At 36.6% G+C, this 72,089-nt stretch overlaps 1 protein-coding gene across 2 annotated transcripts; it reads left to right on the plus strand.

Annotated features, from left to right (window-relative positions):
- Positions 1 to 440: 440 nt before the first annotated feature.
- LOC149797835 (uncharacterized) lies at positions 441 to 53,977 on the plus strand. Of its 2 annotated transcripts, none has more exons than XM_089962851.1 (5): positions 441 to 493; positions 49,030 to 49,054; positions 50,187 to 50,330; positions 52,182 to 52,430; positions 53,296 to 53,977. In XM_089962851.1, the coding sequence occupies exons 3-5, from the start codon at positions 50,216 to 50,218 to the stop codon at positions 53,322 to 53,324; spliced, it is 393 nt and encodes a 130-aa protein (XP_089818977.1). In that variant the 5' UTR covers positions 441 to 493; positions 49,030 to 49,054; positions 50,187 to 50,215; the 3' UTR covers positions 53,325 to 53,977. The 2 variants fall into 2 exon arrangements, with proteins under 2 accessions (XP_089818977.1, XP_089818976.1); XM_089962850.1 differs by lacking the exon at positions 441 to 493 and adding an exon at positions 45,939 to 46,060.
- The last annotated feature ends 18,112 nt before the right edge of the window (positions 53,978 to 72,089 follow it).

Below are 72,089 nucleotides of genomic sequence, written 5' to 3' on the forward strand. Positions count from 1 at the left end.
ATATATATATATATATATATAGAAAGAGAGACAGACAGACAGACAGACAGACAGACATATATAGATAACCCGGTGACCACGTTTGGATTTACTAGTCAAGTTATTACCGGAGTTCGACAAAGCTTTTACTATATCAGTGTATAATCCATTTATCTGTTTCATATCGGCCTGATTAGTGCAGCAGTGGTCATTACTGTTTGCAACACAATGTGGGATCTCAATCTTGTTTGGTAAGAATGCAGATGTCTGAGTATGATTCAGTTTTTTCGTCAGAAGTTAGGTCTGACCAATTGATGTTGTATTTCAAGTTTAAGAGTTCATTGGGGGCAAGAATCAAATTTGGAAGTAGATCAGTCTTAATAGTCATTAAAGTAGGACTATGGTCGTACCCTGCTAGGTTGTGTAATATTCTCATATCACTTATAGCGGAATGAGCAGACCGTGTAGAGACACAATGATCCAAACAAGACACTGCATTGTGTGAATCACTGACGTAAGTAAAATTTGTTGTGTGATCAATTGTTAGTTTTAAGTCCGATATGATATAACCATATTCGTCACAAAATAGGCAAAGTTCATCTCCAAAGGGAGTGGATTTTAGCGAATTAGCATTCCAGTCTCCTACTACATAAGCATTTAGAATATTAGCATTTTATACAATAGAATTAATTTTGCCCAAATAATCGACAAATTTCCCAAAATTTTCCACAAGATCACAATGTAAATAGATATTGACATAAAGCAAGGAGGAATTCCCCGTATGGATAGTAATACCTATTAATCTGGGATCATCTATGTGTTTTACTTCTATAATGATTGCGAGAGATCTACGGTAAAGTACCCCGACACCTCCGTAAGGTCTACCTGTATGAATATCGTTAGAAGATTCAACCGGCGATTCCCCTGATCCATATGACTCATTCGTCTACGGATGAGAGACAGTCTAACTCCCTGTCGAGAAGCCACAATTCTTGTAAGAAACAAATATCTGAAATATCACATTGTTCTGTATTATTTACAATAATTGGTATTTTTATTGTTAATGAACGACAGTTATGACAAAAAATGCGTAATGATTATATCCATATGAATAATGTTTTTTCTTCAAGTTCCTTACGTTGATACCACTTTGATTACTCATTAAAGCTGAGTGTTCTGATTAGGACTGGTACCATAATACCGTATGAGGTGTTGAACTCCGTGCGCATCATTCTGCCAAACAAATTGATAGATTTTATGCGCACGGGTATGGTGTCAGATTCATTCATCATTCAATTACATTATAAATAAACGTATGATGTACGGTATTGTTTTCATTGTATTCGCTAAAGTCAGTTCTAACCCGGCTTCCTGTTACAATTATGTCTTTAAGGCATTTACCTTTACGAGATTATTTTCTAACCATTTATATTGTTCCATTACATGCAAAATTGAAAGTTTCTTTCCTACGCAGCGATGTAGAAAATTGATATAACCTGCAATGACATTTCATCACCAACAGCAACCTTATAACAATTAAAGAAGGCTCGCATTTAAAAGTCATTGCACCTTCAAATTAAATGGCAATCATTATCGAGAAACGCCATACACTGTGAAATAACCAGTGTTAATCATCTATTATACAGAAAGGCATTGGGTTTCATATAGCTAGCACATATCGTATCTTATTTAAGCTCAATGGTTTGTTCACACTTGTTACAGATGAATGCACCATACTGATCGCACTACTAGATGCTAAATTTTTGTACGTCAGATAATATTATCCGAGGCAGGTAGACTAGATATGCGGGTATCATAGTGCAAGAATTCATCTCGTTTTGACAACAGTAATAACGTAAATAGGACGCTATCATTTTGTCTTGTGTGTCTAACATTTAGCTCAAACGGGTCTTATAAAGTAGTCTCGATCTAGTCATTTTTTCTGTTCTCCGTTTTTTGATGTATCGGATATACAGTTTGCTGAGTAAATAGAAAACTATTTTTTTTCTTTCTGAAAGTTTAGAATAACATACCTGTATCGTTGCATGGTGAAAATCAACCACGCTGAATGTTGTTCTAAAACCTTAATACAGAATACTCCGATGTCATTGATACCGTAGCCATATTATCAATCATTTGTATTGTAAGAAACAATTATTGATACGAGGAAAATATAGATTAGACAGAAATAAAACCAAAAATCTATCAGATCTAACATGATTAGTCTTGCGTCGTTTTCTTCTTACAAAAAGCATAACGAATGTGCCTGATGTCAAGATTATATTCCTGTAACAACAAACTCCATCTAACAAGTCTCTGATTTTTATTTTTCATCTTGCTGATGAAAGTAAAGGGGTTATGGTCACTAAATGCAATAATCGAAGGAGCTGAATTAAGGTAAACTTCAAAAAGTAGTAATGCCAATATCAAAGCCAAACATTCCTTCTCGATTGTTGAATACTTTTTTGGTGCTTATTTAATTTCTTAGAAAAATAGCACACTGGATGATCAACACCATTTTCATCTTCTTGAATCAAAACGGCTCCAATCCCAACATTACTTGCATCAACAGACAATTTAAAAGATTGGCTGAAATTTGGAGCTGTAAAAACTGGCGTGCTTTTAAGGATGGCCTTCAACTTGTCAAAAGTCTCCTGACATTTTTCAATCCAAAGGAACTTGTTTTTCTTACTCAAGAAATTTGTCAGGGGTTCGGCAGTTATAGAAAAAATGGAACAAAATTTTCGATACTATCCGGCCATACCCAAAAATAGCATCAGTTGCTTTTTATTTACAGGCACAGGGAAATCAGAGATATCCTTGACCTTACCATCTATAGGTTGCACTTGTCCATGTCCCACGATATTCCTAGAAAAGTTACACTAGTACGGGATAACTCACGTTTAGATAAATTAATTGTCAAACATGCATCTGTGAGTGTGTCAAAGACTTTCCGAATTATTGCTAAATCTTCTTTCCAGATGTCCTTGTTTATGATGACATCATCGATATAAGCATCACAATTGTCTAAACCAGAGGTAATCATATTCATGAGACAATGACATGTACTTGGCGACCCTTTCATCCCAAACGGCATTACTTTATATTGGTATATTCCATCTGGAGCACGAATGCTGAAATTTTCTTTGCTCTTTCCGTTAGTGGAGTCTGCCAAAATCCTTTCAGAAGGTCAAATTTGATGACATACTGGGCATTCCCGATATTATCAATACAGTCATCAATTCTTGATAATGGAAATGAATGTTTTTGTCGCACTATTCGCCGTTGTATAATCAGTACACATACGGAAAGTTAAATCTGGTTTTGGAAAAAGTATGCATGGTGAACTTCAGTTACGTTTACTGGGTTCTATAAAATCATCTTCCAGCAAATATTAAATTTCCATTCCAATTTAGTATTCCTGTTTGAGAGGATTCATCCTGTACGGGTGTTGTTTCACAGGTTTGGAATTTACAATTTCAACGTCATGGAAAATGTTATTTGTTCTTGTAGAAACATCTGGAAATAAGTGTTCATATTAAATAACTGTTTAAGTGCATTTCCTTCTTGTAAATGTGAAAGTTTCCGTTCTCTCATAATTTCTGAATTCCGAAGATTTGTCACTCCAATATCAGTAGAATCCGATGATATTCCTTCACATAACTCTTCACCGAGTGATTCCATTATTACCAAGCTCAAAACTTTTCTACATTAAAGTTCTGTCAAACCGTAATTTCACCTTGACTTGCATTGCTGAATGACAAATTCAAGTAATATAGGCTGGACAGTTCCAGACCTAAAATTTGACCCTTGACACGATTGTATAGATTTGGGAAGGCCAAACTGAGCAAAAAGGTTTATCAAAGTTTTAATATTCCTCAAAGGAATTACCTCTAGAAACCTTGTTGACGCATACATAATGGTCAACATATATTGCTTACCTGACTTGGTCTTAGATCAGGGACCAACACAATCTACCATAATTCTACTAAATAGTTTGTCAAAGGCAGGATTAGGTTGTAGATGAGCCTTTGGAATTTTCTGGTTTGGTTTTCCTACCATTTGACAGGTATGACAAGATCTACAGTATTTACTAACATCACTTTTGATTTTAGGCCAATAAAAGTGAGTCAAGATCTTGTGACAAGTTTTATTGATCCCTAAATAACCAGCCAATGGAGTTTCATAGGCCAGACTACGTATTACCTGCCTGTAAGGTTTTGGAACTACAATTTGATAGTTCACCGACCATTCGTCATCAGCAGGTAATTCGGAAGGTCTCCATTTTCTCATAAGAATTCCATTTTTAAAGAAATAGCAGACAGGAGCATCAGTAGCTTCAGTTTCACTAATGACCCTTTGAAACAAACAGGAGATCTCAGGATCTTTTTCCTGTTCGAAAAGTGATTGTCGTGTATGACCCTGATTAGAATAAAGAGAATGAGTCGTTAAAAGAAGATCACTGTAATCAGTACCTTGTGATTGATCCAAACAAGAAGTAAGAGTAACTTCATCAAAAGCCTGACCAATACATGTGTCAGCTAAATTAATACTTTCCTTATGTACATCATTCTCAAGAGCTTTCTTTGCCATAGCTCTGGTAAGTGCACCAGCTGGAAATAAATCAGGGAATTCTTTTTCAGTTGGATCTAAGTTCTGATCCAAGCAAAGCTTGTCAGTTACAAGTGGATTGACCACAACCTTGTATCCAGCTAGGTCATTGCCTAGTACTATAAGAATGCCCTCAAAGGTTAAAACATAGACTGTTCCGACTGTCACGGGTCCAGAGACTAAGTCTGATGAAACATTAACACAATGGAGAGGAACATTAACAAGCCGCCTCTACTCCCTGAATAAGAACACTCTCATTAGAAGAAGACTTCTCAGAAAAAGGCAAAGTATCTGACAATAAAAGACTGAGAAGCTCATGTGTCCCTTAAAATATTAATAGGTACAGGATTGGCCGAATCACCCACGAGTGATATAGAACCCTTCGATATGAATGGTTCATAATTCTTTCATAATAAAATCAGACTGGGTTTTATTAGACCCCAAAAATGTATTGCTTTCAATACATGACAGTTACCTTGACCGCTTAGAAATAACAGCATTTGGAATAGGTCTGTCTTGATTCTGATGCCTATTTTTCAATTTGTAGCAATCAGAAATAACGAGTCCATTCTTCTTGCAACAGGTACACGTATGAAGAGACAATGATCTTGAATCAAGTTTATCAGACGCTTGATTTTCAAAAGTTGTGCCATTTTGAGTTTTAGAAGGGCTTGTATTAAGCTGAAATACTTTTCTGCCAGAAGACTGTTGAGTAGAAGTCTTATTTACAAAAGGAATTTTATGAGATAAAAAATACTCATCAGCAGCTCTAGCAGCATTTTACAAGGTTTCAATCTGATGCTCGTCAAGATAAGACTTAATGTCACTATGGAGACAGTTTTTGAGATCTTCAAGTAATATAGGTTGTTTGAGACTTTGATAAATCTTGTTCAACTTTCTTGGCTAAGCACCATCTATGAATGTGCTTTTCACTTGCCAGTTCCAAATCTTTCATTCTACATTGATATTCCATCTCTTCCTTCTCTCATTATATTTGCATTTGCATCTCTCTCTCTCTCTCTCTCTTTCTCTCTCTCTCTCTCTCTTTCTTCCCTTTGCATTTGTTCTTTTTGTAACTACATTTGTCTTTCTTTCTCTCTTTCTTCCTTATGTAACTCCATTTGCATGTTTTTCTTTCTCTTTCCCGTCTCTCTCTCTCTCCTCTTCCTCATATTGTAACTTTATTTGTTCTTTTTGTAGTAACATTTGTTCTTTTTATCCCTCCAATTTCGTTTGTTCGTTCTCTTTCTCCAATTTCATTTTTTCTTTTTCTTTTTCCAACTGCAATTGCATTTGTTTTTCTTCTTTATCTTTCTGAAGTTCCAACTTCCTCAGCACTAATTCTATCTTGTATTTTAATTCTGAGTTTGAGTCCCGACAAAGATTCCAAGATGGGAGGCGATGACGTATGATGTAGCCTGTACTGTGTTGACGTCAACAGTTCCTTGTAGAGAAACATAATTATTCCTCCGGTCTTGGAAATACAAATAAAATTTTCAACCCATGTCCTTGTTCAAGGGTACTGGAAAAATACAATAATATTTCCAAAGAAACGTATTAATCTTCTAGAGTCCAAGTAATTAGAAAAATTAACATATAACTCATAAATTCAATACTTCAATTCTGGTCACAGAAGAAAATACTTGACATCAAGTGTTTTAAAGCCCGGACTCTTAGATCTCTCTCTCTCTCTCTCTCTCTCTCTCTCTCTCTCAACATCACTATTAATGCTAAGTATTTCGCAATTTTGGAAATGCCTAATTGCGAAATATATTGCGATTGTTGTTGTTGTTGTTGTTGTGGGGTTTAACGCTATTTCTCAGCACACGATAGGCTATGCATGGCGGCCAGTATTAATGGTGGAGGAAGAACCCGGGAAAACCCTGGAAAGAACCACCGACCCACGAGAAGCTACTGGCAAGCTTTCTCACATACCCACATTAGCCGAATGCTAGACTCGAACCCACGCAGACAGAGGTGAGATGGCAGTGATCCGTAACGGAGAGCGCTTTAGACCACTTGGCCACTCGGGCCCAAATAAATATATTGCGAAATAGACAATGACGTGATCTTGTTTTACACGTAAAAGTCACATAGCTCCTGTATGTCCTTGATAAGAACCAGTCATTTTACTCCTAGAAAACAGTTTTTTAATTGACCCTCAATCAAGGCCAGGAACTAAGTCAAAAATAGAAACAAGTGTTTATATTATTAAGTACCTAATAAAAACTCCAGTCAAACTGAATATTCTGGAAAATATCGTATTCCTAGTAAATAAAATTACATTATATTGACATGTAGAGAAACTAAAAAGACTCCAAAACCCACAAACAATCGAATCAAATCAAACACAACTTAAATCAAATATAAAATCAATCAAATATATGTAACAGTATCAGGTCGTAAGATTATAGTGAATGTTGTATCATGTCAGTCATAGTGAATGTTTTATCTAGTCATACAATTGTAGTGAATGTTGTATCAAATAATACAATTATAGTGAATGCTATATCTAAACATAATTAGAGAGAAAGTTAGAGGATATGATTATATTTTTTTTTCTGCTTAATTAAATCCGACATATTCAATAAATATGTTAAGGGCTGTTTCTAAGAAAATATCTCTAAAAGGAATTCCAGACAAAGTCGGTTGACATCGTCTAAAACGTATGGTCCATACAAGTCAAAGCTTCAGTTATATTGTATATGCTTTAAATAAGTGAAATAAAGACTATAAATGTACGGTACAAAGACCAAGGGAGGAAAACGAAAACGTTTACCATTTGCAGAAATAAACCCAAACATTTAGTATGTTAGTAAAAGGGAAACTGTAAATTGTTCTTTAACGCTAAGTCTAAGAGGAAGTTACTTTTCAAATTCTTTAGTCTGTACATGACTTTCAATCATATACTTATGTTAGTCTGCGTGTGAATTTCGATCATATACTTATGTTAGTCTGCGTGTGAATTTCGATCATATACTCATGTTAGACTGTGTACATTTCAATCCTATACCTAGGTAAGTTTGTGTGTGAAATTCAATCATATACGTATGTCAGACTGTAAATTTCAATCCTATATATAGGTTAGTCTGTATGTGAATTTCAATCATATACTTATGTTAGACTGTGTAAATTTCAATCCTATACTTATGTTAGTCTGTGTGTGAATTTCAATCCTATACTTATGTTAGTCTGTGTGTGAATTTCAATCATATACTTATGCTAGCCTGTGTTAATTTCAATCCTATACCTAGGTTAGTCTGTTTGTAAATTTCAATCACATACTTATGTTGTGTAAAGTTCAATCCTATACCAAGGTTAGTCTGTGTGTGAATTTCAATCCTATACTTATGTTAGTCTTTGTGTGAATTTCAATCATATACTTATGTTAGACTGTAAATTTCAATCCTATACATAGGTTAGTTTGTGTATGAATCTCAATCCTATACTTTTGTCAGTCTATTATACTTTTGTTAGTCTGTGTGTGAATTACAATCATATACTTACGTTGGTCTGTGTGTAAATTTCAATCCTATACATAGTTAGCCTTTGTGTGAATTTCAATCCTATACTTATGTTAGTCTGTGTGTGCATTTCAATCATATACTTATGTTAGTCTGTGTGTGCATTTCAATCCTATACTTATGTTGGTCTGTGTGTAAATTTCAGTCCTATACATAGTTAGCCTGTGTGTGAATTTCAATCATATACTTATGTTAGTCTGTGTGTGCATTTCAATCCTATACTTATGTTAGTCTTTGTGTGCATTTCAATCATATATTAATGTTTGACTGTGTGAATTTCAATCCTGTACTTATGTTAGTCTGTGTGTGATTTGTTTTCAGTCATATACTAATGTTACTCTGTGTGTGAATGTTTTCGATCATACACTAATGAGCAAATAACCTCCTGGCATATTCTGCTATATTCTGGAGTAGTAACAGATTTGCATTTAGTTTCTTTTCTTCTTTTTCCTTTGAATGATTCAATCTAACGTCTACATTCGCTTTTAAAGTTGGATCTAAACGCAAGCTCCAATGACCCAGATTTGACATTGCATAATGCGACGACAGGTATGGGTCTTTGTCGTTTGCGTTAGGAGTAATCAGTATAACTAACACAAACCCTGATCTGCCAGCTTATCATGCGATGGCAGACCAACGCCTATGTTATTTGCAGTTGGACTTGAAAGCTAAAATAATGTTTGTTTTATATTTTAACAGATTAAATTGTAATTCGTAAATTGTCGAAATTATTCTACGATGTTTTAAGGTTAACTGATATAGAATCATATTTAATGACAAGGTTAGAGGTAGAACACAGCGTCTACAGTTATTCTAGTTTGGCAAAATATTTAATGACATGATTAGATGTAGCACACAAACTCGACCATAATTTTAACATTGTCCTCTAGGAAAGGGTTGCTTTCTTCTAATTGTATCGCTTTGGTAGTCACATCTTTGGTAGAAGTTGCAAGGAATTACAGTACCCTTGAAAAACCCTCTCATCGTTCGTTTTAAAGAATGCTCCTTTCCCTACAATATTAACTTTGAACAAGATTTTCAGCTTTGACATCATCAGCAAAAAGTGTAAAACCCTCATTAAAATACCAAATGTAAGCAATGTATAATGCATCTTCATCTCAATAGTTAATACTTTAACAAACGGTATGGAAACAGCTTAAGTACGGAATGGAAGCATACTAAAAACTGCACGGAAGTATAGTAAAAACGGCATGGAATTATAATAAAATGGCATGGAAGTATAAGAAAAACGACATGGAAATATATTAAAAGCTGCTTGAAAGTATAGTAAAAAGGGCATGGAATTGAATGGAAGTATAAAAACACTGCATGGAAGTATACTAAAAACGGTATACTAAAAGGGCATGAAGGTATTCTAAAATGTATGTAAGCATACTAAACACGGGATGGAAGTATACTAAAAACGGTACGGAAGTATCATAAAACGGCACCCAACCAGACCAAGAATTTAAACCAAATGGTTGTAATTCCTAAAATGTCGACATGGTTCTTAATTAATTAATGGAACTAATACTGGGGTTATAAATGACCTAATTTCATTAGTACGTGTTGCGAGGCGCTTTTAAGTTCGCTAGCCTCATACGCAGTTCACATCAAAGGCAATAAAGGAAATAGGTTCAAAACCATAGTCGGAGTTAGAGTCTCTTCTTTCACCCACTCTCTTCAACATCTACCTGGAAACGATCATGTCCGATGCCTTGGAAGTCCGTGAGGTCGATGTCAGTGTTTTGAGGCAGAACAATCACCAACCTACGCTTCGCTGATGATATCGATGGCTTAGCAGGAGGTGTACGAGAACTGGAAACTTTAGTGAACCGTCTCAACTAAGCGTCACTAAGATATGGGAGAGAGAGTAGTGCTGAAAAGACCAAGCTAATGACAAACAACCCGAATGGCATCCAAAAGGAAATAAAAGTGAGAGGACAGAGGCTGGGCACAGTGACAAGCATCAAGTTATCGACACTGATGAAGGTTTAAAACCTAAGGCTCTTTCCAAGACTGCGCATACAACAGGTGCCCCTGCTAGGCTGATGCCTATTTGTAATGACAACAACATCACGCTTGGGTCTAAAATCAAGCTTATGCGCTCTTTCGACATGTCCATATTCCTGTTTGCATGTGTGACATGGACCCTGCCAGCGAAACTAAAGAGAAGAATCCATACCTTAGAGATGAGATGTCATCGTAGGATCTTAAAAATCTCATGCTTATGCCACATTTCTAATGAGGAGGTGCGCATTATGATCCAAAATTTAATTGGGATCTAAAGAAATGCAAACTAAGATAGTGTGATCAAGTCTTACGCTCATCTTGCCTAAGACAATCATAGTGAGAGGAAATTTAAAACGAGGCAGACAGAAGACGGGATGGGAAGATAACATCAAAGAGTGGACAGACATGGACTTTGCATAGTGCCAAAGAGCGGTGGTTAACAGGGCCAAATGGAGAGAGATTGTCGCAAAGTCAGCAGTGGCGCTCCTGCGACCAGCTAGGTTACGGGATAAATAATGCAATGATGAACATCATATGCAATGGCAATTAATGTGCCAAAAACAACATATTTTATAATTGTCTTTAACCAGGAATAGCGCCACCTTGTCACCATTATTGGAATGAGCACATTTAAACAAGTTTTTATAACTATTAAACAGATGTGTTACATCATTGATGTAGATAGCATTAGATCAAATTGGCTTCAGTTGGTTGTCATTCCACCATGCAGTAAGTAATGTATATATTCCGTGTCTCATAATCGAAACAAAAGTTTATTAAAAAATGTGCACATAGTAAATCATATTTTGTCGTCATGCTTGAAACGTACTGATAATATAATTAACATTTGTTTTGAACAGGAAATCATCGAGATGATTTATCTATGCCAGAAATACACCAAGGTGTCCTATCTATGCCACAAATGTATCCAGATGGCATATTTATGCCAGGAATGTATCAGGACAGTCTATATACCCAGGAATTCATCAAGATGGCATGTCTATGCCAGCATTCATCAAGTTGCCATAAATTCATCAAGATGGCCCATATAAGCCGGGAATTCGTCAAGGCGACCTATCTATGCCAGCAATTCATTAACATAGCCTGTTTTTGCCAGGAAATCGTCAAGATGGCCAATAAGTACCAGGAATTTATAAAGAACGCATGTCTGTGTCATGAATCCGTCAAAATTGCCTATGTATGTCAGAAATTCATTAAGATGTCTTGTCTATGCCAGACATTCAATTCTTCAAGATGTCCTGTCTATGCCAGACATTCATTTCATCAAGATGGCCTATCTATACAAGGAATCCATCAAAATGGTCTATCTATGTCAGTAATTCGTCAAGATGGACTACCTATGCCAGAAAATCATCAAGATGGAATATTTATGCCAGGAGTTCATTAAGATTGCCTACCTATATCAGGAATTCATCAACATGTTCTATATATGCAAGGAATTCATCAAGATGGCTTATCTATGCCAGGAAATCATCAAGATGGCTTATAAATGCAGGAATTAATCAATATGGCCTATTTATGCCAAAATTGCAACAAGACGGCCAGTCTATGCCATGAATTCATCAAGGTTGTCTGTCTATGCCAGGAAATAATCAAGATGGCCTACCTATGCCCGGAATTCATCAATATGCCTTATGTATATAAGGAGTTAATCAAGATGGCATATATATGCCTGCAATTCATCAAGACGGCCCATCTTTGCCAGGAAATTCATTAAGATGGCCTAGCTATGCAAAGATTCATCAGGATGGCCTGTCTATGTTGGCAAGTTTTCAAGATAGCCTATATATGCAAGGGAAGCATCAAGATGGCCTATCCGTGCCAGAAATTTATCAAGATGGCCTGTCTATGCCATGAATTCATCAAGATGGCCTATGTGTGCCAGGAATTCATCAATACGGCCTTGGTATGCCAGGAATTCATCAAGATAGACTATATATGCCTAGAAGGTATCATTATGATCTGCCTGGAATGCATTAAGTTGTTCTATCTGTACCAGGAAATAGTCAAGATGCGCTACCTATGTCAGGAATCCGTTACGTGGCATATATATGCCATGAATTTTTAAAGATGACCTGTCTGTGCGAGTAATTCATCAAAATGGATTATCTTTGCCAGGAATTCGCCAAGATTCCTATATATGCCAGAATTCATCAACATGGCCTACCTATGCCTGGAATTCATCAAAGTAACATATCTATGTCAGTGATTCAGCAAGAAGGTCCATCAATTCTCAATTCTTAGAATGTAGACATCTCTCTTTATAATAGTGATGCAATTTAACCATGTTACAGAATGTATTAACATTTGAACACAACCAAAACGGTTTTCTAAACGGTGGAGAAAAATAACTGATCAGTATTCTATATTTCAATATCCCTTTACATCTGTATCTAAATTTTCTCAAAACTAGGTATTAAAGGATGTTATTATTGATAGTTTTGTCATGTAAATAATCAAGCAGGTTTCCTAGTCTATACTGCATCTGCAGGGAAGTTATATTTTCTCTATCTAAAGAACAGCGTTAATGTCTGGCCAAAGAAAGTCACGAATTTTTATATCTCAAGGTCCACCAAACACGGGGCAAAAGTACTGGTTTAGGAAGATATATTACTCTACTCTGTGGCAGAAAAGGTGTTGCTCAAACAAACAAACAAACCTGTTTAATATAGAACAAAACACTTCATTTTTGATATCCCAAATAGAATGTATGATGCACTAATATGCAAAGCAGTGTTTCGGTTTCACTTTTATCTAAATTTTTACAATCTATAAATCACCGTTAGCGTTTACATTCTTTTCCGTTAGATTCCGTGCAATTTCTTTTAACTGTGGAAGCCGTCATTGCCATGTATTTTCGACCCTAATTATAAGTGACGGAAACAAAATATTTTAGAGAAAACGAATAATATTCGTATTTATTTTCATTTCAGAGGCTAGCATGCCTAACACTGTCCACCAGTACCACAAATTTTTGTTATCGAGTATTACATAACTATTTCTGTTGCATCCAAAACGCAGGCCAAACACAACTTGCACAGTGCAATATTTCATAGGTAATAAATATAAAATACTACTATACATTCTAAATTTACACATCGTCGAAAGCAGAAAAATAAATCTCGCGTTCAAGATGTTCATCAGTGACAGTGGTGTCTTCTAGAATACACCTTTGCCGTTTGAAATTGACCTTTCTCCTTATTACAACAGAATGATTTATCGTTAAAAAATCCCGTTTTGGCAGCCAATTAATTTGGTATCAATCAGCTAATATGGATGAGGTGCAAAATAAATATATTTCTTTTTCGTTCCCAAGCAAGCCCTCCTATGTTGAACATTTTATCAATCGTCACTGCGTCAAGTTCAAGGTCAGCCTTCATCAACTGTCTAGTTCCTATTAACATAGTCGTTCATTTCAATAAATGAAGAAACCATCTATCATTGAATTAACTCGTAAAAGTTGCAGTTAGATGTTTCTTACGCAATACAAACAGAGATGATGTTATACAATTTCCCTTGTATGTATATGATTTAGTAATGAATCCTTTTTACAGAGAAGACATTTCGGAAAAAGATTTGCATTATCCCTATCGAATGCGCAAGACGTTTAATTATACAGAAATATTTAGATAATTTTTTTGTTTCTTTCCTTCCCACCATGAGTAAGTAAAGTATACCAGTCATGTATCCCATCACTAAGACGATTGCTTGAAATAACGTTTAAAGTAATTAGCTGATGTTTTTAATTATCTGGCTCTTATAATGTCTAGACTTGGTTGGAATATCAATAGTTTTCTTTTCCTGAACGCATCAATACAACGTGTCTTCCCATTTGGAATGTTACTCTATTTACACTGACTCTCGTACGTAACAAAACAAAGTTTCATTAACTTAATAACTATGATACATTCCTATCATACCTGATTCCAATCTAAAATGTATCAAAATGCAATTTCTTATGCAGAAAAATGCATCAGATTTTCATCTTTCCATCTCTTTTCAAAATAATAATAATAATAATAATAATAATAATAATAATAATAATGAGTAAATTAATATATAAACCTTTTGAAACAAATACTTTAAAACTGACAAGCCTTGTTTTGATCAGAAAGTCAATGGTAGTGAAAACGAAATATCTGGTTTATATACAGCGTGTGCAATTACTAGAGCTATGACAAAGAAAGCTCTTGTGAATGATGTTGATCAGGAAATCATTCCTTTAGATGACATGTATTGGTCAGGCTTTTGATGAGGGTACATTTGATCCTGGTACGGATCAATCATAAGTTTTGATCACAGTGATCCTCATTTTATTAATCATTCGCTTTATTCGACCGCTCCTGTGACCTAGCGGTTAGAGCGTCCGCCACGGATGCGGGAGGTCGCGAGTTAAAATACCGGCCTAGGCATACCAATGACATAAATGGTACTAACAGCTGCCTCTCTTGGCGCTCAGCATTAAGAGTTTAGTGTTAGGAATGGTCAACCTGGTGTCAGGATAATGTGACTGGGTGGGATATGATGCTACTTGTCTGCGGCATGATACTCGAGTGCAAGACTTCAGTAGAAACTGCCACACTGCAGACATCGTAGCGATATGACTGAAAAGTTGTTAAAGCTACGTTACACATCCAACACACACACACACATACACACATTCTCTTTATTTTAAACAGGGTGACAAACGAGTTACTTTTCGTCGAACAGGAACAAGATCCCGAGATCTTCTATTTGTTTCAGAGGGCTATGAAGCGAAACTGAAGCCACAGAAGAACCAATATGTTGTTTTATTAAAAATGGGGTCCTCGTGAGAAAATGGAGACCACTTGAGGTACTCGCTGGTGACGAGTAGTTAGTGAGCTATAAAAGTTTAGTTCCAAAGTCGCATAGTCAGGACATTCTTAGTCTTGCAGAGAAAACTCCTTTGGCTGGTCATTTAGGTGTCAGTACGACCTATCACAAGATCTTGAATCAATTGTATTGGCCAAAACATAAGCGTGACGTTTGTGAATACTGTAGAGCTTGTCACACTTGTAAAATGGTAATACAATAAAATCAGAAGATACCTCATCTGCAACCTATTACTGCCTTTGACTGAGCATTTAGCAGAATAATCGTAGAATACTTGTTTATCATAATGTGTATAACCGGAAGATTCCTAGAGGCAATCTCTATGAGAAATATTAAAACTAAACCCATAGTTAAAATCTTGATAAAGTATTTTTAACACAATTTGGCCTTCCCAAATATGTTCAGTCTGATCGAGGGTCCAATTGTATGTCTGAAATATTCCAGCAAGTTATGCATCCAACAATTCAAGTCTTCTGCCTTTCATCCTGAATGTCATTGACTTTATAACGAGTTCATCAAAATTTCAAAAACATAATTCGGTCATATTGTTTCGATACTGGAAAAGATTGGGACGAACGTGTTCAATTGCTGATGTTAGCTGTTAATGAATCAGTTCAAAACGTTTGAGGATTTAGACCTTTTGAATTGGTCTTCAAAACATACTGTCGGTGGACAATTGAAGTTGCTAAAAGAAAAAATTCTTTCAAATGAAGATACAGACATTAATCCTTTTGGCTATGTTTCTAACTTTATATATAAGTTGTCAAACCTTGGTAAGTTGCAAGAACTAATTTGCACATTACTCAGTCCAAAATGAAATTAAGGTATGACAAACATACAAAGGAAAAGAGTTTTCAGCCTGGTGGTGGTATTTTGGCTCTCTTGCCATTACCTCATAATCATGGTCAGGCTAAGTACTATGGTCATTATACAGTTGAAAAGAAAGTGGTGTAACTTATCTTGAGAAGTCAGAAATAGTTAATAATCTCCACCAAAATCAGCTATTACTTGAATGAGAACCTTTTTCAGATGTTCTAACACGAACAAATAAACTCTAAAATGACGTTGAAATTTGAGATTCCATACCTGGCCCCTGTTAATAAGCGATCGTGCAGGATGATCCCTTTCAAACAGGAATGTTTGATATAAGAAAATCAGTATTTGCCGAAAAATGACTGTATATAACCAAGTAAAAGTAACTGGAGTACACTGTGTATTATTGTACCTAAACCAGATAATGTTTTCCACATGTGCACAGACTATAGAAAAGTGAACAGTGTGACCAAACGAGATTCATTTCCATTGTCAAGAATCGATGACTGCGTTAATACAATTTGATATGCAAATATATGTAACCAAAGTTTTAACTTTTGAAAAGATTCTATCAAATTCTGCTGACAGGAGGTGAGTTTTGCCTTGCTTGTGTATTTGTATTTTAGGGAAATAATGTATTTCTTGAATTTGTATAAACCTGTTTGCTTTCGCTCTTTTCTAGCTAAGACCATATAGTCAAAATAATACGTTAGAACCTGTTCTACCAGGAAGCTCAAGAAGTTCCAACGAGAGAAACACGAGACACGCGTCAGCAGTGAGTGGGTGTGTCGACTGAGAACCAAACATGAATTAGCATTACGCCATAGGTTAACATGCTGGGGCTGGGGCGATATAAAGCCAAACGGGAAATCCAGTGTTAAAATGGTTCATAAGGTTTTCATGTTTCCCATGGAGAATCGTATTTTTGAGCCAACGTGATTATTTATTCAACCTATAACATTCCCGTATATTTACACTTTGTTTCTGTTTATAGAGCCAAACGTAGGTTTACTTTTTGGTTCTATTTAAAAAGTCAAAATTTATAGAACCAAACGGGAAATGTAATGTGAATTTGTTATATCTAGTATTCAAACAAATCACATATACAATTCAGCACCCACTTTCGATTACTATCCAACCCGCAACCCATAATCGAGCGAAAATACTATAACACACTTGGGTAGGTAGACCGACTACTATACCTTACATGCACGTATACCAACACACTAAAGACGCACTCCAATACCCTTACATACAACATACTATCACACAGAAGAGAGTAAAATTGAGTTTTAAGTTTCAGTTTTCAACATCAAGGATATACACAATAAAACACACTGTTAGTTGGCAAATATTATTATTATCTCTCTTTCCTATTGACCTGGGTGACCCTGAAAAGGGCCGCTGGGTTCCCTCTGCCACTTCCTCAACAGTTTTTGCACCTTCTGGGTCGGGCGCCTTAGGCTTTACATTCTTTCTCCAACATGGAAAAATGGCAATCTTTTGAGAGCTTATCCTAGTTGTAAGCGACAACAAAATAGAGACATTGTTTTATTGATGGAATTTCATCCCTTTAACAGTCTTGAGTTTGGAACACTCATTACTAAAATTAGCACCTGACTCGTTGGTGCGAAATTGAAAGCACGTTTCAAACACATGCAGGTCCAGAAAATGCCACGGCTCATATCCTTTCCTCAACACAGAAGCTGGCATCCAGGTTTCATCTGTACTGTTAAATATAGGTTTGATCATAGGCACTCAAAATTTTAAGTTATTACATTTTTAATATCATGGTGTTTGCATAGGTTTACTATGGGAACTGAATTAGTACCGTAAATCAATAAGTTGAATGCTAAAATAAATTTATTATATAAATACTAAATTTCGCACTTTAAAATATAAATTAGCAGCATTGAACGCACTTTGTGGGACTACAAGAAAAGGAACGATATTGCAAAATTGCAATATTTATTATTTATTTTCGCGAATTCGCACGTGTCGAGCAGCAGAGGGGGCGAACAGACCACTTGTCTGAAACCTCATTTGCTTAAAATATAAGCTTCTTCCGAAATAAAAAAAATAAGGTCACTGCTAACTGACCGAGAGTTGTGTTTACATACCGGAGGTCCCGCCCCCTCTGCTGCTATCAATTTATCCAAAAAATTTATCAAGTCCTATACGATATCTTGTTCTAGGATCATGTAAATTTATTGTTATAAACCGGTGCTCGGTTGATTGTGCTTGTGAAAAGAAATTTCTGAATTTAATTATATCCATGTCACCGCTACACCAAGTTTGATGAATATTTCGCAACGTGTGCGTATCAACTCCATTAAACATAACTAAAATAGTACAGTTATCTCTGATCACTTTTGGTATTTGTGTGTATCGCTGAGTAACATAAATCACATCAGTGTTTTTATGTCTGCCACGTGAAAAAATTCTGGCAGGATTTGATTGTTTGTCCAGCATCACATCATCGTATACAACTAAATTATTAATAAATCCGTCTAAAACATCAACGCTCGGCGCTTCATCAAAGTACATCATAACATCGTTGATCATCAACTGATGGTGCTACTAAATACAACTTATCCCATTTTAGCCATCTCATTATCAGATTAAGTAATAATTGCGTCTTACCCGATCCAGATGGACCTATTATTATCATTCTGATCGAATTTGGCAACGCAGGATGAGAAATCAATTATATCCATATATAAATAATATGAATCTATATTGTTTACGTTGTAGAGTTAAAACTCCAACTAATGATCTATCTACGGTTACAACAAAAAATGCGAGAATAGCATATGGTGGAAGATGTGCAGTATGTAACAGAAAAAAGTTTACTTTTTTACCCAGAAAAGATGGTGGTGATATTGCTAAATTAATGTCAAATTTCCCAGGTACCCCATGGGCTAAATACCCTGGAGAAAAACATCTACCAGGATATAATTATTGTGGTCCTGGTACTCGACTTGATATCAGGCTTGACAATCAGGATCAGCCAAAACCAGGTAAGTATCCCATAAATGATATTGATAAAGCATGTCACGTTCATGATGTGGCTTATAAAAATAAAGATCTACAACATAGGCATATTGCAGATGTAAAGTTGATTCCTTCGCTAGATTCCATAAAAAATAAAAATATCAGAGAATCATTAGCTAATTGGTTAGTAAAATCTGCGATGAAAGGTAAACTCGTATTAGGGGCTGGTAATTAATTATAAATGGAATCAATTTATTATAGTCCAAGGGGATATTGGAGGGGTAAAGCAGCAATTAGTAAACTCGCTGATGCAGCAGCAGTTAAACATTCTACTGCTAAAGCGTGGTTATCCAAACAAGCAATATGGCAAATTTACCTACCATCACCGAAACGAATTCAGTACGCGTATTTCGATGTTAGTGTTCCTAATGAAGTTCATCAAGCAGACATTCTATTTTTACCTTATGATACGATTAAAGTACGTAGACGTCAAATAACATACAAATACGCGTTAAGTGTCGTTGACGTTGCAAGTAGATATAAAGAGGCAGAACCATTATCAACGAAAACATCATCTGAAGTAGCCGATGCGTTTGAACGAATTTATCAACGAGGACCATTACGATGGCCACAACTATTACAGGTTGATCCTGGCAAAGAATTTCTTGGTCCAGTATCATCGTTAATGAAGCAACATAATGTCAAAATCAGACGAGGACACACTGCAATTCATCGTGATCAGGCAATTGTTGAACGATTCAATCGAATACTTGCTGTACATATTTCATCCCAAACGATAATCCTCTGAATATATTTTTCTCCCATTCTTGAAGAAGTCCATGCATCACCCTTCCACCGGAAAAAGCTGTGATAGGTACACGATTGTACTCCTCGTTGTTTCATCTTTCGCGCGAGTCTATGTGTAGGCGTTGAAACAATCATATCTGAATTCTGAAATAATTCGATTGCTCAACTCGTCTTACCAGAACTTCCAGGTCTGTTCAGATAAACCGTTTTATTTCTGGTTATTGGATCGTACACAGATGCCGCAGATGATAATTTTGATATCTGATTATTTATCAGGTAAATATCTTTGATCGTAACATCAGCGGATTCGGAATAATCGAGCATGTTTTCTTTTTTTATTCTCCACGAACCCCACTGTGCACAAGTATCGATATGTAGTTGTTCTAACAATCCTGAATATTCTTTATTGATATAAAACGAGTCCGTGGCAACTCTGACAGCAAACTTAGAAACCTTTTTTATCATCGATAACAGATTTATCGAAACATATGCGAGCATCGATGATCTTAAATGAGTATACTGAGGTGACTCACCTTCCATGTAGCTCACGATTGTGCCTAGTTTAGTTCCATTTGACAAAAAAGCTATTTCTCGACTTATAAACGTGTTTTTTTTTTTTTTGTTGTATCAGCGATTATAAAATCTAACTCAGCATCGTCCCTGATCAATCTTGCACAATGTCGTTTATGATCGTATGATCCTCCTTGAGTGAACTTGCCAATTATTTTTCTGCCAAGATCTTTCGTAATGTTATTCTCGCAATCTGTTTTATCCGGGTTTTCATCATCGGAATACTGTTTTTGTTGTGGTAACCAAACTTCGGTTTGTTTCCGATATGATATAATTGCTTCTCTGATCGTCAACGATATTAACATCGCACAATCAAGCATATACCGTAACAGTACTATTGGTATCCACATTTTTTTCTGAAAAATGTTTTCCAAACCAAACATAACAAATTAGATGAAGTCCCATAGCAAACTCGAATGACTCGACACAAGCGAATCCAGTCAGGTCAAAATCCGGTAATGGTCCATTTATCGATACTCGTGTCATTTTCATGCGTCGGATGACCGAATCGCTCAAAGTACACAGAACAATCTCCGTACCCGAGAAAACTTCCGGGATAACACGCGACCATATCAACCGAAATAACATCTCTGCGATTGTATTTAGTATTCCATAATCCACCGTGTCCGTATTCGACACAACTGGATATTATGTCATTGAGAAAATCAAATCTAGTTGGTTTCCACGAATTTTTCTTTCTGGCAAAATGAGCCGCAACTGACGGAACAGTAAAACAGTTGCTCAATAGTTCGTCAGTATCATCAGTATATTGCAGTGCAAGATTTTTCATTTTCTCGTGGAGAAGATCCTTTCGATAAATAACGCCATTAGGTCGTACAAACTGATCAAATTTATTTTTTTCTTCCACGCATGATTCGTCGTTAGAACTCTGAAATAACCATTCTGACACAGAATCGTCTTTACTTATTTCGTTAATAAAATCAAACATGTCTCAGCGGTAAATTTTAACAGTTCGATTTCGTGGAAACACTGTTACTGCGCTAGTCCATGCGTGTGCGTTATGATCAATAATTTCGATCGAAGCACCTTTTGATTTATATTTTGATTCAAACAATATTTCTCCTGTTATCGTCGCTACGGTTATTGGGAACTTTAGTTTTTTCCCTAGTTCAGCCACATTTTTGATTAACGCCCCGGTATCTTTAACCATTTCTCCCCACGTGTTTATTATTTTACGTCTTTTATCCGTTAAGCCGTTTCCACGAGTCGAAACTGTAAAATGTTCTATTACTCGTTCAGCCACACGGTTTATTTTTGAAAATTTCATCGGCGCCAGTTTATCAACGTTGGGTTTTTCATTTATCACATAGATTCCATAAATAACCGCGGTCACAGGATACGCTTGCTCATAATATGGTTTGTCAATTCCAGTCAGTAGACCTGGTTTAAAATCTTTACTTAGTACGTCAGTTTTTTCAACCTTGTGCACAGGATCATATTTGTGACGGATAATCCAATTACCTGTTTCTGTTAGCACGACAAATTTTATTCTGAAAAGATATTTGCGATTATCAATGTAGTTAATGATAGTTGCTGCTCGTTCGTCATTCATCGTAGCGTCGATGACACCGTTGCATATAATCTTGAACGTTGACCATACATGAGATGCACCATCTGTGTGAAATTCTTTCTTGGCGCCGTGAATTTTATTAATTAAACTTTTATTTTTCGGATCAAACAGATCTCGCATCGGTAGGTCGGGAGATATTCTGTCGAGATTAAATTTATCTGCGCTCCAGGGCTTGATTCGGGACAATTTATCGAACTCGCTCATATTATATTTTAAACAAGTATTTAAATGAAAAATATTATATATAATGTCTCGATGCAAATGGTTGATGATCGGTTCATTAACTCACTGTAATAAATCCTGTAAAAACGAATTTTGCGGACACTTGCAGAGAGTTCACCGTGGAAGCTTGGGACCAATACCGTGCCTACGATGTGGTGTTGGAGTACGAGGAAAAGCACAATTATGAGCACGTTGTGGTGGTAAGCGATACAGAGAACTTAATAGATATTATGATTAAAAAAATAATGACAGTGACAGACCTATAAAATCCGTAGAGGACTATCTAAGTTTTCAGGCAAAATAATGATTTAAACAAATATTATTAGTATATAAATGAGCCAAGAATTTATGAAGCATCATATAATAACAAACTACGAATCCAATCGTGATGGTCTTATCAGACACTGTCGGTTGAAAAGACCAGTTGGTACTGTTAATAATACCGGTTATTTAATGTTTAGTGGTGAGAAGAAAACTTATTATTGTCATCGATTCGTATACGAGTGTCACAAGGGGTTGATCAAAGACGGTCTTGTGATCGATCATATTGACGGAAATAAACTTAATAATAATTTATTTAATCTTCATGCTATTACACAAAGCGAGAACTCTGCACTGGGGGGGTGGGGGACGGGTAAATACCCTAAAATCCCTAGAGCGGTTAAATCCTTCAATACACAGACTTGCAAAGAGAGAACGTTTAAATCAATAAATTCAGCTGCTAAGTATTTTGATATTAACTCGCGTTTGGTAAAATACGTTGCAGAAAATATAACCAAATCCGCCTTCTCTAACAAATATGAACAAAGAATCATCTTCCAATATCAATGATGGAGATAAATCGTCAAATTACCTCGAATTATATTTATTAACTACTTTTTTAATATTTGGGTCTGTAGAATGCGAGTACACTATTTACCTGAAGAAGGGGATAACTCCTTGAGCATACTCATGTAATTGAGTTACTTCCCTTTGACCACGCAGACGTGTTTATGATCGTAAGTGGAAAAGTTTTGCACATAAATATAAATTTGTAAATAATATTTTTTTCTGTGTGTTTCGAAGTCGGTTGAGTTCGACAAAACCGTATTTAATTTTGATCTGTCTAGAGCTGGCTAACGGGAAGAATATGTTATTTTCCGTTGTCTTACAGGAATAGTATCAATTATCTCCCTTATATCAGTGACTGTATTTTGCACAAACAATATATTTTTTTTATTAAATTCGTTCGGTTTTCCTGGTTCGCTACGATGTCTACAGTGTGGCAGATAAATCCGGTAATGGTCCATTTATCGATACTCGTGTTATAGTGATGTATGTCTTCTGCGATCATGACAAGTAGCCAGAACGTTTTTCCGGTACATATATTATCCCGAAAAATAACTAACTTTTTAAATCTGACTTGTACGTTTTATCTGTATTCAGAACTGAAGAGTCTTACAGGAATATAATCAATTATCTTCCTTATTGTATATCAGAGTGACTGTATTTAGCACAAACAATATATTTTTTTATTTTATTAAATTCGTTCTGTTTTCTTGGTTCGCTACGATGTCTACAGTGTGGCAGTTTATAGTGATGTATGTCTTCTGCGATAGTAAAACAAATAGCAAGTAGCCAGAACGTTTTTCAGGTACATATATTATCCCGAAAAATAACTAACTTTTTAAATCTGACTTATTAAGCAGAATTACGTTTTATCTGTGTTCAGAACTGAAAAATTAGTTATAGTGAGTTCATTTGTTTTATCGAATGATTTAACATTAAGTTTGTAGCAATAGGAAATGTAGAGATAACTACCCAGTACTGATTTCTTCAGTGATGGTTAACTATATAATAACTTTTAAAGCGTATATAATCAGATTAGGAACCATGGCGCAAATGGTAGCGCAGCTGACTCTCATTCTGGGGGTCTGCGGTTCGAATCTCGTAACGGACATATTGTTGACGGTACCTATGGTAGGGTTTTTCCTATATAAAAGTGGGGGCGGCAGCAGCCCATGTACATCTCACACTACGAAACCATGTAGTGTGGGTGCGTTTTAGCAGTCCCGGGTTTTCTCCTGGGGAGTGTATATGGCGCATAGACAATCTCTGAATATTCTAGCATTTCGTTTCGGTTAGAAAAATTCTCCGGAGATATGTCTATGACGCCCCCAAAATAAACAGTAGCGTGGATGTATAAGCTCTAAGTCACATGGGTACCCACAAAAAAAAAAACATTTAGAAAAAATATTTGGCTAAAAGAAACGATCATTGGATGCTGAGACGACCATAAGAAAGGTCTCAACCGAGACAGAGTCTCGGGACAAAAGTCTCAAATGAAGACGAAAAAGTCTCAAACGAAGACAAAAGTCTCAAACAAAGGATCCCATGGAGACACACAGGCCAGTACAGGAAAACCCATGAAATTGATAACCGCTCATCATTGCTACTGTTTATTTTTGTCAAAATTTATTTATTCTGAAATATATATTTTTTTATTCTGAAATATTTTTTATTCTGAAATATTTTTTTATTTATCATAGAATCTGATCGATTTGAGTACCAACCACCCCATCAGAATTAACAAACTGATTGATTTACATGATTTTAAATACCAACCACCCCATCAGAATTAACAAACTGATTGATTTACATGATTTTAAGTACCAACCACCCCATCAGAATTAACAAACTGATTGATTTACATGATTTTAAGTACCAAGCACACCATCAATTTCTGAATAAATGAAATATTTCTGAATAAAATATTTCAGATTATAATAATTATTTCAGAATAAAATATTTCAGATTATAATAATTATTGCAATTTGCACAATTTTAAGTACCAACCACCCCATCAAAATCAACAATCTGATTGATTTGCACGCTTTTGAGTACCATTTTACCCGTCAAAATTAACAATCTGATTGATTTGCACAATTTTAAGTACCAAACCACCCCATCAATTTCTGAACAAATAAAATATTTCTGAATAAAATATTTCAGATTATAATAATTATTTCAGAATAAAATAATTATTACAATTTGCACAATTTTATGTACCAACCACCCCATCAAAACAAACAATCTGATTGATTTGCACAATTTTAAGTACCAACCACTTCATCAATTTCTGAATAAATAAAATATTTCAGAATAAAATATTTCAGATTATAATAATTATTTCAGAATAAAATATTTCAGATTATAATAATTATTTCAGAATAAAATATTTCAGATTATAATAATTATTGCAATTTGCACAATTTTAAATACCGTTTACCCCATCAAAACAAACAATCTGATTGATTTGCACAATTTTAAGTACCAACCACCCCATCAAAATCAACAAACTGATTGATTTGCACAATTTTAAGTATCATTTACCCAATGAAAATCAACAAACTGATTGATTTACATGATTTTGAGTACCAACCACCCCATCAGAATTAACAAACCGATCGATTTTATACCAAACCACCCCATCAATTTCTGAATAAATAAAATATTTTAGAATAAATAAAATATTACTGAAAAATAATTAAGATTTCACATACAGATTCACAATCACTTCCTCTCCCCTCAGGTCAATTAAGTGTCCAAGGTGGTCTGTGAACTTAAAATTTATTCGTGTTAATATATTATTATAACACCGCAGATATACAGGATTGGTTGGTACTTGCACGATCAAATACCCAGGGGAAACTTGTGGTGTGAACGTGTATAAAATGTATCCTTGTTGAGCCTGATTCGACTTTCCAAGATCTATTTGATAGCTGTCATCGATCACATCTCAAACGAGATTAACCGCGATTGTCGATGTTATATTAACAATTCCTGGTGAAACATGTCTCCCGCCGCCGTATGGATAATCGTCATGTTTGAGAACAACCGGAGGTGGTGCTATTTTTCTCCATGATTCGATGATTTTAGGAAAATTTGTATCAATAATTTTTAGTTCATCTTTTTTAAATGTTGGTACCTTAAATGTAAAATCGTTTTCTTCATATTCCTTTTCTGTTATTCTGTAATAATTGATAAATGGCTTTCTAGGGCGGGGGAAAGGAAGAACACGAGCAGCAATCTCTGCTCTTACATGATTAAGTACTTCCCTAATGAAAGTTTCATTAACATAATTATAATCTGATTCCAATTGATTTAGATGTTTTATTGACTCAATGATCTGTTGTTTTATATCATCATTATAATGTTGCGATAACGATAAAAACAAATTTTTTATATTATCGATTGATTGTTTGACCTCAGAATTAATAAGACCGGAATACATTTCATAAACCTCCAAATATCTTATTTCACCACTAAAAGTATAAACTTCATATGCACTGGTTCCATTCCAAGGATACAAATTTCGGTATTTAGGAGTTGTTATAAATTTCTTTTCATTTATTGTAAAATCATCCCGACTTGGTTCTGGTGGTCCATGATATTCTGGCGCAATATCAGGCCAACCTAGTACTGATCTTATCGATGATTGATAAATATCAGCGGCGTAATCAGGTGAATGTATCTCAACAGCAGAAGATAGCGTCGGCTCATGAACGTTAATTGATATTTTTGCTTCTTTTCCCGTTATTGATTTTATTCTGCGCGCAAATTCTTCATTGATCTCCTCAATCTCATAACTGCCAGTTGGTATTCCAACAACGACCCAGTCAGGTGTTCCATCATCTTTATTTTTATTAGCAAATACAAGCGAATTATTTGCTGGTGTACCATTAAATAATTTCAATCTGATATTTGGCCAACTGTGATATACTCGTAATTGTGCAAGTGCAATTTCTTTTGGTGGAATCGCAGTTGGAAAACTGACGTTAAATTCAGGATTAGTCGAACTTACCGAGATCATCGCTGTTTTCAGTGGAGTTGTGTTTGTCACGATCTGCTGGAGTAGCTCTAGTGGTGTCATTATTTAATATATTTGTGCCTTTAATACCAGCACAGTTGTATATTTTTAATCATTTCTGTAAACTCAAAATCAGATATAATTACATCATTAAGACCTGTTGATAACAACGAAGATAACTTCGGGTATGCTACCGTCGCCGTGTGCAACTTTATCATGTAATCGGATAATTTTTTATTCGTGCAAGTACTTATCTTTTTTGCAATGATATTGAGCACACCTGCAATTGATGTTGTAGCTGAAATACAGATTGTTACGGCTACTGGCGCCATCATTGTTATCGTTGATAATAATACGCCGGTGGACACAACCACAGCGGATACTGAATAAACGATTACGTCAACGATAACTAGTCGTCGTCGATATTTCTTTATTTCTACCGTATATTGTTCGACTCGATTTTTTAAGTTCGTTTGCCATTCACGTGCTTGATTGTACCTGTAATGTTGCGATGCTGAGGTACTCATTATATTTTACACAGTAACCAATTGAGGTGTTTCGGTTACAAATTCTAGACACCACCAGAAAGATGCTGCGGTTAATTTCTTATCAGCTGCTTCCAGAATAAATATTTCTTCGTTTCCGCTATTTAATATGATAGACACAACTCCAGAAAACTTGTCGGTGGAATGACGCCATGGGTACGTTGTAAAAATCTCGAATTTTGCAGCACTAAACACAGACAGCCTGTACACGCCAGTGACTGTTGCGGTATATTTAATAGTTTTATTTTGCTGTGACCATATTGCGAATCCAGATGACACCGTGCATACAATATTGGTAATTTGCCCGGGAGTTATTCCGGCTGGAATTTTAATCAGACTAATTTTGTTAACGATATCAGGAATTCCACTTACGACATCTTCCAATGTTTTTTTTAGTTGTGTCTAAGTTAGTTTTGATATCAGAAAGTTTTATGTGAACGGCGTGCGGAGTGCCGAAGAATTTATCTATGGATTCATCGGTTTTTTGAAAATTTCTTCGAAATCTTCCAAAAGCGCCCACGTGCACATCATACTCGGCCCGCAACGTGGATAATTTACCATCTACGGTATTGTAGTTAACGTCATACTCGGCCCGCAACGTGGATATTTTACCGTCAACGGTATTGTAGTTGACGCCGACGTATTTTTTGGTCGCAGCATCTTCGTCGGATGTTGGATCTCTTAAAACTACTATCTTGTTTCCGTTCATGCTGAGTTCACCTGTCATTATGTCGCCGGTGTTTCTTACACGATTAGAAACACTTTTTGCAATTTCATCTCTGATGGTTATAAGCGATATACTTGAATCCCTGATTCTACCGCCGTCAGTAAACACAGGAATGTTATCCGTGACCGCACCGAGTACTGGTCGAACTATATCATTCCATTTGATATTGCTCGTTTTTAGTTTTCTGTATCGGTCCTGAAAAACAACAACTTCATCTCGGTCAACTCCAGCCAGGTTCATAATATCAGCGAGTTCATCTTTAGTCGCGTACTTCGAGAAATCAATGTCGGATTTTTTTTTCTTACTGGTAGAAGAAGATCTTCCGTAAATATCAACCATTATAATTTAAGATCTGTTCAAAACGAAGCGGTTACTTGTATAATCATGCACGACTTTATGAGGTGCCGCGGAGGACTTTGATATAGCGTCGAGTACATTAATTACTTCACTGCCGCATATTGGCGGATCCGTCATTGTTTGTGTTGGTAGCGTTGAATACCAAACCGCTGCGTGAAGTGACGCGACATACTTGATAAACTCACGAGGTGGAGCTAACCCGTACGAATCGAAATAAACGATTCCACGTGGATCAATTGCATATGCGGTCCAATGAGTAACAGGTCCTGAATTATCATCGAGATTAATAATACCTGTTTCAGCGCTGTTTGGTCGGTCCGGCAATTGATCTCGCATAAAAACACCTCTGAAGTTTTTTATTTTTAGTTGTTTGGCAGTATCAGGTAAATCAAAATTTGATGCTGCAATAATTAACGAAGTGTTCCTGGAAGCCTCAGACCTCTTCCCCAACGAGATCCCGGTAATCTTAATCCGGTCCCTCTTTTTTTTTAATCCTCGCCCTGTTGCTTTCTTTAGAGCCATTCCAGCAGCGGTTCCAACAGCACCTAAAGCGGCTGCTTTTGCTACGGCAGGTGCCGCTGCGACAATTAATGCTGGAATAGCCCCGAGAAGTGGAAAAATACCGCCTGTTTTAATTGAGTCTTTAACCGCACCCGCAGAGAGATTAAGTCTGACGCCTGTTTTTGATTGTTTAGCGCCGTTGAAATGTTTAAGTTGACATTCTGATAATGATAATTTATTTTGACCGCCCGTGATCTGATCTCGCTTTAGTGATAATTTCATTCCGCAGTTTTTTGCTGAATTTGATTGAAGGTTTTTAATCTGACCAGGAGTCAGACTGACACTAACGTGATGATATGGCATTTTATGATAATACTCGTGTTTTTAAATAACATGATTAAAGATTTTCCACTGGTGCATTAATAACCCTCATTCGACCACTACCACCTTCAAGTAACATTGCTTTGTCACTGAGTATAACCGCGATTGCTCTGTAGGCGGAACCACCTGGCAGGTCAGTAACACGAGCTCGAAAGTGTATATCAACGACAGATTGCTTGGATAAGTCAAGATGCTCCAGCGAAAAGTAATAAATCAGATACAGATTTATAAAATCTAACTGTGATATTTGCAGCCCAGTATCCACGTTTTGATCACGTCCCATAAATGACATCAAACGATGATATGCACGCGCTACGTGATTTTGACCAAAATTTAACAATATATCTTCAGCTTGTTCTTGATGTCCATTTATCCGCAAGGAAACTTCATCAGCTCCAAGTTTGTCAAATATTATATGTGAATGTTCTTGACTATTCGTCCTATCATTATTTTGCAGCGCAATAAAAATATGTCGTGGCGCAGAAACACCTTGCTGTGATGCAATATTCCATGTAAATAAACCATTAGCATTACCTTGAGCAGCATCTGTGGTTACTGTTAACCATGATAGCAATGATTTACCGCCTTGATCCGTAAAGAGAGTAATTTTTGTTCTTCAGCAATAGATGGAATCATTACTGGCATCCACAATGAAAGTTTCGTTATATTTACTTTACCAGCATCAGCAACACCAACACCTCGCCAGATTGCATCATTATCATCACCTTTTCTTACGAGCACAACTGTGTGTTTAGCTCCAAAGATGACCTTTCTAACATTTCTGCAAAATCCAAAGATGTGAGACAATGGAATTGCACATGAAAAATTTCTATTATCTCCTGACAACGCTGCTCGGCGTGTTGCAGATCCTAAGTTGTAAGTTGCATTAACACTTTTTATAATATCAAAAGCAGCACCTGGTCTATCTTCATGTTCAAAATCACCTGGTTGTGGATTAACTGCAGTATCTCGTGGTGTTTGTAACTTAACATACTAAACATGATCAGCGTTGTTAGTAATATCCTTAGCAAACATTATTGTTGGACCAGCTGATCTTGTGTAATCATCAGAATATCTCACTAGACCAATTATTGTTGTAGCAATATCGACATCCTTCTGAACTGATTCAATATTTTTTCCATCAATCATGTATGTGGCGCTATCAAACAGCGCCATAATCCCGTTGTTGACAAAACCAACTCACAAATTGGCATCAAATGGCGTATTAGCAGCAACATTCGTTACAAGTTCACCTTCTACTTCAATAAACGCCTCAGCGGGCAAGAAATATCTACTTGTATCCTGAACCTGTAATTCGATTCTCCCCCGCTGATTTGGTTGTCTTGCGTCATAGGAATAAAATTGATAATCACGTACTGATTCATCTTTGAGGACCGGTGCATCCATTTCAAATGCTGGGTCGGACATACGCTTGAACATTTTATTATAATTACCAATTTTCCAAATGGTGATCTAAATTATCGTTGTCTGACATGAAGACCACTTCCCGCCATTAAGTTTGCAGTTATATTTCTTTCTGCTTCTTCAGATAATTCCGATAGTTTTTGATTCGCGGCTTGATTTATTATTTTACTGACGTTTGCGGACATAACTTCAGTGCTGGGCAGTTTCATTGGTTGCTGTGGTTTTCTTCGTACTAATCGAGATAGTCTGTCCTTGACTGTCGAGAACGCTTTACTGGCAATATTACCAATGGCGCCAGGAATTTTATCACGAACAGCCTTAATAGCCTTCATCCCTAATTGTTTTGCAATCGGCATTGCTTTTGGAGCCATCCTTCTAAATAGACCCTGAACAACATCACCAAGTCCATCTCCGTAAATTGTTTTGTAATTTGGCAGTCGTGAGTTTACTGCCCTGACCATGACTGGTCCACGTTGAGCAGTGTGTATAATCATTTGTATATACTGATTAATTAATTGTTTAGTCGCTGTGATAATCATCAGCAATTTCATCAATAAGGGAACGATAAATGCTGCCATCCATAATACCACCTTGAAATAATCTTCGACAAATATCAGATATTTCATTAACAATTTCTGAAGAATTGTTTCCAGCAGGTTTTCCTCCAATCAGTATTTCTAGTCGTTCTACGTCAGAAAGAACACTGTTAGGACAGGCAATAAGACCACTCCCCAAACCACTTCCGGTTGCTCCTTCTTCTGTTGTTTCCGTTCTTTCCTTAAATAATCTTAAGGGTGATCTTTCTTCTTTCCCTTTTGATTTTTTAAGCAGCTCCTCAGCCTTTTTAAATTCCGACGTCAACCTTTGCTGCGGTGAAGAGGATTGTTGTTGTTCTATTTGTTGCAGAGGTGGAGGAAGCTGATAGGAAGGCTCTTGCTGGGGGGGATTGCGGTGGAGAAGATTGTTGTTGTTCTGCTTGTTTCACTCTCTCTCTATAAAGCCTTTGTACTTCGTCAGAAAGACCTATATATTCCAAATCATCCTTTCTGGCTTGTTTTTTGTTTTTATATATGCGATATATCCACCTAATAAGATCATCATTGTTTACTTTTTCACGACCGGGTTTTAAAATACTGGATTTATCAAATATACCAGTTATTATTTTTTCAGGTAAATTATCTTCTTCAGTATTTATAATTTCTCTGATAAATGTTTCATTAAATTTTTTTATTAATTTAATGTTTTCTTTTATTGGTTTAGACGCAAGTTCTTTTTTCACGTCGGCGATTTCAGTACGAACTTTACCAATACCCTCAAGTATTTCTTCATCAACGGGTTGAGATTGAGCTGCAGCTATTTCAGTTGGAAGATCTCGTAAAATCTTTTTTGTTTTCTTGGTTCTTTCTGCTATTTTTTTAGTCTGCGCAGCGGTTTTAATACTTGAAGAATACCCTTCTTCTTCTTTTTCTTCTCCTCGTCCTCGTCATCCTCATCATCCTTAAAATCTCCCCATACAGCTTTTTTAGTAATTGTTGTAACAGGTTTAAATAACTATTCTGTGCCCTCTGTAAATTCAACCTGGGCTTCTTGACGTTCTTGCAATTTTTGTCTAACGGAATCACGAACAGGAAGAAATGTTTTGATTGCTTTTAGTCTCTCTCGAGCTAATCTAGCAGTGTGAGATTCCTTAGCTGGTGGCATTATTAATATGATAATTTTTAATTGATAGCAGCAGAGGGGGCGGGACCTCCGGTATGTAAACACAACTCTCGGTCAGGTTAGCAGTGACCTTATTTTTTTTATTTCGGAAGAAGCTTATATTTTAAGCAGATTAGGTTTCAGACAAGTGGTCTGTTCGCCCCCTCTGCTGCTTGTCGTGAATATCGAAAGAAACATACAAGACTATTTTGATACTCCAGTAAAATAATCATAATCATAAAATAGCTTCTTATTTGTCTTCTGAAATCGGATAGCTTCGGATAATTGATATGCACAGAATATTCAGCTACTTCAGTCATTAATAGAACTAGGTTATTGCAACTCTCAAAGGACAATGAAAACATCATGTTCGAAGTGTATTCGGTTAAATATGTTAAGTGAATAACAGAGTGTGTTTGAGAGTACAATGGTTACAGTATGTGACATTAAATATAAATCCTAACAATTTCTTCATACAATTCTACTTGTCATTGTCAGGCCCCTTCAGGAGTTGAGAGAGGCTCTGGCCACATTGAGAGTTTGAGTCCCCTTGGCCCTGGATATTGTGAAATGTGGAAATTAATCATTACCAAAACAAATCAATATAATTTACTATGTAAAGTTTTTAAATACAATAGAGTAAACAACTAGAGTAATTAAGAGTATTTAAGAGATCTAAAAGTAACTGGTAAAATCGAGCCCCTTAGGGGTTGAGATCCGGGCCATAAGGCCTGTATTTGGGCTGGCAATTGTGACAATCACTGTTATTACTATATTGAAAATATATAGTAAAGATGGGTAGCTTTTTAAAATGTACAAAACTGGATGCCAAGCAGTATAGACTAATGAGGCAAAATCCCAATACTTTTTGTTCAGAAGAGAATGGATTCGAGGGTCTGCTGCAAATTCTATCCATTTTAAAATTTAAATGTTTAAAAGCTTTCAGTAGACTCTCTCCAACTGTACACATTTTACACGGGAATAAATGCGACAAGTAATGGCGATTACTTTTTGTATTTCTTTCTGTCTTTATTCCTGAAAATGAAGATGTCACGCAAACAATGATGCGATATAGCTGGTGTATTTGTTCCTCTGTTGTATTTAGGTCTAAAGTGAGGTTTCCCACCTGAAATATTCATGAATATGTAAAGTCAGTCCACACAATAATTTTAGAAATTATCTACATATACTAATATAACCACCATCACTATAAATGCAGCTAGTATTAGTACTATTAGTAGTAGTAGCATTATCACTAGTACTCTTCTACGTCAAAGCTACTCACACTGAGATGTAACTTATTATAATATTATTTGGACAGAGTGCACACGATCAGTCATCTTGCAGCTAAAATCATCCAGTGTGAGACCTGAGGTAATTACAGTGTGCATCTTGATCAGGATTCTACTTGATTTCAACATTAGCTGTAGAGCCTTATGCGTATTTCGTGTGCTTAGAAACATCAAAATGAAAAATAGGGTACAAGTTTGCAAAATAAACCAGAGATATGTATGTTACTCTATCGACATCTCTTGAAGCATCGAGTAAGCTCGCGATTAATTTCTGTTGAGTGGCCCAAAATACCATTCGAGCTCATGTTCCGGATATTGTCTGCTGTTTACACAACAATCTGAATCAACCCCATGTTCCTCTTGGTCTCCATCTCGTATGGAACGTTGAAACACTATTACAATATGTCTGGGCGATTTGCTGCCAGGCTCGTTTAAAATGTCTTCACCTTGCTTGGATATTTTTTTTTGTTATGCTGGTCATCACGCTCTACAATTTTTCTTTCCGGCTGCTGATGCGGCATGCGTTGCAAAACCAAAAGCATTGGAACCAATTTCCCTTGCTATGCCAGGCATGACAGCAGCTGTACTGCCAAATAACATTCCAAAGAATCCTTCAAAGGTATATATGCGTTTAATTCGTGATGGTTTCATTATACAAGACAATTAGTTTTATTTTGCGATTTTAGATGCACATACAATGTCAAGCGCCCTTTATTCAGTTCACGCTGTTTCTTGACTAATCTGCAGATGGCATTGTGATTTCTGGTATGCTGTGCACACTATTCATAGGACAGTAAATTAGATGAGAAGACTTATCTGGCATTAAATAATGGGGTGTCGCATGAGCAATAAGCTGCAGATGACGTGGCTATGGCGACATAGCGCATCATATAATCCTTCAGACACAAAACAATTTATGAGCAAGATGTTCACATCACTGATGCTGACAGGAAACTTTCCGTCAGCAATTTAGTCATGTGATCAGTTCAGATAGGCCGCTGTAGTATTTTATGCCTTCCTGAATTTATCTGCGGCTCTAGATCTAGATTTATCAATGTTTTCTCCGAAGCTCAAAGACCATATAGAAATATTTTGTGTAGCCCTCTAAGGTAACATTGACGAGCCAACCAATATCACGCTCAGTACTTGCTGGCTCAGATACGGTCTCCTAAAAAAAAATCAGATTTGGATACGTACGTTTGCAATGTTTTTGCTACTAATTTGTTAATAACTGAAGCTCTTGTTCTGATATCTGCTTATTTTGTCTGTTTGGTATTAGCGCCAGCATCACCTTTGCTAATACAGTGTCAGTAACAGTTTGGTTATTAATGTGTTGGTCCTGTTTTTTTTCGTATGCAAAAGCTATATGACTTATTGCCGTTGTTACGAGCTAAACTAATTTTTTAACGACGTCGCGTTGAAGTTCTTGTTTGCCAAATTTTTATGCAAGAACACGGCAAAGCAATTGTTGCTGCTGCTCCACGTACTTTCTCATAACATCAGCCTTATCATTTGGCTCCACTACTCGGACAAATGGCTTTGTAATATACGTTTGTATAACTATTTGCCACCCACACACCGTTCTCTGTCATCTAAGCAGATTCAGTCTGACATATAAAATTCATCACTTCATAACTATACAGTTCTAGAACCTCTTCAGTATCTCAATGGAAAACCATAAAATAATGCATCGTGATAACACTATTGGTTAAATTTGGCCCAGTCCATGGCACGAAAACGATTACGTGCAATCAAGCATATAGCGCGGTTGTCTAAGTAAAAAAAAACACAACACAAAGTAGCCCGTGTTGTGTATGATATATTAAGACTGCGCAAAATATATTGAGTGCATGTGTTGTTCAGTTCCTTTATTTTATTAATGTTATCCCTATCGGTGTTATTTCCTCAAATAATATGACAGAAACTTTCTCACAATCAAGATCTTCTACGGGTGTCATCACCTACGGCTCCAATATTCTGAACGTAGCGGCATCATTGCTGCTTACGGCTTCGTCAAAGTTGCGAAGCGTTTTGTGATTATCCTGACTGGGACTGAGCTTATGGATAATCGCCTTCTCATATATAAATCCGCTATTCAGCAGCATATTTAGAAGACGTTTGCTTTGCCTCGTCCGACTGAACCTACTATCATATAATGGCAATCAGGAAGCAAAAAGATATACCTTATTTCTTGACGTCTTACTAATCGACGTTGATGATGTCATTTGTTTCAAGCAGACTATTAGTCATTAAGCAGCTTTTGATATCATCCTTCGCCATGGCAGCTCAAGTACAGTGACAACAATCTCTGATGCAAAACTCAATAGATGCGTACTAAAATCTGATGATACTTTGAAAGGACCATTTAATATGTCGGCGCAAAAAATCACAAACTTGGTCACACCTACAGATAACAGTGATACAACCAACAAGGAATACATATAAAAATATTCAAGTGCAAAAGTTTTACTGACTGAGGCGACGTGAATATTTCAGGCGCGTATTTTCTGCGTGACAATATTAGCTAAGATAATCAATGGCAAACAAATACTGCTCTCCGAGCTAAGTGTGTTGCTTTAGCTGGCAGGACTATGGCTAGTGATACAAATATGGAAACAAAAAGATCACAAATTTGATCTCTCAGCTGTTGATACAGATGCGACAAGCAAGGAATACATAACGACTAATTTCTGCCCAAAGTTATTGTGTCAAATCAACCGACTGGCTTGTGGATTGTTTGGTGTCAATGAAGAACTAAACAGTGGGACTGCGAAGACATTTCGTTAGAAGCCTACCATAGAAAATTATTAACAGACGGCAGTTACCCGTCTATTACGTTCAGCTCCGCAATTAATTTCAGGTGTGTGGACAGTGTCCAGGCACAACGATTTTAGATCCAGATTTGCGGCATGACATTAAATTTTCCTTTGGCAATGAGCAACAGTAAGATTACAAGCTTAGCGATTCCAACAAGCACTGCCGATACGGCCAATAAAGAATATGCAGATATAAAGTTAGGTTCATCCAGCGACATATTCGTAGACAATCCAGCTGCGACCAATTGGTATACTGGGGTGATATCGGATTATCTACAGGTAAATCAGTTCCATTTGTTTTTAGATCGGACACAAAGGGAATTTATGCAAAGAGAACATCGGCGGTGGCATGCAATCCACTTAATTGTTTATTCCCTAGATGGTTTCAGAAGTTTTGGTAATGTTAATGTGCCTATATTGGAGATTAGCACAGCAGGTGAATACGTGAAGAGCGCAATAGTCAATCAAGGTAGGCATTCCAACGGCTTATCCGATGGTGTCTCAAGCGCGTAGAAAGAAAAACAACTCTATTGCCCACGTTCCAGCGATGTCGTCAAAGTACCACAAATAGAAGTGGATTTCAGACATTTACATTATCAGGATACTCGAGTATGCAAAAAGCCTTTTACATATTGCCAATAACTAGCCTACAACCTGGAAACCACTGGAACACAGCCAGTGTTTACGCTAACTTGTGGATACAATTAAAAAGTATTGTTGCAGTCGCAATATGGGGAATTTAAATTGCTGGTCGAGGTAGGAGAATTTATCAATAACTGGCCTCTAGAGGCATTAAATGATGCAAAACAATGGACCACTCGTCATTTCAAACAGATAAAATAAAGTATGTGGTGTTTACTGATGACATTGCAAATCCTGGCACAAACAACTTTCCTTATTGCAGCTTGTTTAGTGTTTCTGGAAAGCCACTGAACCCTGACCTGAATTGCTTTAATATGTTTAGGTAGTCTGGATGTAATTTGCAGACAGCATAATACATTTCTTGTCAAATAAGATGTTGTTTGAGGATGCGCATGCTGAAACAGAATCAGGCATACTTTCCAAGGCATATTATGATCGCATAGGCGCCTCAAACAATTGTACAAACAATACTGTTTAATTTCAGCTGCGTTTAAGGTAGATGATAATATGATAAAATATTTTTCAGTAGCTAATATGAGAGCAAACCAGCTGCAGGATGAGCTTGATAATCATGATAAGGCAAAACAAAAGTTTTGTAACGATGAGGAGTCAGCCAGCCTCACTAAAAAGATAGATACGACGGTGAGTAGTATAATACATGATCTGATCAATGAAACCTCAGAATCAATCATCGGGACCAAAATGATATAACGCCCAAAAAATGAGTGCAAAAGAAGAAAAAGGCCATAGTGAAGATAACGATTGTAAAGACAAGCAAGTCAGAAGAAAATATCTAAAATATGAAAGAAGACTGCGAGAAAGAGCCTGCAGAAGAAGATTGTACAGACAGCTCGGGTTAGACTATGGTGATATAGAAATTATACTGCATTTAATTAATTTGCCTGATAAAGAAAATGAGTAACTCGATTCGCCAGATAATGAGTCGCAGCCATCTGAACCAAAGGTGAACCAGAAGTGCTAAAACCATAGCCGGAGCAATCAAAAAAGATTCTTATGTCTAAAAAAAAAACACAATTGAGGCTTTTATCACATCATGAAGTATTTAAGTTACGATGAACATGACAGCAAAATTCTTGTTGCAGTTCTTGCGAACACAGGGAAATTGTCAATTAAAGACATATTAGCTTTCTCACTATTTGATGACAAAAGCAAAAAATTTAATAATAAGAAACTATTTAAACTACACGAGAAACATGCTACACAGGAGCGCTACAATATGCTAAAATTTAAAAGAAAATATGCCTGTTATTTATGAAATATCATTTATAAAATTGGATCTAGAATAGCCGCCATTTTTACAACCTGTGACGCTTTCAGAGCCTGGGCCAAAACTTGATTTGCTAAACCATCCTGAAGAAGAGACTACTGAAGAAACTGAAAGAAATTGCTGAAACATACTATCACAAGATTAACTGCCGTGGAAAACACGAGTTCGATACAAATGTTCTTTCTGTAACAGTTGATTTTCTTAACTCACTCCCATTTGAAATGGACATTTTTCCTCGTGATGGTGTCTATTTAGGAGAGGCAACGCCTGTTTTAAGATGCATCATAAGCCAGTGCTGCTACAAAAGATTTCATACGAAAAGACACTGGTATTATCATGGAGATTCTTATGAGACCACTAGCTGATGATATGGACTTTATACGAAGTAGCATCCTGAGTCGATAAGAAATAGACAACGGGGAATGCTAAGCTCAAAGCGGAATTAGAAAACAAATAATTGGACATGGGCTTTTTCAGAAACTTTTTAGCTAGAAAACAAGACCTTATACGTCTCATCAATTTAGCACTGACAGAAGGACCGCAGTTCCAATATGAGGCAGCAAATAAACAACATGATATTCTGCTGCCACTTACTTAAGTAGAAAAGACACGAGCTGAAGTTTTGTCACCATAACCTGAAACAGAAAAACCTGCAGCAGAAGTTCTGAAACCATACCCATAAGCATAGGCTACTGAACAAAAAAAAGGCAAAATTAAAATTGGCTGAGGCATATTATTTGATCACAAGATATCTGATGCTGGTTGATACTAATATCAGTTGGCTTCTTGCAGCTCTTAAATATGAGGAAGCAAATTCAGAAGATAAAGACTTTACTGAGCTACCACAATGTTTTCTTCACGAATTCGCCACACGCTAATGCTCACGTGAAAACAAAGTTAGATGACACAGAATACGACATCAGCTTTCTCAGAAGCTCTTTGGAGGCAAATCCATCTTTGACCAAACATATTAACGCAGCGTTTTCCGCTCAGGATTCTATTCTTTAAAAAAAAATGTTTTGTATGCGATGAATGATATTAAAGATTGCCACCGCAGTCAGCGTAAAGAAACATGAAGACTCTATTGCATATCATTGATGCTATCACAAACAAGCTTACTGCTTCAAGAAATCTTAAGATATTACAAGCATCTGTTATATTTCTCTCGGCTATTCTGGTGGCATTAATTGCCGCATGTGCTGCTTACGAGGTCGCTTTCTTAAATCTTCTCATTCTAATTATTTCTGGCCTTGGGATTGCTGCACAGAGTACCGACACTCCAATGATGACTGCCGATGTCCATACTTAGAAAACTACGGTTAAAAAAATAATGTTGTTTTGCTGTCATAAAACTAAAGATACGATCCACCTATACTGGTCTTGACAAAATCAAACAGTGACCTCTTGATGTTAGGTTTAATGTATTATTCTCCTAGTAAGAGGGTTATATTTTTCTAGATCTATAACTATCTTAGCGTAAAAATCAGAGTGATCCTTAACAAACTTGTATGCGGTATTTTAAGACTTAATATTGGAACATTTACGTAGGCAATGTACGATTTCTCGTATGAGACCATTATTCTGCTCGTGTCGAAATTGTGCATTACATTCTATACTTTTTTCTCTCTCTCTCTCTCTCTCTCTCTCTCTCTCTCTATATATATATATATATATATATATATATATATATATATATATATATATATATATATATATATATATATATATATATATATACAATCACGCAAGTTTAACATGGAGCGATAAATTTTATGTTGACTTGAACATTTTCCAAGCCAGTATGGCAATTAGCTTTCCTTCAGAATTCACCTTTGTTATAGTATATGTCACAATGGCTATAATTTCAGGCTGTTCTTGTATGCATGCGTTTTTTTCTGTGAAAATCTATTTTTTGGAAACGATGCTAAATCGGCTTCAGTTGATTCGCCTAAGTCAACAAGGTTGTTACAGTCACTAAAGAAAGCTATGATATTGATAGCGACAGGTTTTTATTCTAACGGCCATAATCCATGATATGAAATTTCTGTCGTACTTAAGATAGAATTCAAAATATTCCAGAGAGCATTTTATATTTTCTGATTACCGATTTAAATAATGTGCTCCACAAACAAGACAAGATAAAAATAATAATATTTTTGCTTGCCAAGCTTTTTCTCGCTGTGTCTTATGCTGATACAAACGAAGAAATGTCAAGGACCCTGGCAAGCTCAGATCCGTCAACTTTTGTTGGCACCATGGAATACTACTTTGCTGTTTTCTGTTAATCTGGTGCGTCTTTATACCATTTTCCAGTATAGTGTTCATGTCCATTGTTCATGCTAGATGGTGTCTTCAATTAGACAGAAATGTTGCGTTTTTGTATAAAAATCAAAATATTAGTGTCATCTTTTCACCCATCTCTTTTTGGTGTAAAAACAAAATTATATAAGCAACATATCATAACCTTCGTCATCCTCATCTACCAACAAACGTTATCGACTTCTAACTGTTAATAGAGATAAATGTGGATACTGAGCCTCGCTTGGACGTTGTCATCATTACACAGCAAGCTTTTAATGACAAAATAATACGCTGACTAAATTTCCTGTCCTTGTCTTGAGCTCATGATTTGATCAAATCTTACTGGAAAATGATGGGGTCTGTTCATTTCACGTTGTCTTGAAAAGACGCGTTGGTCATGTCAACAATGTGAGTTCATAGCCACGTTTTACTATACTATTCATATAAAACTGTGTCGGAGGCGTTTGAATCGTGTTTGACACTGTTTTTATGTTTGACTTTTACAGGAGGCAAAACCCTCTAACCTATCATTTTCGCTTTAAGATTAAATGTTAAAAATGTTCCAAAAACTGTCCAACTAAATTTTTTAAAATTAAGGTAAAAAGAAGTATAAGAGCCCAGTAAAAGGAATGTTTTCACAGGAAGGAAAGAGCGGTGGGGTCAAACCCAGTTATGGATATTTTTTAAAAAGAACATTTTGTGCCAAATGAAACCGAATATAAGTTTATGTTACCTCCTAAAATCCAAACTCGGGCTGTAAACAAGGCAAACGTTATTCCTAACCATCTTATAGCAATGATCCTCATGATTCAAACCTAGTTATAATCTAGCAGGCATATATACAAAATCAAAATGTTACATCACAAATAAAGTGAATGCCATGAATAGTAGTGTAAACGTGTAGTAACAATGCTTTATTTACATATAATGTAGGTGTCTGCCACTCTTAGACTGCAATTATTCACGAATAAACTCCTATCGTTTTTGGGGACGTGTACTAAGTCAACAAGGTATTGGGGCAGGTGCGTGCTGGCACTTCGATGCGTGCATATCCCGAGGACATGGGTTCGATTTTTTGTAGAAAACAAACTCAATATAAGTTTATATCGGGTGTGTGTGCTTATGTGTGTGTGTGTGTTCGCGTGCGCGCGTGTGTGGGTGTGGGTTAGTGTGAATGTGTGTGTAATTTAAGTTGCAAATGATACTTTTATTAATAAACATGAAGTTCTTTCGGGAAATAGCGCTCATTAATGATGCAGTAAATTTCTCAAAGACAAGGTCAGAAACTACGTTACAGACGATGTGTCTTACGGCTTTTTAACCGGGAATATGGTTCGGTCTAAATCGCCACTTGTATGATTTGGTCCACGTGGTTAAGCTGAAACATACATACATACATACATACATACATACATACATACATACTATTAAATCGGTAAATGACAGGTTGATTGACAAGCAGATATATCTGCCAAGTAAAATTAAGACCACCATTACATTGCATCTGTTCTTGATCGGCATTACCTTTGCGGTCTATGCGGTCATATGTAGAATATAATACGGTTAATCTTCAAGCGGGTGATAACACCATTCACAATGATTTACGTACACTTAAGAGTTCTTGGTTTGTTGTGGCAACAAAATTTCTATTCATCACCTTATAGAACAGCATGCAAAGATAGCCACACTTTGGGTTGAATCCATATAGCGTTGAAAATATAAACCACGCAATTAAAATTATTTTCTTAAATTTTATGTCCAATTCTCAAATAACAATCTTTTTTGGAAAGAGCTCGCTTGTTTATATGTATGTTTACAAAACGATGTTATATTATGTTTTATCTATTTATTACACACTTTAGTTCAATCCATTAAATATAGGGAATCATTTAACTCTCAGATGCTTAACATTTCTGACATATAGTTACAAAAGATTTTATGAACAGTTGATAACAAGCATCAGAAGCAATAAATATAATTTTTGTCGTGAGTCTCTCTCTCTCTCTCTCTCTCTCTCTCACACACACACACACATGAAAAGTAAAGTTTTCTTCAGTTACTCAGTTCTACAACATTCTATACGTGTAGTGTTGCTGACGAAACACGCTTACATATTACGGTTTAAGGCAGTCTACAAAATAAAATGAGATTGCAGTTGATATTATGACTTCATGCCACCCCTACCCACTCTCACCCCACCCCACCCCATTTCACCTCTAAAAATGTTTTGGACTACATATCCGTAACACTTAATAGCTGACCACTACATATTTGCCACCACCACCCCGAAAATATTTCCGCTGGCGTCCCTATTTGTATACCTGACACCTGACATCATCCTCCAGTGTACCGTATATGGAACATAATCTTCTTTATCTGGGTTGTACTGTCTTGTCAATCTATCAGCATTTACTTCTGATCTATTAGACGACACACTTATCTGAGCTATAGGACTTCTACACTGTGTAATGGATGAAACACTTAACAGAGCTATAGGACTTCTACAATATGTAATGTATGACACACTTAATAGAGCTATAGGACTTCTACACTGTGTAATGTATGACACACTTAATAGAGCTTTAAGACTTTTACATTGTCCGATGTATTAGATGACACTTGAAAGAGCTGTCGGATTTCTACACTATGTAATGTATTAGATGGCACACTTATGATAGCTATAGGACTTCTACACTATGTAATATATTATAAGACTGACTTAAGTTAGCTATTGGACTTCTACACTATGTAAAGTATTAGATGACACACTTATGATAGCTATAGGTCTTCTACACCATGTAATGTATTAGATTGCACACTTACGATAGGTATAGGGCTTCTACACTATGTAATGTATTAGATGACACACTTATGATAGCTATAGGACTTCTACACTATGTAATGTATTAGATGACACACTTATGATAGCTATAGGACTTCTACACTATGTAATGTATTAGATGACACACTTATGATAGCTATAGGACTTCTACACTATGTAAAGTATTAGATGACACACTTATGATAGCTATAGGTCTTCTACACTATGTAATGTATTAGATTGCACACTTACGATAGGTATAGGGCTTCTACACTATGTAATGTATTAGATGACACACTTATGATAGCTATAGGTCTTCTACACCATGTAATGTATTAGATGACACACTTATGATAGCTATAGGTCTTCTACACTATGTAATGTATTAGATGACACACTTATGATAGCTATAGGTCTTCTACACTATGTAATGTATTAGATGACACACTTATGATAGCTATAGGTCTTCTACACTATGTAATGTATTAGATGACACACTTATGATAGCTATAGGTCTTCTACACTATGTAATGTATTAGATGACCCACTTATGATAGCTATAGGTCTTCTACACTATGTAATGTATTAGATGACACACTTACGATAGCTATAAGACTTCTACACTATGTAATGTGTTAGATGACACACTTACGATAGCTATAAGACTTCTACACTATGTAATGTGTTAGATGACACACTTACGATAGCTATAAGACTTCTACACTATGTAATGTATTAGATGACACACTTACGATAGCTATAGGTCTTCTACACTATGTAATGTATTAGATGACACACTTACGATAGCCATAGGACTGATACACTATGTAATATATTCAATGACACACGATAGCTATAGGAATTATACACCATGTAATGCATTGGATGACACTTAACAGAACTATAACGCTTCTACACTGCGACATCTATTACATAGCATACAAATAAGCGATAGCACTCAGAAAAATTAATTAAAATATTGTTGCTGTGGGTTTAACGACATTTTCCAACATACATACATGATGGCCAGTATAACTGGTGGTGTAAGAGCTCTGGAAAACCCCCGAAGAACCACCGACCCTCTGGAAGTTACTAACAAGCTTTCTCATATACCCAAATATGTCAGTACTATCCATCCCCGGGGCCCCGAGTGGCCGAGTGGTCTAAAGCGCTCTCCGTTACGGATCACTGCCATCTCACCTCTGTCTGCGTGGGTTCGAGTCTAGGATTCGGCCATTGTGGGAATGTGGGAAAGCTTGCTAGTAGCTTCTCGTGTGTCGGTGGTTCTTCCCGGGGTTTTCCCGGGTTCTGCCTCCACCATTAATACTGGCCGCCATAGTCTCTATTGATCCAAACTTCATGGAATTCGCAGTTTAAACAACGAGTCTCTATAATTGATTCAAACTTCATGGAATTCTAATCTAAACAACGAGTCTCTAACTAGATATGCCCAGTTTACTGTATATTTAAATTACCCATCATTACAGTCTAAACAACGAGTCTCTAACTAGATATGCCCAGTTTACTGTATATTTAAATTATCTATCATCATATTAGTTTTTTATATTATGTAATTTCCACCTTGAGAAATCAGTCTTAAACCAGATTTGGAGGATAAGACATTTTCATAATAAAAGAAGCTCTTCCAATGTCATTTTGTGTTTCGTTCAACTTCTAGTATCCACTTTTTATGAGAATGTGATTGAGTTTTGCCAATATTATTAGCGCTTACAAAATAACCATGCTTCAAAACAATATATTCTAAATTAGGCGATATAAAAATAATTTAAAAGACTCATTAAAACACTAATGTAGTAAATCTATAAATAACTCAAATTTCACTTACGAGTATCACATATGACTATAGGTAATGTAGACAGTCAAAGGTGTTAACAAACCCAAAACCGGGCTTTCAGCTGTATATAAAAAAAATTATGAATAGCCGGTTGTTATGGAGGTAAAAGAAACACAAATATGTATTATGTACGATAGTGTTGTATATGGGAGTGCAAACTGGGACTGTCACTATTTACTTTGTGGGTAATTATATTTGGCAATTATTATATTCAAGTCAAGAAGCTATTTGCGTACATTATTGGTCATTTCTAGTGGAAGGATAAGACAGGAGATTTGATTTATCGCGTCTTATTTTGAAAAGAATATTTTGAAAAATAAAGCCTATTTGTATGTGTTGTATGCAAAAATCCATTTTAACCAATTGTGTATATTTTAGATGGAGATTGCACCAACAAATACAAAATACTTTTGATACGTCCGATTAAACAGTCACATAAACCCATGTTACGCCCCAACAACTCGAAGTACTTGGTGTACTGAGGCACTGTACTCAGTGGTGGAAAGCAAATCAAACGGAGAATCTGGAGAGAGCGCTAGTCACTTGTAGATAAGATGTCCGAGGTAATGTAGAACCTTATTTTACATAAATCTACCTTTATATTTGCTGGTTTTTTAAGTCCCAATTACCAGCATGATAAGTATAAAAAAAATTTTAAACAGCTTGGCAGATATTTTACATCTGTGTGCTCCTTTTTTAAGATCGCCATTGAATACGCCCCACGTACATCTCATTCACTGAATGAGTATATGGACCAGTTTAACGGAGTATCTTACAAAATTTGTCATTTAAACGACATGTCTTACAAGAGAAATCTTTCCTAAGCGTTTTTCCACGAAAGCAATTTATGCATAAAATCCTGCGTGCGTTTTTTTTCTTTTTTTATCTTTACGATAGTTCAATTAAAGTAATGTGATAGAGTTCTACGTGATAACGACTTATCAAGTATTAAGAAATCATAAGCATTTTTAAAAAAATAAAAAAACGAAAACGTTACAAATGAAAGTAACAGCTTTGAAATTAGAGTGATTCATTGCTTTAGTGTTTTACAGCACAGCAATACAAGTATGTTATTTACTGTCGAGGCTAATTGAGTAAAATGCATTGCGCAAGGACACACGGTAGCCAATCCGGTGTGTGTGTGTGTGGTTTGGATTTTTAACGTATCTTTAATAATTTTTCAGTCATATCGCTACGATGTATGCAGTGTGACATTTTATAGTGATGTCTAGCACTGGGACATCATGCCGCAGACATGTAGCATGACGTCCCACCCAGTCACATTATCCTGACACCAGGCTGACCAGTCCTAACACTAACCTCTTAATGTTAAGCGCCAAGCGAGGCCGCTGTTTGTACCATTTTTGTAAGTCTTTGGTATGACTCGGCCGGGGATCGAACCCACGACCTCCCGCATCCGAGGCGGATGCTCTAACCAATAGGCCACCGGACCGGTTGGTAGCCAATCCGGGCAGATCCAATGGCAGGATTCGAATCCGAAGCTTTCGGTCGAAAGTCCGGCTAAGCGCTGAACTACCACGATTCCTCAAATTGAAATGATGATGACGATGACGATTGCCTACCCACCAACACGCTCATCCACATCTTCAACATAGCAGGCCGTATTCATTCCGTCTGTGTGTGCATGTAAGACTGAAAAACGAGAAGGACAGCATGTTCTTAATGACTACTAGTCCATGCTATATAATATAAAAATAAATCTAAGGTCAGTCTTTCCTTAATTTCTCCTACCAAGCAAGGCGATCAAGTCCCTTGCCTTTACACCATATATATTACAGTTATTGATTAATCTTCTACTTAACTTTAACTCAGTCAGAATTATTTGATAATACATGTCTGTTATCTCCGATATATTCTCCCCGCGTTTTGCCAGGTACGGTTTGTTAGGGAAAGGTAAGGAAAAGGTAGGGAATATGCTCATGTAAAAATGTAGACTAGACCTGCCCAGACAGTTATCTGCATAGAGAATCTGCAGAAAGAATTTTCAGATATCAGTCTTGGAAAACGGCTAAAACTACCGACCCTTGCCTTTGCTTACATCAGGTGGATGATTTTTGATCTCTTGCCTTAACAGGGTACTGACATGATCGCGTACATAGCGTCCAAAAGACGCCAGTCTTGATTACAACTAAATTGTATAACAGCATCCTTCCTTATTGATATAAAATTCCCTTTTCTTTGGTTATATATGAGAAATGACAGGTCCGGCCCTAGGGCAAAGCGAACGAAGCAACCACCTTGGGCCCCGCGCTTTCAGGAAATCAACTCCGCAATTGATTTTTTTTTAATTGATTTTTTTGGCTTGGGGCCCCGCTCATCGCTTGTTGCCTTGGGCCTAGCATGCTGTCTTGGGCCCCGCACATGCTAGGACCGGGCCTGAGAAATGAGATGCTTTATTTTCATCAATAATTGTATTTAATCATAGTTAACTCATGCAACGCCTCCTTGCGTCCTAAACTTCAGGCGCCTCGTGTTCATTTCACTTGGCCATTTCCGTGGATCATGGTTTATAAAGTCATTGACGCTCTCAACCAGACTTTCTCTCACTGCAAGAAAAGGAATACGCATATAAACGTATGAAATAAATATGTATGAAAAGAATGAAAATTATAATACCAGTTGGCTGATTGGAAATAGAAAGTCGATCAAATGTTCTTAATCACTTTAACGCACGTTTAAGATCAACGCCCGCTTCAGTTAACTTGAAACAAAATACACCTGTACTTAGTAAGCATAGTCTGCGTACAGAATATAACTAGGAATCATTACTTACTTACTGACTTACTTACATATCTTTATCTCTTTTGGGACATATGGCCGCAACCACCCACCGCCACTGCTCAAGGTTGTTTGGGTGGTTGAGGTCATAGGTCCCAAATTTATCTCCGTTTTGGAAAATCATCATTTATCAGATCTTCATCGATGACTTAACGTTAGATTTTATGAGATTGGTTTGGGCATGATTCGAACCCACGTCTCTTCTGACCTTTCCCTCTAAAACAGATCTTGATTACAGATGAACTTTCCAAATACTACGGCAGATTCCAACTATGGCTTTGTCAAATGGTCTCCCAGATATGTGTGATATTCGTAACCACAGGCGTGAACAAGAGGAAGGGAGGCAAATCCATTGCTTCTCTCTCTCTCTCTCTCTCTCTCTCTCTCTCTCTCTCTCTCTCTCTCTGCATACCCTTCCCTTCGTGCTTTTACTTTGCTTTGCCTCCCCACCCCCTGGGAAATCCATGCAGACGCCAATGCTTGTAACCTGCCTTTCGATAAGCTTAACCCTGAATACAATAATTTGAACGTACCTTTTATTTCGTATTCATGTGAGTGGGATTTTACTCCAAAATGAATTCAGGTAAAACTCATAATAATTCTCTCTCTCTCTCTCTCTCTCTCTCTCTCTCTCTCTCTCTCTCATCTGCATATGTGCACAATCGATTGCGAATGTATATATGGAGACTATGAAACGTACATATAGTTCATTTGTGTGTATTTTTTAATTCAGCTTACCGACGAGCAAATCGAAGAGAGTAAGTAACATTTCACGTAATGATTATCTATGTAACTCTCTATCTATGGATCTATTGATCAATCGATCTGTGTATTTATTTATCAATCTGTATTTTTTGTCAGTATACTTATCATCGTGCATGCTTGTCGTTATGTATGCATGGATGAATGGATATATGCTTGTATGTATGTATGTATGTATGTATGTATGTATGTATGTAGGTAGGTAGGTAGGCCGATAAATCAGCCCTTCACCCGTGATGATATTGATTTTAGGGTGATGGGCTGATATCACCTATTCATTAAAAGCTGTAATTATCTGCATAAAAATTTGGTTGCACACATCGATGTATATTTTATACACTTACCGGTATTTCTCGTGGCTGTGCAGCTACCGTCGGCTGAAGGATTCTTCTAGTGACATGTAGATTATATTTCCTGAGACAGTCATATGTTTGGTGACTTGTAAATCCACATGGAATAGCACAACCATCTTTCATGAGGCCATTTTGAATTTTGCGCTTGATGTGGCTGTCACCAATTTCCGGTATGTGTCTAAAGTGCACGCGGGCTTGTTCCGGAATGATTTGCATACAGCAAAATTGCATATTTAATGAACAGGTGACATCAGACCCACAACATCGTCCATCAGTATCAACACAGATTTGTGGGGTTGATTTATCGGACATGTATGTATGTATGTATGTATGTATGTATGTATGTATGTATGTATGTATGTGTTTGTGCTTACGTGAATATGAAGATAAAATAGTTGATAAATATTCTCGTAAACGTATTGTCAGCTGTACGAAAGAAAATGGTCAGTAAAAGCACTCTTTAGGCTGTTTGGTATTTGACCTGCTTCAAGGTCATCTTCCGTAACATTTATTAATATAAAATGCTGCTATTGATTTTACCCATAAAAAGCGCGCACTCTTCTACGATTAGCTTAGACCCACGTCGGCCGTCGCTAGTGCACCAACAGATCAGTGTTGTGCTGTTCGGTTGAAACCATAAATAGAACAAATCTGTAGACCCCTATCTATATACGCATGATACGACGGTAGAAGTGGGTCTACGTTGTTTGTAGTTGCTTGCACGTTTTATATGAGCTGAGAAGACAGATTCTTTGCATGATACTCTGTTCAATAGGGATCAGAGATTCCTTCGAGAATTTCGACATGGATGGATCTGGTACTCTAAATGCTAGAGAGCTGGCGAACGCGCTGCGGATGACAGGGCTAAACCCTACAGATAAGGAGGTGGCGAAGATCCTGAATCAACTAGATAAAAACCGTAAGTAAATATGTACATACCCCCCTCTCTCTCTCTCTCTCTCTCTCTCACATATATACACACACACTTTTCATTTCCCTGCTGTTGATATTTGTCATGACCTCTTAATAACTGTCGAAGCAAATAGTAATAGAAAGCAAAATGGCGTTTAATAGTAATTAAAATCGCCCCTTAAATATCAGTAATTCACTTGTGAGAAAATGGGTTGGTCTTTGAATATTTGAATGAATGTTGTTCAATACTGATGTAGTTACGTCATGCGCAGAAAAAAGCACGGCTAATGAATATCCCTGTTATCAGAGGTCTCCCATGGAACGCCAGAGCTGTCTTAAGATAATTATTTTTATTATATGATGTGGAAACCTCTTTATATGATGTGTTTTTGTACTTATATGATGTGGAAACCTCTTTATATGACGTGCTTTTATACTTATATGATGTGGAAACCTCTTTATATGATGTGCTTCTGTATTTATATGATGTGGAAACCTCTTTATATGATGTGCTTTTTTCATAGACTCCACTTAAGTTACAAATATGCTGTCAAACCTAGGTACGTCAATGCCTCTTATTACCGAGTCAGTGGTAGTAACGAAGTCAAGCCCGGCCCTAGGATGTGCGGGGCCCAAGGCTGCAAGCGATGAGTGCGGGGCACCAAGCAAAAACAATTGCATTGCGGTGTTGATTTCCTGAAAGCGCGGTTGCCTCATTCGCCTTGCCCTGAGGCAGGGCCTGAATTACGTCCATTAAATAATGTAGGAAAAGTTCCGGTTTTGGAATTATCGAGCGTGTGTACCGATTCTGAAAGAATTTGTGAAGAGGGTCAGAGAGAAAAGAAAGACTGACAAAGTTTGGTTTTGTGTGGTTTAGTTCTTTATGTTATTTTTGGTGCGAAGGCAATTGGAGTAAAGTGCTGGTCCAACGGTACGATTCCAACCCGTGCCCTTTTGGTCGTTAGCTCGTCAAACTTACTACTGAGCCATCCCGGCTCACAGACTAACAAAGTGTGTGTGTGTGTGTGTGTGTGTGTGTGTGTGTGTGTGTTTGTGTGTGTGTGTGTAGATAGATTATGTGTTTAACTTTTGTCCATAATTGTAGATTGTAATGATCATTTGTAAACAACATATTACATAACTAATTTTTGTCCAAGATGGTACATTATGTTTTCGATTTTTCCTTTGGTAAAATCCATGGTCTACCTGATATTTGTCAGGTTATTTGTTCGAATTTAAGTAAACAGACCGGACCTTGTTTACGAATTTGATAGAAAAGATATTTGCATTGTGTTGTAAGTCAGGCAATAGTCTGTATATAACGAAGCAAAGAGAAGATCTAATGCCTTCATCCAAAACCTTTTAAATCCCTTATACTTCATCCTGCTGCCTTTGACATTAATTATTCGGCCTATTCTGCCCCGAACATTTAGTCAATTAACGACTGCACCGTTTCACTGTATTTAAACATTTCGTAGTATCATTTTGGATCGAACACAGCAGAGGCTGCCATTGTCAACATTGTTGCTCGATTTAAACCAATATTCGTTGCAGATCAAAAGAAATACGAAAAGGCGGTAAATATTGGAAAGATCCATATTAAAATTAGGCTAGCTACTTTTTGAAGTGCAAGTATTTCTGGAAAACAAGTTGCTATTTTTTTAATAGTTTTGATTCGCTATATACTCCCAATATGATGTCAATTTCTGGCCTTCTTTGTTACATTTTAGGGGAATTCTACCACAGAATTTGAATCATTTAATTTTTTATAGAGAAGTGTGTGGTGACGTGGTGGGTTTATATACTTGGAACCTATTTTAACAATGGTCATCAATAGGTCATCAATATTATTTTTCAGGGGACGGGCTCCTGAGCTACAACGAATACAGGGAGATAGTCGGACCTCAGTTACTTCTTCTTGGCGAGAAGAATCAAGCGCTTGAAGATGCGTTCCAAGTTTATGACAAAAATGGTGACGGTCGGCTCAGTGAAAACGAGTTCCGCTCTATGCTCCGCGACAAGGGCGAAGAACCGCTGACTGATGCGGAAATTGATGAACTGATGACACAGCTAGATAAAGATGGCGACGGGACCGTCAGCCTAAAAGGTGAAATGGTTTTTTTTTTATTTTTGGGTGGTTTGATTGCTTTGTTGTGCTGATTAGAGAGTGGTAGTTTGTTGGTTGATCGGATAGCTTGGACGTGACGCGTGGTTGGTTGTTTCTATCAGTGCGAGGATGCTGGAGTTGGTGGATAGTTGGATATATTTGGCTGATTATTCGCTTATTTGAGGGAGATATTTACAGTTGCAAACGTTGATATACTATAATGGTGTAACAGGGATTTACTGTCACTTGAGAAAAGGAGTTCTATTTTAACGTATAAACGTGTGTGTAGAGGCATACATATACTGGGTCAAATGACGAAATGATCATTCGTTCATTCATTTAAAATTGGAACTAATCCATTATTATTGTCGAAGTTGAGTTTGAGGTATGTGTTGCTTTTGGATTGTGTAAATAAAATTGCTGATTATTACACGTCAAATACTTCCGGCAGTTTACACAGTGATTACGATTGGCGATAAGATGCAAATAATTATATTCAAGACATTATGTACATACACCCACACAATAGCAATGCATATAATGAGCCAGGGTCTTCGTTTATCTTCTTGGCTGATCTGATTTGTTTTAAAGTTGATTCTCATCGATGATGATGGTGATAATATTGATATTTCCCTTATTATTACTAGTTTTTATATTCGATGTCGTCCCTGCAGTAGTCAAGATGCTTTCGCAGTTTTCATTATTATGGACCTCAATATTACCATTTCATGATAATGACGGTAGTAGTAGAAGTGGTGGTTGTAAACCCAACTACTTGTAACAGACGGGTTTTCGGATATCACGAATGCGTTATATTTTTTACTAAATATACTAACCATGATTATTTAATCACTTCTCTTTATAGAGTTCAAGGCCCTTCTCTCTTCACTCTAGGACCAGTCTATTTATTTGAGAGAACGAAAAATGGACAACAGGACTCGGTCGTCTTTTACAATATCCTGAGAGTGCAGATCGCTTCTGTAATTCTGCCTTAACATTCTTATTTCATCTATTTTACTTGTACATGTATTGACAATAAACGAACGACAATAATAGAACATTCCTATCTACTTCTCCAAGGAAACCGTCTTCTGTCCAAATTGTAATCATGTATCCATGTATCGATGTGTAATATCCATAGAGACGTATCTGCCACTGCAGCTACAAGTCCTTATTCACAATATCATAAATCAGTCAATGTTTTCTTGCTTTTTTTTTTCTTCATTTGAGGACATTTGCATTTATATTGACGTAACTAGATAAGCTTCCAACACTTGTTTAGTGTGTATGATTTTGCTTCTAAAAAGAACATTGTTTGACATATTTTGTGTTTTGCAAAACAAATAGAAAAGTTAGTGTATTTTTTTTTCATTATTCATTGACATAATATTGTCTAATTGAAGATTTGATGTTAGATACATAAATAATTTCTATTTGTATAATCCATGTAAGACTCAAGTACATTCCGATTTAAAATATAACGAGAAAGTCTAATCATGGCAAATAATTGTAATTTAATAGAATTAAATTCGATTATTTTATTGTGACCTGTTGTTGAAGTATAACGTACAGGTAATGTGGGTCTTCTCGTTGAATAAAGCAGTCAAGGCCTAAAAATATTGTTTACAAAAAAGCATGGTGACGACCAAGAGACTGACAGACAAATTAAAGACCGACAGACAAAATGGGTTTGATGTCCAAAATATTACAGTTCCATCGTGTAGATTTTAAAACAAAAAATCTATGTATATTAACAGTATGCACATTTTACATTCATTTTCACTGCATGCAAGTAGATGTATATATCAATCTATATATCTATCTCTCTATCCTTCTATCTATCTGTATATCTATCTCTCTAAATATCTCTCTCTCTCATTCTCTCTCTCTCTCTCTCTCTCTCTCTCTCTCTCTCTCTCTCTCTCTCTATATATATATATATATATATATATATATATATATATATATATGTGTGTGTGTGTGTGTGTGTGTGTGTGTGTGTGTGTGTGTGTGTGTGTGTTTCTATCTATCTATCCCACTTATAAGCTAATATAAATTTCATTTATTTTAATGACTCTTCCTCAAACTGTTTTGCAACGAGTTACTGTAAGAAAAAATAAACTATTAGAACTATGCCAAAATACTTGTACCAAATGTCGTACAGCTAGAAAATAATCAAATTATATCTCCAAGATGAGCCTTATTAAAGCAAGCAAAGTATACAAAACAAAAATGAACTTTTACATAAAAAAAGAGAATAATTACTCGGAAATGAAAAGAAAAAAACATAAACAAATATGATTGAAATAATCTTTTGAGGAAAATCCGAGATAAATTAAATATAACAAATTGAAGATCTTTATGACTTTTTAAAAAATCAAAAGATCACTAGCAGGCTTGAAAATGATACATCGGAGGTTCTTAAATGCATCAAGTGCCTTAAGAAAAAAGTCCATCAGTGTGGCAGTTTAAAGTGATGTCTAGCACTGGGGCATCATGACGCAGACATAAAGCATGATGTCCCACCCAGTCACATTATCCTGACACCAGGCCGACCAGTCCTAACACTAACCTCTTAATGCTGAACGCCTAGCGAGGCAGCTGTTAGTACTATTTTTGTAAGTCATAGGTATGACTCGGCCGGGGTTCGAACGCACGACATCCCGCTTCCGAGGCTGACGCTCTAACCACTAGGCCACCGGAGCGGTCAAAACAATTTTTGAAGTGAATATATCAAATGTGCATCTAACCTACTGATGCCATTGTATTTTTCATTTTTAGACCTGTATATAAGGGTAAAGACAATGAAGTCATCACAATAATCAAGGTCATCACGATAATCAAGGACCCATTACAATTTTAAACTGCTTTTTCAAACTTTTTACTTCAATTACTGACAAGAATATCGTTTTCTGGATTTCCATGAGATACTTTAGGAAAATCAAGCTGGATTCAGACTTTCGGATTATATATATATATTTTTTTAAATTGTATCATGCTGGATCCAGGCTTTCAGATTATTCAATAAAACATAATTGTGTCCTGTTTCTGAAATAATAATACAGAGAATGTGTGTCTCTGTGTGTGTATTTGATTTGGATTTTTAACGTAGCATTAACAATTTTTCAGTCATATCGCTACGATGTCTGCAGTGTGGCAGTTTATAGTGATATCTAGCACTGGGGTATCATGTCGCAGACATGTAGCATGATGTCCTACTAAGTCACATTATCATGACACCAGGCCACTAAGTCACCAGAGCGGTCAATACAGAGAGAGAATGAAACTATTATGCCTACATATACTTTAGTAAAGCGACCGCTCCTGTGGTCTAGTGGTTAGAGCGTCCGCCCCGGATGCGGGAAGTCGTGGGTTCGAACTTCGGCCGAGTCATACCAAAGATTTACAAAAATGGTACTAACAGCTGCCTCGCTTTGCGCTCAGGACTGATCGGCCTGGTTTCAGAGTAATGTGACTGGGTGGGACATTATGCAACATGTCTGCAGCATGATGACCCAGTGCTAGACATCACTTTAAACTGCCACACTGCAGACATCGTAGCGATATGACTGGAAAATTGTTAAAGCTACGTTAAAAATCTAAATCACACACACACACACACACACACACACTTTAGTAAAGCCTTTGGTTGTGTATGGCGGGTGGGGCTGTGAATAAAGTTATTAAGCAATAATGTTAATGGAAAGATTTGCAGACAGTTATACAAAATGTATCAAAGTATCAAGTCCTGCTTTAGGTTTGCTGGGAAGATTCTTTTAATGCAAACAATTGTTAAATGTGAGGCGGATGGGGAGGGGGGATAAGAATGTCTCACAAATTGTGTTTCTCATGCTTTTGAATGAGTTGGAGGGTTTTCTTTTATAAATTAATTGCTCTCGTGTACACACACAATTTTAAACAATATGTTGTCATCATTTACTACAATTCTTGTTTTATTATATATTGACGATGCTGGCATTTTGGGATTGACGAGAAAATCTATGATAATCTGAATGTATTTTATAAATATTCAAAGCTTAAACTTTACGATAAAGAAAAAAAAATCATATTTAGAACACGAAATAGCTGTAAATATGAATTCACTACTGGTGGACACGGGATGGACATCTGTAGTGAGTAATTTATGTGTTATTATTTCCAAGACACGAAGATTGTATAGTGCAGTAAAACACAACGTTCACCAAATTTTTAAAAAAATACATTAAAATGTTTAATGTGCCTATTGATTTGCACCCGCATTTTATGACCATACTAGTCTTTAATCTTTGAAAATATCAAAATCATTGAAAATCGTGCACAAGGAATAGATTAATATGTAACACAACATTGCGAAAAAGCACACTCAGTTATTTGCTTCATCCATAGCTACGCAGAAAAGTAAAAAGATTTAATCATCGAATCTCGAAAAATAGGGCTCAGAATTATTGTTATTAATGCCAAACATACAAAAGTGTCCAGATGAAACTATCAAATATTGTTCGTTGAGACTAATGCTATTGTAAACACTTATAAATGAAAGAAATGTACCAAGATTGCTAATTTAACATGGATGAAATATATCAAGAATGAGTTGATATTTGTCAGAAGGCTAGATCTTTATAACTATGAATTTATAAATAATCCTCAAGGAACGAAACTAATAAACTTTAAAAGGTCTTGATATGTCGAAGTGCCTTGCCTCTGTGTCCTTATTTCCTAAGGAGAGACTTTATTACAGTATTAAACAGGATCCAACTTTTTGAGACTACGTACTACATTTACCTAGAAGTGGATATCTGCCACTGAAAATGTACATACTTTCTATTCAGAGGTTTTCCATTTAAACTGGTTGATTGGGAAAATATCCCACTAGTCGGGGCGTGGGGGGGGGGGAGAGAGTAACAACTGCAATGAAATTAATATTGTGGACGAGTACAATTATTTATATATTTGTAGTCTGATTTGTGATGAAAGAGAAAGCGTTCTGAAACCATTCTTCTACTGGAGACTTTATACTGTAAAATTGCAAAAGCTATTTTCTACACAACTGCGCAGTTCTTCATTATCTGTCAAAAGTTTAACTTTAAAATGAAAACAATATCTTTAATTATATTTCTTCATATTTTAGATTTGTATTGACCTACACTAACTGCATTACGATCGTTATTCTTGTATGCTTATCACACCTCTTAAACCTGATTATGTATGGACAGTGTTGATTGCCTTTCCAAATGTGTAGCCACAGAAATTTACAAAACATTGCCACAAACGTTCTCTTTTTTCCAAGCGTGATACTTGAACGGTTACATTGTTTATATTCATTTCAACCTGTAAATCATTGGGGTTGTATGCAGTTTAATAAAGAGGTTGCGCTTATTTTATGCAGAGAGCGTGATCTGGCTTGCTTCCCAAATAAAAGAAATGGTCGCCATGAGTGCAAAGTAACGGGGGGGGGGAGGGGTTATGGGGGGATGATAAAGCGTTGCTTACATTTTTACACAACTACACCTCACTATAAAATGACATAAAAATATTACAATAAGTGGAGAATCATCTCCTTTAAATCTTCCCCTTTTACATTCCATATGTATAGCAAGATCTATGGTTATAAATTAGTATGACGACTGATAACTATTGACTGGTCATTCATTCGGATTCATAGAAGTTTCCAATACCGAACTCCATAATCAAACATATCACCACCAATATAACTCAAATTTACAAAGGGGATAGATTATATCGTGTATGTTATATAGAGATACGGAGTCATTTTGAAAGATTTGCATATTATCAACAATATTCATGAGATCATTTGGAGTCACTTAAATTGACCAACATCATAAAACATAATAAGCAGCATAAACAACATAATCAAATCTAATATGAAAAATGTGTGGACAATCGATGCCTTATGCAGTTATGGTATCAAAGCACAGACACCTCTGTACGCACAGTTTTCACATGTTAAGGATGATGGGAGTGGGCAACTATTCAATAATATAAGTAAATAGTTCCCAAAAATGCATGTTGCTGATTTAAAAGAACATACGGTAATTTATATTTATTTACCATACCATCACTTTTGAATAACGTAGCATATCATATCATGTAACTATTTGTTATAAAGTTTATTTCTCGCAATTTAAACTTACTCCTTATTAAATAAACATCGGTCAGCATTGACCAAAAAAAATCTTTATATAAATATCACGTAGGAAACAAAGCATGGTGTCTTTCATGAACATGCATCTTTTACGTGAACATTAAAATGTACCTTTATATATAGATGTCCGCTAAAACAGGGTCCACTGATATTAATTTATGTAGTAATTGGTTTCCAAATCACGTGCCTTCAAGTAATCGTATCGTATTCCTAGTTTTATTAATTGTCATTCTATCTTTACAAATACAAGATAAGTGAAGACGATACATCCTTACGTGTATCGTAGTACTCAATGGCTCACTGATTTTTTTCCTTAAATCATAATGGATCTTTCGACAATCACTGTTGATAAAAAAAAATCTTACACAACATGGCCTCCATATACCAATGTATGTGTGTATGTGTGTATGTGTGTGTGTGTGTGTGTGTGTGTGTGTGTGTGTGTAACAAGATAACCGGGTTAGATTTCGGATTTATAACAGAACACTTCTGATGGTGTTATAAATACAATGTTTAATGATGAATAACTTGAAGAAGAAAAGAATTATGATTAATAAGTGCGCGTATAAGATCCAAATACTGGACAAATTAACATAATACGCATAAACCTAATAATGCAACAAATCAAAATACAAATAAACGACCTTACACAGTACACGGACAAAGGTGAATGACTCACAGTGATTTCACACGACGAAAAGAATTGTTTTACTCAAATAGAAAAAATGTGGTGCTTTACTCATATGGTAAAATGAAATAAATCAAATAGTGAAAAGATGAGGTATTTTACTCAAATAGTAAAATGATGAAAACAAAGGGACAGATATACAAAATATCCTTACAATCCCAAAACACTGGGTATTATAAACCCCCCAAAACTAGCCCACGGCTAAAAGATTACATGTATAGAGTTACACACTCCGTCACCAGCACACTTGGCTATAGTCACACTGGTCAATCAAGCAGTCAGTATTCCATGCAGTCACCTACCACCATTCAATCAAGTCACCAGCCAATCAAGCAGTCAGCGCCCACCAATCGGTCAGCAACGCCCGATCACGTGCAACTCGACCAGCAACACGTTTCACTCGACTGTACGGCTGCTATGGTTCAGCCTTACATCTGCTATGGTCGACTTATATGGTTAGCTCTACAGCTGGTACCACGTCGACTCCGATCAGCTCTACAGTTGCGACTCCGATCAGCTGAAAATACATCTAACACCGTGTACTATGCATGACATGGGCATATACGATAAAATGTAATTACGTTATATAAGGTAAGTATACAGATTACATTATCAGCATAATAAGTACAAAACATTACACAGGTTCAGAAGTGAACCCGTGCCCGATAAGAATCATACGGTACTAAACGTTTCTTAAAAATGCAAATTTATATTGCTAATATAAATCTCTTGCTAAGTCACAAGCAAGAAAAGAACATATCTGCATTATACTACGCAAGCCAAAGCTACATAGAAGATATACAAAAATAAACGTGGTAGTACAATAGTCATAACTTATAAAAAAGAAATTAATAACTCACATACCTCTACAGCTGAAGATTTGCAAGTCCTTAAATGTATTGGTGTGGTCCCTCTCAGACTCCATCATAGAGAGGACCTCCTAGTGCCGACATTTGAATGATTTTATGTGTTTTGTTGTCCCCATAGTATATGCAGTGCGTGTATATTCAAGTAGAATTTTGACAGATTTATTAATTTGGATTAGGGGTTTGTACACCTTATGTAGGTATTATTAGTTCTGGAAATTCGAGTTATGGCAACTAATAGTAAATCTGATGAAATCAGAGTAACAAATATGTATTTTAGGAGTAATTTCGAGACAAGTCTAATGTGATTCGGGCAGTTTTGAGAGTAATTCTTTAGTACTAATAAATAATGTAACTAATTGTGTGTATGTTTGTTTGGTGTTTGCATGTTTTTGATTAGTAGAGAACTAGTAAGAATTCTAGCAAATTGCCTGTTTGTGGTGTAGTCCATTTGTTTTGTATTCCTTAATCAAAATAGTCAGTTTGTAGTCCATAAATTGTAGCAATTTCGTAATCAAAATATTTTGTAATCCATTTCGTATTCATACGATTTTGTAGTCCGTTATTGTAAATTTTCCATAAATTCTAGTGTAAGCATTGTCTTGAATCTTAAGTCTGTATCAGTTCCATTTCATGATTAAGTAAGGTATTAAATCCGTTGTCTTAAATCAGAATCCATATTCGTTACTTTTGGTGAATTGGTGGTTCATTTTTTCTGGCAAATTGCCTGTTTGTGGTGTAGTTCATTTGTGTTGTATTCCGTAACCAACAATGAGTACCTGCTGACACCTCAGAGCCCCATCCCAGCACATAGCTGGTTGGGACTTAGAAATGACACCATGGTTTTCCAAAAATGTGATGTGATGCGGGGTTTCCCTGTTCTCTCATTTGGTGTTAGTTGTATTGTTGTTAAATAAGAATAATAATGATTTTATATAAGTGTAATTTTGTCAGGGTTACTCTTTGTTTTGTTCACCAAATTAAAGAGTTTAGTTATCCCACTATAAGCTTGGGTGGTTATGCTCTGTTCCCTTTGCCTGGGCTGGCAGTGGGCCTGATTTATATCCTCCCTTGCTTAGAACTTAGGATAGTACTATCCACCGTTTGAGCTATTGAGTCCCGGGAGGAGGTTCCTCTCCCTTAATTCCCATTGTTGATTATAACTGAGTGACTTTGTCAGAGTCATTGTGTCATTGTGTTGTGCAAATATTAGCGCTTTGTTGTATAGTGTACCCTTTGTTGTTCGGGCAGTTTATCAAGATCAAATCTGTCCGAGTTGTTTTCCTTATCTAAACTTAATGTGTGCAAAGAAATTAGGAATAAATATATTTAAGCCAAATAAAAATATTTAGTGTTGAAAATAATAAGGTGTCTAAATGCTTTGTGTTCTGTTTGGCGAGTGCATGTCCTGTGTTTGGTTATTCAGGATGGAGTTGATCGATATGCCTTAGCAATTACGTTGTTTTATTGTATGTATTGTATTATTTGTGTTGTGCACCTTAGCGCTGAAACAAGGATTGAAATTATTAAACTCACGGACGTGATGTAAAACATGGGTTCTCTTATAAACAGTTGCAGTTTTGGCGATTTTTCTGTTATGGAAGTATTGCGAAATTTACATTAAAATTGGATATTGTAAATTTGTATAAGGGTGTAAAATTTGAATGCCAGTTACAGAGCTCTCCCATGTAACATTTCCTTGGAGTGTTCATCTTATGGATGGCTTGGATAACTAGAGAGACCTGTTTCTGTTATTATTAGGAAAACGGATTTGCTGTGATTAAGAGGTCTTGTTGGGATATAGGTGGCAAAGGTGACTATCTAGTAATCAATAAGATTCTCCACCTCATGTGTTCTTTTCAAGGTAGCTCACCTAGTGGTTTTTTCCCGTGAGGGGGATAGAAAATGTTCACCACAGAGACGTGGTGGAAAACATGGGTTCTTTTTATGATAGCACACTTTTGTGGCTTTTCCCCCGTGAAGGATTGAGAGTTCTTCTCACGCGGACGTGACAAAAAACAAACATTTTTTTTTCCCTGGTGCTTTTGAAGCTAGCACATCTATAGATGGCTTTTCCAGTATAGTTCATTATACTATTATTTGTTTAATTAGATTTCAGTTATCCAAATATTTTGGCGCCTAATTTCAATTGCTAAGAGTATAAAATCTGTTACATCATTATATAGGTTTTTATCATTAGTCAGATTTGTGTATAAGAGGGAAGACTCCTCAAAATACCATAACTTGTTAGTGACTTTTTGTATGATTTCATTTCTCTGTTTCCAGTTTCTTACAGTATAAAAGTATATGTCTTTTGTTGTCAAATTGTTCTTTACATAAGGGACACGATGGGTTGGTATTGATAACCTTCCTTTGGAAGGCTTTTTCCCCAAGTCCATCATGCATCATGTTGTTGTTGTTGTTGTAGGGCTTAACATTTTTCAGCACACGATACGCCGCTATACATGGCGGCCAGTATTAATGGTAGAGGAAGAACTCGGGAAAACCCCGGAAAGAACCACCGACCCTTTGTCTTTGTAGATTAAAGTTATTATACCAGTTCTCATGCTTTCTGTTATTTCTTTTCTCCTAAATGTATTGTTATATATTAATTTTAGTAAGGGTATTAGAGGTTCTTTGAAGTTTTTATAAAATTCCGCAGTCAGACAATCAAGACTTGGAGATTTATTTTTGGTTAATTTATGGATTGCTTTTTTTTATATCTCAGTTTCTGAGATTGTTTCATCACATTAATTTGGGGTTTGTTTCTTCTTTTTTTTGGAAAGGGCAGGTTCTTGTGGGATAGTTTGTTATAATTTCATCATGAATATTTTGCGATGTGTATAATTTTTTATAGTATTTTTTATCTGATCTAGTATATCTTTTTTCCCTTCTATTTCAATATTGTTGATTTTAATTTTGTTATGCTTCTCTGTAAACCTTTTCTAATTTCCTCTCTTTTGTAAATCTTTCCTATATTATAGATATTGAAATAGTCCAGCTTTTATTTGTTCACTTTTCGTGTGTATTTCACTTGAATTAAATTCTTTTAAGGTTTCCGTTTGCTTTGTTTATGATTTCTATATTCATGAAGGGGTCGTTTATTATTTTCTGACATTCTCTTTCAATTTTATATTTTTCAGCTTTAAATCTGGAGTATTTTCGACTAACTCTGGATAATTCTTGTTTAATTTGGTAACATATGTCGTAAATGCTATACCCTTGAAGGGTATGTAAGAAATGTAGTATTTCCTCTTGATATTCAGGAAGATTAAGAATAGGATTATTGAGTTTCCATTTGCTTTTTTCCCCATTTATTTGACGATTGTAACTTAAAATTTAGTGTATGGCTCTGTGGTCTGCTTTTTGATCTTGTAATATTGCGCTGTTAATAATGTTGTTTTGTACTTATTGGCTACATAAGAGTGATCTATTCTTGCAGCCGAATTTCCCGTAAGATGTGTATATTCTACCTTGGTCGGGTGTAAATATCTGAAAGTATCAATAAGATTATTATTGTGAATGAAGCCATTCGTGAGAAGTGTCGATTCTTTTTCCCATTGGCATATAGCACTTTTTCTGTCAACATCGTTAGTGATTGAGTTAAAGTCCCCAATTATTACAATAGTATCCAGAGTATATATTTGTAGATAGTTTGTTAATCTATAGATAAAAAAAGTATTTTTCTATTCCTTCTTGGTGGTACATGTGTGTTTATCATATTATTTTGTTTGTGTGTATATGAATAATTCTTCCTTTTATTTCAGGTGGAGTTGGTAAAAGTTTCCAATCAGTCTGTGTTTCTTTATTATTAATTATTAGTCCTACTCTTGATTTTAGGCTGGTGTAATCTATTTGTGTAATAAAAATTGCATTAAGCTGATCTTCTATGTAGTTTATTATTTTCTGTCGTATATTATGTATGAATACATATGATGTCATATGATTTTGATAGCTAAGTTCTATTAGAGATTTAGCTTTGTAAAAATTAAATCCATTTATGTTTATTGAAAGTATTTTTAATCTTTCTTTCTTTTCCATTTTTCATAAAAATTAGTGTGTATTCCAGTTTTTTTAATTGTATTTTCGGTTTGTATTATTCAAACTAGTGATAACTGTTTTGTGTCAGTTTTCTCATTATTTTCCTTTGTGGGGGGTGATGTCTTTTGTAGTTTTCCTTGTTTTGTATCGTTTTGGGCATTGTTTTCCTTTGTTGGGGGTGATGTCTTTTGTTGTTTTCCTTGTTTTGTATCGTTTTTGGCATTGTTTTCCTTTGTGGGGAGTGATGTCTTTTGTTGTTTTCCTTGTTTGTATCGTTTTTGGCGTTGGTTTTTTTTTTTACCCTTCTGAGTGTGGAGTCCATATTTTTAGCGTTAGGAGTTGTCTCTTTGGGCTTGTTGGTGGGGTTTGGTAGTCCTATTTGTTTTGGTTTTTTTTGGTTGTGTAGTTGTGGTCTACACTGATGGCAGTTGATGTAGTTGAAGTACTGGGTTGTTGAGTAGGTGGTGTACATGTTGTCTCGTTTGATCCTTTGTTTAGTGTGGGTAATATTTGCGGTATTTGTGTGGCCTTTTTAGCATAGCCTTAATTTTTTATGTCTCTGGTGTGACTACCTGATGTCTTCTTCTTTTCTTTTTTTTTTTCTTTTTTGGATCACTTGGCCTCATCTTGGCGAATTAGCTTTCCTTTTATTTGCCGCCCTTTTTTATTTATTTTTTACTTTGACTTTGGATTTGGTGTTGCTTCAGTATCTGACATGGATTCTGTTTCCATCTCGTTTTCATGTTGGGTTTGTTCATTCGGTGGTGTGGTGTGCGGTGTTGATGTCTGCGTTATTGTTGTTGTTATGTATGATTGTGGTGTTTGTACTGAAGAGTTAGGTTCTAGAGGTATTGGCTCTTCCTCTATTGTCATGTCTACTATGTCTTTTGTATCTTCTATGTTTTGCATGACTGCTTGTGCGTATGGGCTCATAGTGGGTTGTGTTTTTGTCTCTGGAGTGTTCTTTTGTTGTCTTTGTTGCCTTGTTTGTTTGCAGTCCCATCTCTTATGTCAGTTCCACATTTGCTAAATGCCCTTGACACGTGGCAATTATAGTACCGGGTCTGGACGGGTATCCCGTAGATTTTGAAATGCTCGGGAATTTTTGGTGCGTCCTTTACATCCACCTTAACAACAATCTTTCCATCAGGTAAGCTACAAAAGGCTTTGAAAGTGTCTCTTCGGACACTTGAGGGTTTGACCCCAGTTCTCGTTTGAAAACCCTCCTAGAAAACTTCCAGGGGGATTTCGCTCGGGAACCTAAATACATAAATCTCAGAAATTTCTTCTATATTAATATAATTATTGGAGGGGGACAGGTCACTTTTGCCACCACATCCCCAACATAGTTCCTGTTGGCAGCAAAATCTCTTTTTTTTCGGATAAAGAATAATTACACCTCTCCCAATATTATAGAAGGCTTCCAAGTTAAGTTAGAAGAATGTGTTCCTCTTGTTGCTAATGCTGCTAGTATAGTGAAGTCATTAGGCTTGTCAGAGGCCTGTATGTCCGACAGTCAACTGCTTGAACCCACTGATCTCTAAAGGCTTTAAAGGTCCTGCCTTTTTCAGTTTCCTCCTCTTCAGTGCGGAAATACTCATTGATGAAGTTTTTCCCATTAACAAATTTGGGAGTTGTTGTTGCCATTGAAGGACTTAAGCGCGTAAAGGGCGCAGAGAGTTCTGAAAAGAACTGTTGATACAACAGAACCTCTATTACAGCAATTGGGGCAGTAAAATATTAAATTGCTGAATTATTGGATTGTTAAATTTAAAATTTAACTTTGTTTGTGTGCAGAAAAGAGATAGGTGAGAAGTAATCCTCCTTTTATTCTCTGTATTCACAGCCTGACATCCTTTTTCTTTTTGTGCTCAGGACAGCTCTCTGACAAGACGCTCTGTAATGTGTAGATTTAGTCTTACGGTGAAGCATTTATGCACAGACGATGCCGCCAAACATCGTCTGTGCGCTGGAAGTTTCGAAATATTGTACAGTATACATAACTCACCATCAGGTATCGTTGTACACAAAAAACGAAACCCCTAGTACATGTATTTAATGAATAAAAGGATTTATACAATTCCGTGACAGTATGTGTGTATTTATATGTGTATATGTATATGTGTGTGTGTGGCTGGATGTATGTATGTAGACAAACTGACAGAAAGACAGAGAACGAAGAGGGAGAAACAGAGGAAGTTATTGTTACCTTGCTATGCTGATAAAAATTTCTCCGTGTCATAGATAAAGATATTTAGTAATTATGAGTTAAAATAGGTTTCATGGGAACTAAATCAACAACTGTTGACTTTTTATTAGAATACACCCAGATGTAAATGAATTGAATGGTATTACCTGGACTTTCTAATGTTAAGTAATAACTAGAGAAAGTAATTAGACTTCTACATTTGTAGATAAAACCTTTAGTTCATAGCAGATCGTGTCCCATTTATATTTTTCTGTGATATTTGTCTAAATGTGCGTTGCACCGAGGAAAAAATACTGGGTTGCTAATCGCGGCATCTACAAAAATGCAAAACAGATATTTTACCAATAAACACTTAATTTAGTACAGGTTATATTAGTGTTAAACGAAAATTTCTAAAAATGTTGGTTGATTCTCTCATTTACTAGCTCACTTATAAATGGAATCTTATTTGCGAAGGTCAGGACTTTTCCCTATGCTATAGAAACACAAAGGTCTAGACTTTTGCCTATGCTATAGAAACACAAAGATCTAGACTTTTCCCTAAGCTATAGAAACACAAAGATCTAGACTTTTCCCTATGCTATAGAAACACAAAGATCTAGACTTTTCCCTATACTATAGAAACACAAAGGTCTAGACTTTTCCCTATGCTATAGAAACACAAAGATCTAGACTTTTCCCTATACTATAGAAACACAAAGATCTAGACTTTTCCCTAAGCTATAGAAACACAAAGATCTAGACTTTTCCCTAAGCTATAGAAACACAAAGATCTAGACTTTTCCCTAAGCTATAGAAACACAAAGGTCTAGACTTTTCCCTATGCTATAGAAACACAAAGATCTAGACTTTTCCCTAAGCTATAGAAACACAAAGATCTAGACTTTTCTCTATGCTATAGAAACACAAAGATCTAGACTTTTCCCTATGCTATAGAAACACAAAAATCTAGACTTTTCCCTAAGCTATAGAAACACAAAGATCTAGACTTTTCCCTAAGCTATAGAAACACAAAGATCTAGACTTTTTCCTAAGCTATAGAAACACAAAGATCTAGACCTTTCCCTAAGCTATAGAAACACAAAGATCTAGACTTTTCCCTAAGCTATAAGTAGTAAATGGAGGCACCCTAGCCTCAATGGGAATTAGCATTACAGACAGGGTCCCGGCACTCTAGCCTCAATGGAAATTTAACATGGGGAATACAAGCCCGGCACCCTAGCCTCAATGGGAATTTGCGTTACAGACAGGGTCCCGGCACTCTAGCCTCAATGGAAATTGAACATGGGGAATACAAGCCCGGCACTCTAGCCTCAAGGGGGAATTGAACATGGGAAAAAGTCTTGGGCAACTCTAGCCTCAATGGGAATTACCATTACAGGACCCCATGGGACAATCTGGGGACTATGTAACTTTAACATGGGAATAGACTGTGGGTCTGTTGAGCGACAAAATGGAACAGGGTCGGGACCCTATTTTAATAAGGTCCCGACCTGAGGGGTCTATGGAAAGGGAACAGGGGAGAGGGATAGAACACACACACACACACATATATATATTAAATAAAAAAGGGGTAGGCAGTTGAAAGTCGATCTCTTTTCGAGAAATGTGGGTGGCCCTGAAAAGGGCCTTTGGGTTTATATATGCCCTTAACATGAAGGGCATCTGTGACTTCTTCTTGTCCTTGGGCTTCGTCTCACTGTAGGACCGTAAATCAGGACTCTTTTGAGGCATCCTTGCCTCTCCACGTAAATCCTACATATCCATAGGTTGCTGGCGGTCCTATGGACAACTGTCCATTCGGATCGGACATACATCGGTATGTCCGTCCTGAACATCATTGTTGACACAAGGGTGGAAGATTCAACGTCAGTCCACATGCTGAGGCGACGAGAACAGGTAAATCAATGCAGTGAACTGCGCTTATTTATAGGTAGAGGAAGGATTGAAACGGATTGAGTTCATTCGCCAATCCAAACACGCGTTACAAAATTCAGTCAGCTCGCATCCAATCCGAAGAGAACAGTCTGTGACGTCACGTGGTCTATATAGATTCGCTACCGCCTGTGTGCAGTCAGTCGATGAGAGACAGTGATTCAACATGACGGAAACTCAGAAAACGATCCATTGGGGTGCACCAGCAGTGGAGACTACACAAGGGAACCCGGACTTACTTTCACAAGAGGTACATTGGGATTTTGTGGATTTTCTTACCTCGCAAGAATTTGTTCCGGAACCTTCGTCACCTTCATTACCACACGTGGAGAATTTTAGACAGAGACAGAAAGAAGAATTGGAGAAATTTAAACAACGACAAAAGGAAGCGGAACAAGCTTTTCTTTCACAGCAACAACATCAAGAAGAGGTAAGAAAACAACAACAACAACAACAACAACAACAAGCAGCAGAGCAAAGAAACAAGAGGGTGAAAATCAAACGGTCACGGTACTGTTAGACATTATAGCGGAGTTAAGAAGTCTGAAACAAATGTATCAGACTTCTTTATCACGACCGAAGAGAATACGACCTTCCCGAGCTAAACACGCCAACCCTGTGATTAAGCCTACCGTACCACCCTTAGTGATTTCAACCAAATCATCATCATCAGAAGTAGGCCTCGGCCGTGGCAAAGGCTTAAGGCAGTTAAAGTTGATTGCTTAAACTCACCCCTACACCAAAAACCAAAGGCCCTTTTCAGGGCCACCCACTTCTCTCGAAAAGAGATAGACTTTCAATTGCCAATATCTCAACAAAAAAAAACAAAAAAAAAACCATTTTACCCCTATAGTACGTGTATATGAGTGCGTGAGTGTAGCTTCTTATTTAAAATCAAAACTCAAAGACACTTACCTTTTTATACCTAATTTATTCTTTTATCAATAGTTACAATCCAATTCACAATTCACAACAGAGCACTTTAAAAAGTACATTCACTTCTTCTGTCTCACTGTTTAGTCTCTCTGTTTTTTAAATTTCTTCACCGTCACAGTCTTTTCCTCCTCTTCCTCCTCACTTTCTTCCCTTCTTCTTTTCTTCTCCTGTTTCTTTTTCTTCACCTGTCTGCTATCTTCCTCCTCTTCTTCCTCTGAAGAATCCTTCTCTTCTTCTGACTCCTCTTGTTTCTTTTTTGGGCAATCTGGAGACCAATGTCCTTTTTCTTGACAATAATAACAGGTATCTTGACTTTTGTCTCTTTTAACCCCTGTTTTTCTTTTTTGACGGTCTGGACACTCTGAAGACCAATGCCCTTTCTTCTGACAGATATAGCAAGTATCTTCACTTTTATCTCGAAAGGAAGGAGAGTAGTCCGAAGGCTGGTCTGAAGAAAATTTTCTTATGACCCCTCGCAACGCTCTGATGAAACGTTCCATCTGGGTAGTCTCTTCCATCGTTGTGCTCGGTTTGAGAGTGAAATGAATAGTGAAAGGACAAGACACATACCCTTTATATACACTGGTCTGCTAGGACTATAAATTAGTCCATGGTGTTTAAATTTTAGTCATTTGACTTTTTTCACTCAAGATGAAACGATCCAATTCATTTGAGAAGAAAGAAGAAGAAAGTAAAAGGCAGAAACGTGATCTATCGCCTCGTACCAGAGCTGAAGTCTTGGCACAAATTCATGCCAGTGATTTTGAAGAGGACATGAGTGAACCAGAATCCGAACCCTCTAAACAAAGTTCACCACCCTTAGTTAACCCTGAAAAAGTACTATTCCATTCGAGAGACAGAAAAGCGCTACTCTAGAAAATTTAGAACCACGGCTTACAAATACACGGTGAAGTTTAAAGATTTCAAGTCCGAAGTAACCGTTAGAGAAAGCAGAAGGGTTCATCACCGGGGTGTGGGATTCTTTGCTCACCACACTCAAGCGACAGTCAACCCAAAGAAGACGATCGCTTGAGACTTTCCATACAACACGACGGTTTGAATTCCCCTGTTTGGATCGAGTTTAGCAGCCCTGCAGAATTGACTGCTTCCAAAGTCATGGACAAAATTCAACACGTACAACAATCCAATGACCAGTTTCACATCACCGATGGTAAAGCCACACTGGACATGACCCACGTCTCTCCTCCTCAAGGGACTGGACGCAAAAAGATGTTATTGGTGGACGAGCTTCGCAGCACCAAAACAAGTCTCGTCCGAATTCACAACCCTCAAGACCAGATGTGTTTCGCCAGGGCCATCGTGGTGGGACGAACCTATGTCAACAAGAACGACACGGTAGAATGGAAAAGAGCCTTGAAAACTATTCGACAATCGGACCGAGCCAAACAACGAAACGAAGCAGAACTCCTGTTACAACAAGCTGGCTTGCCCAAAGACAAACCCTGTGGCATTCCTGAAATGCAAAAATTGCAAGATGCCCTAGCTCCATTCTACACCTTCAAAGTGCACCCTCAAGAAGTGCGCGGGCCTCTGTTGTTTCGAGGGAAAGACTTTAAAGATGGAAAATACATTCACCTTTATCATCACGATGACCATATCGATACCATTACCAGTATCACTGCATTCCTGGGATACAGTTATTACTGTGAGAAATGTGACTATGGCTATAAAAATCGAAAGCAACACAAGCATTGCGGATCGAAATGCTCAGGATGTTTGGCCTCTCCACCCTGTCTGAGCGAAGGACCAGTGCATTGTTCAACTTGTCTGCGCACGTTTGTCAGCCCTACCTGTTACCAACAACATTTGAAGACGCAAGGTTCACAGCAGAAATGTGCTTGTCAACTGCTGAGATTGTGCCCTACGTGTGGACAAGGCATACGTACCAACAGTGCCAAGGCACACGTATGTTCAGGAAAGAAAAAATGTCACATTTGTCACCACATCGTGGACTTGGAACACGAATGCTACGTGCAAAAATACCAACCCCCACCAGAGAAAGAGGACGGTCACAAGAAGAAAGGCAATTTCATCTTTTTTGATTTCGAATGCATGCAAGAGACCGGCATTCACATTCCTAATTTCTGCGTGGCTCATCGAGCGTGCGAGAAGTGCATTCAGGAACCTATCTTCAGTCATTGCCCTCACTGCAGTAAGATTCCCAGAGGGCGTGAAAAAATCTTTCGGGGACCGAACACGTTAGCCGATTTTGAACAATGGGTCTTAGACCCCATCGACAAGACGTGGAGCCAAGAGGACATCGAACGTTACGGAGATTGTCATCGTCATGCCACGGTGATGGCTCACAATTTATCCGGATACGATGGACAGTTTCTTTTGAGGTACTATACGGAACAAGGCACCGAGTGTCCTACAGTCACTTTGAACGGAGCCAAAATCATTTTCATGCAAGTGGGACAAGTACAGTTTAAAGATTCGATGAGTTACTTGGTCATTCCTTTGAGCCGAATGCCGAAAACGTCTGGAATGACAGAAATGGCTAAAGGGTACTTTCCACACTTTTTCAATACGGAAGCCAATCAACATGCCGTTCTACCCCATTTACCTGAGGCTCTCTATTACGACCCTGACAACATGCGTACCGAACAACGAGAAGCTTTCTACGCTTGGTACCAGGCTCACGCCTCCGACCCTTTCGACTTTCAGGAAGAAATGTTAAAGTATTGTCGTTCCGACGTGGACATTTTACGACGTTGCTGTGGAAAATTTCGAGAACTGTTCATGGAACACGGAGGGGTCGATCCTTTGAAAGAAGCTTGCACCATTGCCAAAGCGTGTT

Source organism: Sinohyriopsis cumingii, chromosome 6 (assembly GCF_028554795.1).
Source record: "Sinohyriopsis cumingii isolate HCF-2022 chromosome 6, ASM2855479v2, whole genome shotgun sequence".
NCBI lineage: Eukaryota > Metazoa > Mollusca > Bivalvia > Unionida > Unionidae > Sinohyriopsis > Sinohyriopsis cumingii.

Bases quoted from the DNA above. Each gene is read 5' to 3' on its own strand.
- LOC149797835 (XM_089962850.1), top strand. The intron at 49,055-50,186 runs GTAAGTAACATT...TCTGTTCAATAG, and splicing joins CGACGAGCAAATCGAAGAGA to GGATCAGAGATTCCTTCGAG. The intron at 52,431-53,295 runs GTGAAATGGTTT...TTCTCTTTATAG, and splicing joins CGGGACCGTCAGCCTAAAAG to AGTTCAAGGCCCTTCTCTCT.